The sequence below is a fragment of the Vicugna pacos genome, chromosome 15 (genome assembly GCF_048564905.1).
Source record: "Vicugna pacos chromosome 15, VicPac4, whole genome shotgun sequence".
Lineage (NCBI taxonomy): Eukaryota > Metazoa > Chordata > Mammalia > Artiodactyla > Camelidae > Vicugna > Vicugna pacos.
In genome coordinates, this window is record NC_133001.1 from 53605654 (window position 1) to 53666601 (window position 60948).

At 45.3% G+C, this 60948-nt stretch overlaps 1 long non-coding RNA gene across 1 annotated transcript; it reads left to right on the forward strand.

Moving 5' to 3' along the window:
- The first annotated feature begins 31141 nt into the window (after window positions 1-31141).
- LOC140685785 (uncharacterized) lies at window positions 31142-58222 on the forward strand. Its single transcript, XR_012059222.1, has 2 exons — window positions 31142-31245; window positions 58036-58222. It is a non-coding gene; the product is annotated as an uncharacterized lncRNA (long non-coding RNA).
- The last annotated feature ends 2726 nt before the right edge of the window (window positions 58223-60948 follow it).

Here is a 60948-nt window from a genome sequence, read left to right on the forward strand (position 1 = left end):
ATACCATTCCTCTGGGTAAAGTCATTCATTTTTCATGTTCACACTTCTTGGCCTGACATACGAGATTCCTCAAGGTGTGACCTGTTTATTTGTATTTTATGCTCATCTCCTAACACCGACCCCTTTAAGCCCCAGGGACATCAACCTAGGTAAATCCTCTGAACCCACTCCCGTGTTCTATGCACACATTCCTTTCAATGCCCTCTCCAGACCTCCATCCACGCTCTTTTCTCTCTGTCCTTCTACTGGTTTGGGCCAACGTGGGATGACGTATAAAGGCCACATTCCCATTAGATGTTCACACTATAAAGCAAGGGCTCCCACTTCAGACCCCAGCGGTGCCCTGGGCCCCCAGTTCCTTCCCTAGCTCAGACGTGCTCGGGAGTAGGTGTTCCGTGTTCTCCCACTTGGCTGCCTTCCCCGGCCCCGTGCGCTCCCTTTCCTGCAGCAATACCCTGACAAGATAACGAACAAAAGGACAACACAGAGAGTAAGTGGCATCCCTTCAGAGATTTGACAGCTTTCAATGGCCACAGACTCAAATCCACCATCTGCCTGTTGCAAGTAGGGCTCCCTCAGGGATGCCGGCCAGCCTACTCGTACCCATCCACGCCGGAGCCAGATGCCTTGCCCACCACGAAGGTTCCCAAACCCGATCCTCATATGGTCTCAGAGAGACAAGAGAGTCACCCTTTCCCAGTCTGAAGTCAGCCTCCCCAAGCCTAATTTCTTATCCCCAAATTTGCCTCATCCTAGGAAGAACTGACAGTAGTGGCAATATCGGTTTCCCTTTGAGGATACTCTGTTCTCACCCACAAGGGCATGGTCCAAAACTGTAGCCCCAGAAGGAAAACCAAATTACATCAGAAAGTAATGGCTGAACTCCAGTATGGTTTGGGTTATTCAGTCTTAAGTTCTGTGAGTAGGATGTCAAGAGTGGGACAGCACAAGGTCCGATTCTGTCGTTCTGCACAGTCTCCAGCTAGAGGTCAACGAAGAACAGACATGCATGCAGTGCCCTGAGCCCCACGGGCTGCGCATCCTGGTCTGTGATGAGCCACGTGCCCGACGAAAAACAGGCCAGTCTGTTCTCTCCAAGAATGAGCCTCAACTGACCTGAATTCCCATGAGTGCACTGAAGAGCTGGGCTGCCAGTTGGCAAATTCTTCGTGGGTTTAGGGGGAGCCCTATCTCTGCGCACTTAGTTACAACTTCAGGAGCAGTATTTTCTTTTTGTGCATCCAAGGGGTCATTGTGACTTTCCTTTTCCCAAAAAGATGGTGTTTGCCCTACATTTGTGGAATAGACAGACTCGTGGTGCTCAGAATAAAATCCCCCCTGCCCGTGTGGCTGTGAGCACCCTGCCTTTGACCACCCTCCAGCATCCCCTTTCGCTGTGCTCTGCTGTCAGGAATTCAGCTTCCTAGGTCTCCCTTCAGTCCTTGAAGAAGGTAAACATCTAAGTGATTCCTTACACTAGGGCCTTTGCACATGCTGTTCCCGCTGCCTGGGACACCATTCCTCCCCACCCCACCGCTCATCCCTGAGCCTTGCAAATTCCAGGCGGCCTACTGAGGCCTCTCCTCCAGCATCTTCAAACAAGCTCAGTGCTTCCTCTCCCATAAGTTCAGGCTTCTCCTTCGTAGCTCACGTAACATTTGTCTTTCCAAACAGGCTCCTGGGCTCCAACGGGGCAGGAACCACATCTTTTCTGTCTGCCTCTCTCCACTACTTGGCTGAAACAGGTACACATAATTCATAATTTTGAATGAAATGATTTTCACCAAACAATGGATTACTCCAGCCCAAAGGTAATTTCTGTTTTCCTTGGTGGATAAAATATTAGTTCGAAGCCTTGAAATGGCAGGTTTTCCCTGCCTCTAACTATACATATTTGACATACGCTTGCGGGTTCTTTTCAGCCACAGAACCTTCTGTTACATTTAATTCAGCGATTTATTCTCCCACTCAGTCTCCAGCCAAAAGTGACAGAGATTCTCCAGGAAGCTTGTCTGCCATGTAGGCTGCCTCTTCCTCTCCTGTAGTACCCCTTCTGCTCCACTGCCAAGTTTTACCTGCATTTCAAATCCATCTCCAGTGTCACCTCCTCCCTGAAGTCCCCTGGTCCTATTCAACCGCAAGGACCGCCCCCCTGCTTTGGACTGGAATCCCTCCCACGGCATTTTCTTGAAGGATGCCATCACCCTCTGCCACGTGCAGTCATCAGCTGGGGGACTGTCTTACTCTCTGTCTTCACTCCATTAGCTTGCGAAGTTGCACCATGACACTTGAGACTGAAGGCAGTGGAGAGCTTAAACGAGGCATGATACTTTCTATATCTGTGAGTTCGTCTGCGTTTTGCTATATTCGTTAGTTTGTTTTATTTTTTAGATTCCACATAGAAGTGAGAACATCCATTATTTGTCTTTCCCTGTCTGATTTATTTCACTAAGCACAGTGCCCTCCAGGTCTGTTCATGTTGTTGTGAAGGAGGACGGGCCAAAGAGGTGAAGGGGATTAAGAGGTACAAACTACTCAGGATATAATATGAGAAGTTACAAGGACGTAATGGACAGCCAGGGAATACAGTCAACATTTCCAGTAGCTTCGAATACAGTCTAATCTAAAAAAATATCAAATTACTATGTTATACACCTGAAACTAATATAATATTGTAAATCAACTATCCTTCAATAATTAAAAAGAAAAGAAAAAGAAAAAGAGGCATGATGTAACGAAACAGACAGCAGCTCTGCAGTAAGACCAACTTCACTATGTCTGAAACAGACTCTCCTTGTGACCTTTAAAACATCATGAGCCTGCACAGAGCTAGACTTCCTTAACCGTAAATTCAGACTGTTATTACCGACCTCATGGGGTTGTAAAGGTTACGGATCTGTTTCTCTCCCTGCTTTTGCTGGCGCTGGAGGGCATAAGGCACTCGGGGGAATGGCTTCCATTTTCTCGTTACTGGACGATAATTACATGACTTGGTTTTTTGCCGAGAGAGGCTTTCTCTACTTGGAAGATAAAGACATTCTGTGCCTACATTGCAGTTTCTAGTTCCAAAAGCTAAAATTCTTGCTCCATTAGAAGGTTATCATCAGTACTTGTGGGTAAAAGCGTGTCACCGTTACGAGTACAAGAGAGTAACTTCTCGCGTTGAACACCCAGACCGTATAAGAGCACGTGTCTTATGGTGAACTTGACGCTGTTCCCCAACTTGAGTCGTTGAATCAAGCTCTGTGGGACAGGGCTTCCTGCGATTTCTCTGGGGACGTTCTTGCCATAATTCAGTAGACAGATCTAGTCTGTTGGAAAAGCTACTAGTTTTTGTTGGGCAGGTGACAAATGATTACCTAACAATTTGTGATTATGACACATATTCTGACCTCAGAAATTGCCTGTCATTTTTTTCCCCTTCTGATATTTGGGGGGGGGGGGGGCAATCCAAATATGCAGAAACTTTGCCTTTTTATTTCCTGGATGTAGGTAATATATAATTGCTTATGCCTCTGTGCGGCCTCCAGACTCTCCCTGTCTAACCCCCCATGCACAAAGAAAGCTGTTTCTGGGACGCTTTACCCGGTCTTTCCTGTCCTCTCCACCTGGAATTCCATCTCAGAATCAACACAAATTCATCCTTGCCATGAGGAAATACCTGACTTTTGCCTCAGCCTTTTTAAATTACTTTTGAATCAATATAATTATAAATCAATGAATAAAATAAACTGTTCTATCACTAGATAAATATATACCTACTCTCATAAAATAGTATGTGTCTTACTAAATTTACTTCTTATTTTATTCTAAATATTTGTGAACCCAGCTAACCTACTTCATTTCATTAAAAAAGAAAAAAACGATACAGTGCCACTATCCTCCAAAGATACAGACGAAGCAACTTCTAAGAGGTCCCTTAGTGGATACTTGGTAAATGTTTTTAAGTGAACGAATAATGCAGAACTGTGTTATCTGATAGGGCAGTCACTAGCCACATGTGATTGTTTAAATTTGAATTAATTTAAATTAGATAAAATTAAAAATTTATCTCCTAGCCACATTTGCCCTATTTCAAGTGCTCAATAGTCACAAGTGGCTAGTGACTACAGTATCAAAAAATGCATTTTTGGAAAACTTCCATCATAACAGAAAGTTCTATCGGACAGTCCTGGATTCAATGAATGAATGCATGAATGAGTGAATGAACAAACAATCCATCAGGAGGCTTTCAAGCAAGCCCTGTCCACCATCCGGTCTGGCTCCTAGCGTGGATGAGACTGTGTGCTATGAATATATCGCCGACTTTGGAGATCAGCTTCCCAGAAAAAGCTTCACAGCTTGGATTATTTAGAAAGAGCTGGGGAAGGCAGGGACACATCCCCCAGGCGCGGCTGCTGCCTTCCCACAGACCCATCAGCCACAGTATGACGAGAGTGCTTTCCAACTCCGATCTGTCCAATTCTCGGCTGTTCTATTAACAAAGAATGCCTGGCCAGAACATGTCAGTCATCTCCACAAAGAGTCATTTCCGTTGTCTCTCTCTTTCCAGAACTGCGAAGACTGATTGTAGGCAGATCAGCTTTCTTGTGTATTTCTGCACGCAGGCTGCAGCTGCTTCCAAATGCAACATTAATACATGTTTTGTGAGTCACCTTTTTTTTCTGGTAATGTCTGAAGCTAATCATTTTGATTATGACACAAAAAACATTTGTCTTGAAAACGCAAGTGCTGTGTTCCTCGTTCAGTCTTGCTGTGAGCAAGGCACTTCTTGGAATGTCCGTTTCGTTGAATCTCAATTTGGTAATTTAGTTCCACGTTGCAGCAGGGTAGGAACATAATAAGTGCCTTTCTTTTCAGAAAGAACGGAATTTTGCCATTTGCAGTAACGTGGATGGACTCGGAGGACATTATGCTGAGTGAGACAAGTCAGCCAGAGAAAGATAAATAGTATATGCTCTCACTTATACGTAGAATCTAAAAAATACAACAAATATTGAATATAAAAAAATACCAAAATAAACTGAATATAATACTGAATATAATAAATACAATATAACAGTGAATATAACAAAAAGAACCAGACTCACAGATATGGAGAACAACCAGTGGGGAGGGCGGGGAGGGGAACCTAGGGATGGAGGAGGGGGAGACTACTGGATGTAAGACAGACTATAAGGATGTACTGTACAACACGGGGAATATAGGCAATATTTTGTAGTAACTGTAAATGGAAGGTAACCTTCAAAATTGTATTAAAAGTTTTAAAGAAATTTTTAATAATAATAAATACGTTTCACATTTGGCTTCTATCTTGGCCCAAGTCATTTAGAAAACAAACCCAAAGACTTTATTTAGGAGATGCAAACCCAGGGTAGCAAGAATGAAGGGAAGGGAAGGGAAAGAGACATGGGGAGCCAGGTGAAGTTATCACGCTTCTGTTTCACCACGAACCTTGGAAGCTAAAGCAGGAAGCTCTGCACTTGTGTCCACACGGGACCTGTCCAGGAAGCCTGCAACACAAATCTGCTCTTTGGGGCAGAACAGGGGAGAAAGGACAGGTGATGTACCCACGTGGCACCTTCCCATCTCCTCTTTCCACTGATCAAGTTCCACAGTCCCCACCACCCCCATCTGCTATGGCGAGTTAACACCCCCAAGATTCCAGGTTGCACTGGGCCCTTTGGCATCACTCAGGTGTCTGATCTCAGCCCTTCCTGGGGTGTTTCACCCACATCTGGAAGGAGACGGGCATCTCACTGCAGACAGCCTAGGTGTGTGGGCACACAGGCCGGGCAGCCTCAGGGGTTCCTGCCATCTCAGCTGTGCCCATAAATAAAGCCCGGGATGGGGGTGATGCTTTAGAAGGAAGGAGACAGTCCGACAGTCAAGGGAACCCTAGGAGCCCGTGATCTCTTGGTCCAACACAGCTTCTCTCCTTATATACACTTACAGGATCCAACTTCAGTGCTAGGAATTATTGCTTTTTAAAGGAAAATATATCCTTCTCCAGGCTCTTCAAAGTAATACTATTTTGAGAAAAAGCCTCCAAGATGGTCACCTCCTACTCCTCATATGTCACATCCACATAGATTGTCATTGAACAATGTGTGTCTGACGGACTTGAGTTTAGTGATGCTGCACTCCACTCCCCGCAGCCTGGAACAATGACTTCAATGCTCTAATGCCTCTGTTCTTCTCTGAGCAACAGGGAAATCGTCTCTGTGCTTTGATTGGTGAAGAAAATGAGCATCAGGAGATGACGTCCTAAACCTGGAAGGCTTCACTGGGTTTAACCTCCAGGAGGCTGAAAGCCTCCTGGGCTGCCGGGGTGATACTTTCTAGAAACTAAGACCTGGGCTTCCGATAACTCTGAGGGTGAGGAAGTCACTGGCCTTACCCCGAATAGTAAGTAGTGACGGGGGCCAGCTTCTCTTCCCTGGGCTCTGACTAGCGCTATTAAGGTATCCGCTTTCGGCACCTGTGTCAGCCTGGTCGCACTGCGTTTGTCATTAGCATGCGAACTTTGGCGGGTTCTCAGCCTCTCCGATTGTCCCGTTCCTTTCTCTGGACTTATACACAAGCTGCTTCAGTTGCAATTATTCAGAATCATCTTTGATTCTGCTCTACTTCCATGGCTACTCTGCAAGTCTACAGTAATTGCCCAAGGGACCTGGGCTTCCTTGGGCATTCTCTGCCAAATGCCCTCCACCTGACTACTGTGGTGGGAGGGACATTCCCATCCTCCTCGGACCCTTGGTGGGAAGAGGGGCAGAGTTCTGTCCGAATGATTTCCCACTAGTCTTTACACGCCCTTTCTCCTGTGGCCGCTGACTGTGCCTCACTTTTTCCGCCTTCCATCTCACTTCCAAATATCCCTGGAGCTACAAAATCTGGAGACACATATTCTCTTTCTCTGGCAGCATCTCCCCCTGGGGTGAGGAACCATTCCATGCTGCCCAGACATGGTTCATGCCTGTGCTTTGTATATTCAAGTTGGGGTGATACTCTCCGGATTGTTGATTTTTTCATTCTCTGCAACACAACAGTTTATTTAGTTACCCTGATTATGTCTACTTGGGACCAGACTAAGAATCAAAGTTTCAGGTAAAGACTGTGCTTCGCACACTAAGAGTGATAACGTGCATCCGAGCTGCTGTACTCAGGGACCTCACAAAGTGCCGTGCATATGCTGGGGGCTTAGCACATCGTACTGCATTTGGTTCTTTTTGAATTCTACAAGATGAGGTCTGTAAGAATCCCATTTTACAGAGGAGGAGGATATTTGGACATTCGCGAGCCTCAGCTGGTCAACGGCAGAGCTGCTTCAAGCTGGCTTCAAAACGCCAGCTTTTGCTCTGCTGAAAGAGGTGACTTGGACCCTGAAAATAGGCACCAAACTCTGAACAACTCCACCCTTAACAAATCCCAGAACTGTTTCTGTTACTCATTCTTGCGATACAAGCGTCCTATTTTCCATCATGCACAAAAACAGGTTCAAAACTGAGTCTGTGTTTTTACTTCGAGATGTCTCAGAATTATAGTGATAATCACTTTTTGGTAAATCTTTCTAGATTTACAGGCAGGACCACGCAAGTGAAGGTGATAACCATCTCTGAAGTTATTATGAACAATTCTCTTCATAACATACAAAGTGACTAAGGTCCTATCTCAGTAATGATGTCTTTTCTTTATTCTTAGCTGTTCTTCAAGAAATTTGGGTCAAATTAGACTGTTGAAAGATTAAAAATCATTAATAAAAATGTTCACTATCTATAAATATCTATATTAAGTAGTTCACTTAATTTTAATAAACCATACAACATCTGGTTTTGTAGAACATTTCGAAATTTCCACAAGTTCTTGTTAGACAAAAGCCCTCCTGCCATTTTCATCTTGTATGAACAAAACAAAAAGCACGTATCTCCCTGATTCACTGAGTCATTTGACGAAAGCCCAGGGTGCAATTTGCAAGCAGATGGAGAACCAGTGAATGGGCTGCTGGCTGAGGCCACAAGACCTCATGACCACTGTGACTCCCATCCCGTGGCTGCTGGGCGTCCCAGGCAGTGCAGAGGGCAGGTCAATCGAAGTCACTGTCACAGACAAGAAATGCAGGTTGTCAACGCTTTCAAGGTCAAAAGAACCATGGTGCAATCTTATTTTCTCAGGAAGGAGGCCATGAGGGTGAACGTGTGCCATGGCATGGATACCATGTGTCCCTCAAACCATTCGATCTCACTTCATTTGGGAATGTCCCTTTATTAAAGTCAACGGAACCAAAAATGATTCTGAATAAGAGTTGCTCTGATCCCACACTGGGACACTGTGAGGCAGTGGAATTAGCTTTATTGTGGCAGAAAAGAAGGTCACATAGGTCCTCAAGAAGGTCACACAGCCCTGCCAAGATAGCAACGTGGCTGTCAGGTGCTGATGGTGGCTCCAGCCTGACTATGCATTTTGTGGGGTAAGACGAGGTCGAGATTGAAGAGGAAATTTTTGTGGGAAGAGACGATTATGATCATCTAGTCACGACCATGTCCTACTTTTTCCTCAATGGAGGAACAGCTCAGCGAGGACCATTTCCAAGGTCGAACAGCCAAAGTCACAGGCAGACACAGGGAAGTAGGTCCCTGCCCTTGAGATCTGAACCGCAATGTCCCAATCTGGAAGGAGAGATCGAAGCAGGAGGTCAGTTAAAGACTGTGGAAATCAAGATAATAATCAGTTTGTGCTAAGACCTTGCAATCCCTCTGCTGGCTGGAAAGGAAAAAATGTTAAGTATATTAATGATTTGTTGGGGAGGAGGCTGGGTGTCAGCTGGAGACCATAAAGTCATTGCGGTCCCACGGACGGACGGGTGTCAGGAACCCTGCATAGCCCAACTCCGCATTCTTGCCGACAAGGCTGGAAGTGAGCTCGGGGAGGCCTGCGGCTTGAGCCGAGGCGACTTGCAAATGCAAAACCTGCTCTAAGGAAATGCAGTAACACCTCCCATCACATCTTTAACTTCAAGGATAATGGCCAGTTCTCCTTCCAGGGGGCTGATGAGTGCTCGCAGGGCCTCAGAGCAACCATTCCTGAGCTCTGAGTGGAGCTGAGCAAGGAAGGAGAGGAAGTGGAACTTTCCTGAGGTTTTCCAGTCACTCAGTTATATATAAGCCTTTATGGGAAATGCTTCTAAACATGGAAAGGATGCCAAGGTTTTACGCCTGACATCATTTCCTGTTTTCTACCAGTTTTTGTTTTGTGTTGCTTTAAATCAATCCGGATTTTGTTTTCCAACGTGCTTGGCCTTTTCTTGACCAACCAGGCAAGCTTGGTAATTAAACAGCAGTAACAACTTGCAGATTTTAAAGCACTGCCTTTCATGGGCCATATTTTGTGTGGTCCTTATAACAACCATGGGAAGCATGTGTTTTCTCCATTTTCAGATGAGGAAATTGTCATTCAGGAAGTTTCAGCAGCTGGTTCAAGGGCACTTGTTCACCTGACAGCATGTTATGCTCGAGCCTGGGCCTCTGACTCCAAATCCAGACGCAGGGCTCTGTGCTCTGCAGGACGATGCCGCCGATTAGGAGAGCGGGCCCTGCCACCACGCCCTCCTACTGGCTCATCACTTCTTTAAAGATGTGACTTGGTTTGCTTCCATCCCCTGTTCTCCGTTTCAAATGCATCCATCGTTTTGCATTCAGTCTGTTCCCAGTTTTCTCCCTTAGCCGGTTGGACCATGTGTCAGATGTAATTAACTGACCACATCTCCGCCAACATGCCACCCATCAGTCAGTGAAGAGGTGTTGCGGGCGCACCACCTGCAAGGCCCAGAGTCGGCAGAGAGAAGCTCAAATCAGAACAATTGTTCTGCACTTATGGGGAAATGCTCCTTCCTAGCAGACGGAACAACCAGCGTGGCCTCTGCTCCTGTTAGAGCGACTCAGGACAGCAAAGGCAGCATCAGTAAGAAAACCAGCTCAGGACTCTGGGCCACGGCGCGCCCCACCAGGCAGGAGAGCATCCCTGGACGGACCCGGTCTGGCTGCCACGTTCGTCTCTAGCCCCACTCCGGTCACAGCCAGCCACTAGCAGTGACGCACGGTGTCCTTCTGCTCCCTTGGCTCAGAACACCCTTGTACTTTATCTTCCTGAATAACACTGTTGCCTCCATCACCCCCGTCTTGACCACCAAAGACTACGTTAGATGCTGGTTTTCCATCTCATGGTTAATTCCTGCATTTGTTTCCTCATCATGTGGGTCCCTGTCTCTCCCACCATCAAAAATAACCACATTTTACTGAGATATGAATAGACCACCAACAACTGAAAGACAGGAAAGCTAATGCTATGGTGTACACAACAGATCTGACTTGTTAATAAATAATTGAGCACTTTAAGTCTCTGTAAGTGATAAATTTTTCTTTTCTTGTTTTGGTGCTGACATCATATTGATTGATAACATAAGTTAGATAACTCTTCTCTTTTTATATCCTCTGCATCACTTTATTTAGATCACAATTCTCTGAAAGTTTAGTAAAAGTCACCTGAAAACCATGAGAGCCTGGCATCTTTTGGCAGAAAAATTTTGATGACCTATTTAACTTAGTAACAGTTACAGACTTAGATTTCTTCTCTTTTTTTTTCAGATTTCTCTTTTTTTAATATGTGCATGATTTCTTTTTAAAAGAATATCAGCTTTATCTGAATCTTGAAATTTACTGGCATAAAGTTGTTCAGAATATATTCTCACAAATTTTAAGTCTTCAGTGTTTCTATTTTTATGCCCTTTGTTTGGTTTTTAATATTGTTCATCAGTGACATTTCTCACTGCTTTCTTAACGTTGCTAAAGTTATGCACATTTTATTAGCTTGTACAAAGAACCACTCTCCACTTGTGTTGATAAATTATATTTTCCTTATCTTTAAGCAAGGAGAGGCAAATCCACCATATTTTATTGAAAAGTATTTACTAGGGGAAACTCACGGAAACCGGAGCAGGGGCAGGCGGTTTGGATGCTATATTGGTCAAGATTCTCCAAAGAAATAGAACCAATAGTATGTGTATAGAGAGAGATTTAATTTAAGGAATTGGCTCACATGATTAAGGCGGTTGTCAAGTCTAAAATTTTCAGGATAGGCCAGCAGGTCAAAAACCCAGGAAAAAGGCAGTGTTGCAGTTCAAGTCCAACGGCCATCTGCTGGCAGAATTTTCTCCTGCTTGGGGGACGTTAGTCTTTGTTCTGTTTAGGCCGTCATACTGATTAGATGAGGCCCACCTATATTATGGAGGGCAATTTGCTTTACTCACAGTCCACCAATTTCAACATTAATTTCATTAAAAACACAGTCACAGAAACAGCCAGAATAATATTTGATCATATATCTGGACACTGTGGCTTAGCCATATTGACATATAAAATTAACCATCACAGGCACCCACTTCCAATTGCACTCTGGACAGGACACGGAGCTCCACTGTGACTCTGTGCCAGTCTAGAAGGAGAGGCCCTCCACTTCTTGAGTTGTAGGGCTTTTAAGCTGCATTATTGGGAAAGAACAGCCCCTTCCCTGGCATTATCAGGGGGCTGGTACCCAACAGCAATATGATGTGGCAGAATTTTGGCCCCTACTGTTGTTTTGCTGCCTCAGTATTCATCAGTTAGAAAAGATCTAACCTTTATCCTGGCATCTTTAGAGACCTGGGGTCCAAGCTGTCCACTGTCTTTAACCACTCTGTTTTCTGTGAACCAACATTTATATATTTTCTCCTTTTTGAATTTACTTTGCATTGGTAATAATTTCTATATTCTCTAATTTATTTTGAGTCTTAAAAATATTCTTCACATCTAGTGTTTGGGACTTTATAATCATAATTCTAGTTTCATACTTATTATTCTTAATTTTTAAATGCAACTTTTATACATTTTCTAAAAGTCTAAATAAAGCATGTGAGTTTTTTGTCTTTTTCCAGAACACATAAAAATTATCATGTTTTAATGGCCACTGAGCACCACTAAATTATCATTGTTACCTAGAACTTTAATTTTACACTTTTTAATATAAAATAGTTACTTTTATAACCAATAGTTTCTGACATATTTTACTAATTCCTATATCCACTCCCTGTTGTTACTTTGAACTCTGCCTTGTTTCATTTTCATCCTCCTGAAGCACATCATTTAGAAATGTGTTTAATGGAGATGAACAGCAAAAAAATCTCCTAGTCCTCTTAAGCATGGAAATATAATTGCTTTGTTCTCAATACTGAGTAATACTTTTGCAGGGTATAAAATTCTAGGTTGATGGCATTGCTTTCCTCAGCTTTTTGAAGATAATATTTCTTTCTCTTCTGGCATCTTCTGTAGCTCATAAGATTACCCTTGTGGGCCAGGTTCCCAGAAAAGGCACTTTGTCTATCCCAAACTTGAATTTCTAAACTGATCATGGGAGCTATTGGTGAGGGATAACTTCATGAAGTCTCCAGACTCCAGCCCCACTCCCAGAGATCACTCCTTCCCCACACATATACTGATCTTCAACCCCCTCTTTTTATAAGAGCTAGACCTAGAAGACTAACCCCCCTCAGGACAGTCTATTTTCTGTGTGAATAGAGAAGAGCAGTGACAGTCAGGGGAGGATATAGGAGGAGGGTTAAGGGACCCCTGAGGTTAGTGTGTGTGTGTGTGTGTGTGTGTGTGTGTGTGTGTGAAGGAAAAAACTTTTTATTCCTACTTCTTTTATTAATGCAGTTGTTTCCTTTTTAAACCCATTTGATCCTGGCAATAATCTTGCTGTGTAGGTAAGTAGTTATGTTGAACTTGGTCCTAGGTCTTATGAGAAGCTTCTTTTTGGCATGAAAAGAAGAACTTCTATCTGCTTTGTTTTACACTATATCCTTAGTGCCCAGCAAATGGCCTAGTACATGGTGGGTATACACTGAATCAGTTCATTAAATTAAATTGAACTGAATTAATTCAGGGAGTGAGTTTGGATGAAGATAATAAAAAAATTGGGTGACTGATATGAACTGCAAAGGATATTTCAGTTAATGGAGTATAGAAAATCTTAAAAGAGGCAAAATGAACAAAACTAATGCAAGTATTAGTCAGGAGAACCATATGATTGGGTCTAAATAAGATTAAGGCCTGGATGCTATTAGAAATGTCAAGATAATTTCAATGCTGTGAGCAAGGGAAACAATCAGATATAAAAACCAAGGCACACAGTGGGAGGTCATAACAATATTGGAGGATTTTTTTTTAAACAAAGTCCTCTATCAATGCATTATGACTGTAATGGAATAATTATATCCCCTTATATCTAATGATATAAGTAAAATGAAAAAGCTTTTCTTACCCTTTTCTGAAAGCATCTTGGAAAAATTCTCAAAGCTTATGGCCCATGACTGTCCATCAGCCCACAAGTTGGTAAAATATGAATGCAGTTGTGTTTGTTATTCAGGCGTTATTGTTTCAGCCAATTTATCTCAAGTCAGCAGCAACCAGATGTGTGCAGGTCTAGTCACACTTCCAGCGTGTTATCAATAGTGAGACTGGGTTGCTTGGCTTTGATGACCCTTTACAATTAATGGTGACTGTATCCAGTTGGACAAATCCAAGTATAACATAAATAACAATATTTATTTATAAATAAATAACTACATAAATTTCCATATCAAATGTTAAGTGATACACAGAGATTTAATATAGAAAGGAGCAAGGTTGGAGAGCTAAGACGGCAGATGGGCTCTGGTAAAACCCAAATTATAGGAAATAACTCTGGGTAAGTTATTAAGAAAATGTATTTTGTTCATGCCACACACTTTTCTATGAATTAGGGAAACTACAGTAAATAAGACAAATAGAATTACTGCCTCCAAGGAGCTAACATTCTAGCAAAATGGGCCATGACAGGATATATTAGGAGACAGACACAATACGGCCACCATCTATAGGAAGTATTAAGTTTCCTTGCTTCATGGAGAGAGTGGAGGAGTTTTATGCCCAGATGAAGAAGAGATTGTGCTGATAATAATTACTGCATGCCCTGTGGTTCATGAGAAAGCCAGAAGTGCAAACATTCTATCTAAATAAATATGAGGGGAAGGACCCAGTACTTCAGACAGAAAGAGCTGACACTCAGAGGGACTCCTTAACCTAAAACAACTCTTGGCAATCACCCTGAATCCAAGGAATCTGTACACCTGAACGCCCCACACACAGTACCCACTAGATAAGGTTTATAGTGCACTATTATTTAAAAATCTTCAATTCACTCAATAATAAAGTTTGGGTTTTATGTATGGTATTCCCAAAACAGAAATAAAGAGGAATGCACACCTTAGCATAAACATATTCCATGAAATAAACTATCTAGGCGATTCATTAAATATCACTTGAATTGAGATGCTAACCATATATATCAAAACTTTATTCTATAAATGACAGATAAAAACATATATATATATATATGATATATATATATCAACAACTTGATATATATATGTTGATATATATATATCAACAACTTGAAAGGCATAGGAGTAAAGGTTGTCATCTTCACTGGGATGCTCATTTGATAGCATTGATTTTAACAATCTAGAAATGCGTGGTTCTTTATGGTGATTTTAACATCTTTTTCATTCAGATTCTTAATTGGTACAGAAAAACTGCTCTTGAGAAAATCATGAAATTATTCATACTTTCTTCATTTCCCTAACTCTAATACACGATGATTGAACTTTCTGTAGATTAAATGCAAGTATGAGATGAAATGAATGTGAAAAAAAAAGGATTTTGAGAGAGACAATTTTTCATTAATATTTAATCAGTTGCAAATTTTGCTATCTCAAAAAGTTTCTGCTCTCTGCTTCATTAAGTAAGTTCTGTCATTATTCAGTGTAATTATAGCTTTGGGGAAATTCTCCCAGTAAAAGCTTAGAAGGGAAAAAAAGGAAGCATAACAATTAAGGATAAAAGCTTCATTAATAGTTCTGTTTCCGGGGCCGTCTCAGACTGCTGATTATGTAAGTTTCTATGACCTACATCTGCAGGTTAGATGAATGTTCATAATTGATTTAGACAAGAGGGAAAGTGTCAGGAAAAAAAAAGATTTTTCTCCATTTAACAATTTCCCTATATGTCTGAGCATTTCCTGAATTATTTGGTTCACTCAGCTGTTGACTATATACCACGTCCATGGAAAACACCTGCAGGTTTTCTGCTGTTGCCAGTGTCCCAAAAGTTTCCTCCAACTCCCAGTATGAGGCATCCTAGATCCACTTGAGAAATCCTCCTTTTTGAGCCACTCTGATACAATTTTGTTGGAATTGGAATTCCTGATGTTATTGCTTCCTGACTGCACGATTCCCAACTGTGGATCAGTGATTTGAATTGTATTATGCATAAGGCTTAATGTGATTTCACGGGACAGTGTGCCCGCTCCACCTTTTAGAGTGTGTCTTTCTTCTGTGTTTTCTTATATATCGACTGCAGGGCAACTGGACATGACCTAAGATGCACCAGCCCTTGCAAACATCTTCCTACAGCTCATACAATCAGCCCCCTGAGATGCTACCAATCTACTTCGAAGTAAAGAGCTCTGTGGCCATTTTAAAGATGAGGAACTTAAGACTTAGATTCATTGGTTTCCCCACACACTTGGTTCCAACAAAATAAAAAACTAACAGAGAACTTCTGTCCCCCACTTCAGAGTACTTTTCATCGTAAGCAGACACCCCATGCTGTAATGCCCTCCTTACTCTTTGAGAAGGAGACTGCTCTCAAATCAGATTCAGTTCCATTCACAGAGAAAATGGCAGAAAGCTCAGGTACCAAATGATTAAGACTTTCCATTTTTATCGAGTGTCAAACTTCTAAAAATATTCCACTGCTAGTCTCTTCTTTCAGCTAAGACATTGAAAGCCTCTATTCGAGGTCAAAAATGGCAGCTGTGGGCAGGAGCGAGCTGGATGCTTATACCCTCGGCACCCAGAGTAGGTCTAAAGAAGCCTAGATGAGGACTGGGCTCGCCCTTCACCTGATCGTTACGCAGGCATCAATTAAACCTATTCTCCATTCTCGACACTACGATACATACCTGGACATACAGCTAAAAATAAAGACCAAAAATAGTGAGATCATTATAAATAAATGATCAATGATAAAATAATACAGTGTGATCATTCTCTAAGCTGATCACATCTGGCTCACCACTTGTTTTTAGAAATAAAATTTTATTGGAATACAGCTCTTCCCATTCCTTTGCACCATCTTCTAGGGCTGAACAACAGTGGAGTTAAGAAACTGCAACAGAAATCATGTGAGCTGCAAAGACTAACATATTAACTCTCCGGGCCTTTCTGGAAAATGTCTGCCTTTCCCTGTCCCAGGCCATGAGCCTTAGACCACAGCTACAGCAGAATCGCAGCTTTTTCAGAACCCTTATACAGATCAAGGTCTTGTATGAGTGTCTCCCTCTGCTTACGTATCACCTAAGATTTGTTCAGTCATAATTAACAAATCCTATAGTATCAAAAGTTGTGAAATGATTGATGTCTATTTCTTCCTCACATTAAATCTAACAGAAGTAGTCCAGGTCATTCATCTCATCTTTCAGAGTCCCAGGCATTTGTGAGCTGTCTGCTCTGCCTCCCATGGGCACGGTCCTCATCCTCAGGGCCCTAGATGGTGGCTGGGACTCCAGCTGCCACTTACAACAGAATAAAGGTATGGATAAGGAAGAAAACGGAAAAAAAAAAAAAAAGCACACAGTTGATCTTAAGCAGTTTCTTGGAGGTGGCCATGATGTAATGACCACATATATCCCATTGGCTGGGACTTGGTCACATGACTCTACCCAGCCTCACAAGAGGCTGGGAACTGCAATGTCTACTCAAACCAAAATCAGGGATTCTAGGACTGCAGCGTGGGTGTTAGGTGTCTACTGAAAATTTTTGTTCCCTTTTCATGGTGTCGAGTAGTTGCTAGAAAGTGGCTGCCCACCCAGAGACTTGATCTTGCAGCTTCTCTCGTATTACAAGTCATCAGCGGATTCGACAGAGATGAATTGGACACCTCCACGCCAAGGTAACTCAGAGGCAGATGCAGCCTCTCCTCACTTGGAAGCCAGATGTTGAAGCTGGCGGAGCCACAAGATGGAAAGCACCCGCATCTCCCAATGACTGCTTAGAAGAGAGCCTACTCCTTACTGATTAGAAATGCACATTTAATTTTTTTTAACTGAAGTACAGTCAATTACAATGTGTCGATTTCTGGTGTATAGCACAATGTCCCAGTTACGCATATACATACATATATTCGTTATCGTATCTTTTCCATTCAAGTTAGTACAAGATATCGAACAGAGTTCCCTGTGCTATACAAAAGGAACTTTTTTGGAAAGCACATTTTAGACTTCACGTGTGCAAGAAATGAACCTCTATTGTGTTTAGCCACTTAGATTTTAGAGTTTGTAGCATTTCCCACAGTGCACTATAATATCACAATATTACAGTGTTGTGTTCAGTACTAATGAGAAGACAGTGTCAAGTTCTCATCAACTCTCTATTCTCTCAATACTGCTGCATCACCTGGTACCACAGGACGGGCTGGATACACGCTGGGCAAACTACCACTGAGTAATAGAGCCATGCACAAGTACTGTGGGAACACAGAGGGAATGGTGCTTATTTCAACCTAGGAACATTATATTTATTTTTCAGTTCAGGGCCATATGTGTTATAATGCTCCATGAAGCATGAATATTCCATTGGACACATTTTCTACATGGAACTTTCTGTTCTGTCCCACGTTATACAATCAAAGAGTGTTGTCTGTGCTGCCTTGATTGACACTTCATATATTTAAAAGACGAGACCCCGGACTCCGGGAGAATTTATGAAGAGTGATTTCAAGGCAAAAGATCGACTTACAGGCAACCTGGGACTCTCTTTCAGACCCCAAAATGGTGATTGTGTGCGGAACAGAAAGGCTTTCTTCGAGCTGTCATTTTAAAATATCCACACTCCATCCCAATGACAGCCAGAGCCTTTCCCACCAACACGGAAACCCTGAGTGCTGATAATTCTTAATGACAAGGTGAGTTTCCAAACAGATCGTTTTCCTCGTAAATGGAACCAGCAGATGAAAACTCTACTTGGCCGGCTCACTTTACCCCTTCTCTTTCAGCAAAACTTCCCTGCCCTTGCACTCAGCAGCCTAGGAACTTCCTTGCCTTCTTTTTAGGACCCTGTGTTCTGTTTATGTGTATTTTTAAAGACTGTCTCTCCTTCGAGAATTTGTATCTTGAGGAGTGAGACTTCTTTCTTATTCACCCTTCATTTTCCCCAAGCTCTTGCACGGGGCCCCATATAAAGCTGAAAATGTGAGACTTAGTTTGAATGCCGAATGAACTAGCTGTCCCCTAAGTTAATGGGAAAACTGGAGGAGAAAAACTACATCTAATGGATAGGAGGAAAAACAACAAAAAAAAGTAAAATTGTTGAAAAAGAAAGTGAGTCTTGGAGTTGCAATACTGTGAAACAAGTTCTGGACTGGAGGCAGGAGGCTGGGGTGCTGGTCCCAGCTCGGCCCCTAGCTGAGTGACCGTGGGCATGCCAGACGACCTCTCTGTGCCTCCCGGTCATCATCCTGAAGACGGCGGTGTTAGAGTGGATGACCTCTGTGGGACCCTGGTCTCTACAGCCCTCTTCTAGGGAAAGAAAGGCTACAACTTAAAATAAGACGAGGCCAGCCACCAGCGACATGTCTTCTGTTTTATTTCACAGATTGCTTTATTTTATTTTAGTAGGAGAGATGAGCGTGAGCCCGTGAAGTAAGGTTAACCGTCAGTGAGCTGCGAAAGGCATCCCACCTTGATCTCCCAGGGAAAGCAGGCAGCTGCTCACGATGCCGAACTGGAATGTGTCTGCGGCCGTGACGCTATGTAAAGACCAGAGCCAAGGGCAACGTGACCCTCAGTTCCACTGGGGCCACTGCTCCACATCCTCTCCGGCTAGGCCTTGGGAGGCTCCTGGAGAGGTCAGGCTTGGTATAAAGACACAGGGATTGTTTGGCTTAAATAGGAAGCTGGGTGAGAGAGACACGGCCGCATGTGGGCCAGCAAGTCCACCTGCACCGTACTGGATGGTGTCCTCCCACGGCAGAGGGCAGGAGGGCCCTGAGGAAGACAGTCCTCTGCCCACTGGGGAAATGCTCTCTGGATTCCGTGAGCCCCAGCATTTATGAAAGATCCAGGCAAAGGAGGGAGCCAGAGAGCGTGGTGCTGGGTTTTGGATGATTCCCTCCCACTGTCGTCACTTGAGTGCCTGCTGTCAAACAAAACAGGCCTCCTCCTGCCCCAGGGCCTTTGCTCTGCTGTTTCTTCTGTTGGGGATGCTTTCCCCCAGGTTCCACTCACTAATTCCTTCACCTCCAAGACTGTTTAAATCACACCTTCCACACCAGGTGCACCCGGACCCCACTATTCAGTACCACACCTGCCCCACTCCATCCCTATCTTTCCCATTCCTGCTCTTCCTTACCCAGATCTACTTCTGTTTTCTGTCATAGAACTTACGTAGAAAGTGACACTGAACACTCCTAACATGCCACATAAACTGCTTCAAAGTTTCTGGTCTCTCTGCCAAAATGCATGCTCCCTGTAATCACAGGTGCCTGGGAATCTTTGTTTTGTCCACCCTGCTCGGGGACCACATCATTGGTGAACAGGTAATTAATAATTATGATTTAGGTGAGTGTGATCCTTCTCTTGGATAGGCCAGTTTCCTGAGTGTTTCCAGAGATAAACGTGCAGTTGCAGGATTTGCTTTGATCAGTAGTGAAATAGCCCCACTTGGGAAATAAACCAATAGGCCAGCAGAACAAGCGCACAGCTATCTCATCACGGGCACACCTTGCTCCTTGGCATCCACTGTGGGACCGAAAATCATCGCATTTCTCTCCCTCCTCACCTGCCTCTCCGCAGTGGTTTCTGTGATCCCAGCAAAAGATCACAGTTCTGAGACCTCTTACGTGTGGCATGTGGTCTTTCCCCCCACCCCCAAACATCTAGCCCAGGGCTCTTCATAGTTTAATGTGCAGAGACACCTGGTGGGGGTGGTTCTTGATAAAACGCGGACTCTGATTCAATAGATCATGGGTGGGCTCCAAGAGTCACCGTTTCCAACAAGCCCTCGGACAATGCCAATGCTGCTGGTCCAGGGAACCCACTCTGAGTAGCCAGTTTCTAGAGCACTGCTCGTGTTCCTGCTCATGGTCCTGTTTCCACCTGGCCCACGTCACTTAGACACATAATTTACCTCCCTAAAGAAGCTGGAAGACCATGGGAAGGACTGGGAAGGGCGTGTATTCGGGAATCTGAAAAGCATGTATTTAATCCCAGACCTTCCTCCTGATGGTTTTATGACTCTGGACAAATTCACCAGCCTTTCTGTGGCCAGTTTTCTCATCTTAATATGGACATAATCATTATTGCACAAGTGACTGGCAAGGATTAAGTGAGATCACAGGTCCTTAATCCCTATCCAAAATACTTGGGGCCAGATGTATTATGAAATCCAGAATATTCATAGATCTAAAAAAAATTAATATGGTGCATATGCAAACTATTAAGTGGCAGCCCCAGGGGGCTCTGCGGCAGCAACCTTTAGTCAAATATGCTCATACTTACGCAGCAAAATCTAGCTGAATACTGTTACCAAACAGGAGGACTAAGCACTGTAGGTCGTTACAGTTCACATCAGGTTTTGCTGCCAAATGTCCAGGTCAGGTAAGGGTTACCCAAAAGCTTTCAGTTTTCAGAGCTGCTTGTATTCTGAAAGTGTGGCTAAAGGAACTGTGATCCTGTCCTTGGCCTGTGAGTGCATCATCCTTCTGTTGAAAGAGCAGGACGCACTTTTCCTTCCTATGTCTTGTAGGCTATGAAGGCAGAGCCTCTGAGACTGGGAGCTGGACCAGCCTGGGTACATCAAGGGAGAAGCCCATTGACTAGGGCCAGGTAGGGTTTAAGGTCAAAGTCACACCAGCAACTAGGATATCTCCATACTGATTCTTGTGAGTACTCCTTAAACCACACACACACACACACACACACACACACACACACACACGCTCCCAGCACACACCTAAAGCCATCAGGACCTGGCATTACAGAAGTTGGGGTCTGGCAGAAGCTGGAAGCAAGAAACCAGATAATTTCTGAGAAAAACGCCCTTAGTTCCCCTTTGGCTCATAAAATTAGATGAGAATCTCTCCATGGAGGGCTTTCAACTACATTTCTTAAATATATACTTAGGAAAATGGGCACTAGACAGAAGAACAAGTCATTTCACACCTCTTAATTTGCATGAGCAATTAGATGTTTGCAGGTGTAGCTCATTTTCTTTCTTTTTTTTCTCTTTGATGATCTTAAAATTACAGCTCTTTGTGAAGATTTGAAGGTGAAAACTTTACATAGCACTGAAAAAAAAATTAGAATTTGTCAACCCCAGGCTATGCCATCCTCTCACTTTTTAGGATGCAGTCTTCATAACCAGAGCTTGCAGCCAAGTCGAAGTGCAGGCAGGATCTGGGACCATCTGCAGCCCATGGCTTTAGCCACACTGTAGTGCAGACCCTGGGCATGTGCTGCAAAAAGTGATTTTGGTGGGGGGCTTTATATACATCCTGAGTAGCTGGCTGAAGGGTGAAGATCTGCTATGGGTCACGTGTTCTCACCCTGGAATGTATGACATTACACAATAAAAACTAGACTCTGAGGTTGTTTGGAGATGCTGTTAGGAGGGGTAGTTTGTGTGGTGGTGATGAGCTTGGTGTCTGTAGCCAACCTACCTGAACTTGACGCTTAATTCCACTGCTTGAGAATTACGTGACCTTTAGCTAGTTGTTTCAGCGTGAAGACTCAGTCCCTCACGTGTAAAAGAAGGCTGATAATAGGACCAGCCTCGTAAGATTGCTGTGAATGTTATACGACTTGATACACGTAAGTTCTGAGAAGAGCACACTGTAGGTACCCCTGTGTTCCTTGCTTCTTTTTTTTTTTTATTAATCTAGCTCCTGTTTCTAGACTGAATTGAATGGAAAGCCAGTCCCTGTTGCCTGACCTCCTCTGGAGGACCGCAGCCCCTCCTGACACAGAGGGAGATTTTCCAGGGGCTTGGTGGTGGTGGGGAGGGGGTACCCTCTCATTCTGCCCTAGAGCTCTGAGTAGGTCCTCGCAGGACGGAATTATCTACCAAGCCCCAGGCACTGTGCTAGGCTCTTGATACATTTGATCTCACTAGGTAGATCTCCGTTATCCCCATTTCATGGATGAGGAAACAGATGCTCCACGGATTTAAGAGTCTTGCCTAAATCCACACAGCTCGTACGTGGCCAAGTCACATTTGGAAACCAGGCCTAGACATAGTTTCAAATTCCAGATGCTTCCCACCAATTTCAGTCTCCAGAATCTTACACAACTTGTGAAGTCCTCACCTGGAAAGTTTAAGGACACACATAGGATCATTACTTACCTTTCTCAGGAGAAGGGGCAGGGCAAGAAAGGAGATTAACCACAACCAACCAACCACAACACAGAAGGAATGACCAAAAGGCCCATGGCCTGTTATCACCATAGTATCATCAAGTCCAAGGTATGTCAATGACAAAACTGTGGATCAGACAGAACAGCAGAACACAGGACAGAGCTTCCAACCGGGTCAGTCCAACTCTCCAAATAACTCACGACTCCAGCCTTGTTTTTTCATTTGCAGCCTAGTCTGCAGCCCACTGAGCACAATTAAAGCCAGTGAACAGCAGACAGCAGCCCAGTGTAGACAACAGCTCAGACTCCCTCCCACGCGGCTCTGGACCCCGTGGAGCCAAGGAAAAGAAAACACTCTTCCTTTCAACAGCTAAATAATTCTGCTCGGGCCCCAGGGGAGGTGCGACTGGGGCCTGTGTGGTCATCAGAGAGACCTGTCTCCTCGGCTGTCTGAGACACTCACCTACCATTCGTCTAAGTGATGGGGAGAGGCGTGCAATTTCCCGCACTGTCTATGGCCGCTGCTCCTGCCAGCTGGGCATCAACACGGAGGCAGCAACACTCAGTGAAAAACGCCTCCATAAATGCAACCTATAGCCTGAATCGGAGCCCCAGCCCAGAAACCAGAAATCTGGCTGAGAATGCACGGGATACCTCTCAGCAGAGCTCCACGTTGGAAAGAATCATTACAAATGAGGCCATAATTTCTCTGCTGTAAAAAAGAGAGACATGGGGGTCATTCTAAAATAGCCTTTCCAGTCCGTCCCAGTCACAGCTTTGCTAAACGAAGTAACTGCTCGGTGCTTTAGGTTTCCTGTCACGCTGATCAAAGGGTCTTTGCATGGAGAATAATACATTTCAGTAACAAATGCCCGGCATGTCTGCAAATACTAAATCAGCAGCAGAACAGGTCGGGGTGGAGTGGTGATGGGGCACGTGGCTGGGCTAATGGCCTTTCTCTGGCGCTGGACGAGCAGGGCTGAGGTGACTGCGGGACCTGATGAATGTGATAGCATCTCCAAGTCCAGGCTGGGAAATGACTCACCAGCCCCAGACTCATTAGCTCAGGGTCACACAGGGACGGGGAGGTTCCGTTTAGAAAGAGCGGCACAGACGTCCAGCACCCCCCGCTTGAATTAAAATAACTCTTTTAAACAAGTAGAAGGTGGATCTACAAGACCGTGAATGTACATTCTCAAAAGAAGAGCTTTACTGCAGCTAACTAGGAGCAATTCTATTGATTTCCAATAAGATTTGGGGAATTTTAAAACTCTAGTATTAAGTGAAACGTCAGAGTGCTTTCATTTCATTCATTGTTTTTGTCCTGAAATGCTGGCATCTGTGCCCCATGTTCCCACGATTCAGGGCACAGGCGCTCCTGTGGGACCTGAGAGTCAATACGCTGAATGTGCAGTGTCGCTGTCCACACTGGTAACATCAAATGCCCTTTTTGCACTTGTAAAGAAAAATGTCGTATTAGGATTAGAAACATCAGTCAGAGGATCCTGCTAATGGTAAAAGACAAAACTCTCCTTCCTCGAATGAAAACAGCATGTTCATTTCATCTTCTCCAAGGGAACCACTGCTCCCGTCCAGCCCTCACTGGAAGGGACTTCTTTGCGGCAGTTGACATGTGAGTCCTCCTTCCTTCAAGTTCCTTCTCCTTTGGTTTTGGTGACACCATTCATGTCTTGTTTTCCTCCTGACTCTGACCATTCCTTCCAGACTTCTCTTTCAGGCTCCTCTTTCTCTGCATCCTTTATAAGCTGGTGATTATCTGATTTCTTCCCCCAGTCTGCTGTACCCCTCTGTATTTTATGGGATCTCATTCACTCTCAAAGTTTCACTCTCCATTTCTACACTGATGACCCTCATATCTACCCTCCAGACCTACCTTTCTCCCAAGCTTAAGTCCCAGAAAGCCAGCAGTCGGTGTACAATTCTCTCCGGGTACCCACCCCGCAACATGTCCTTTACCTTTGCCGCGAATCCTCCTGCCATCTTGCATCTCCTTCACCCACCACATCAAGTTTCCCAGAGAACTGGGGGCAGTTTTAAATTATGCTCTCTCCTTTGTCTGCCTCAAATATGGCGATCCTGATAACTGATCTCTTTGCCTCTAATCTCAGTCCCTTCCATAATCCCTTTAACCCTTTTATAAAACTCAAATATGACCACATGAGGTCATACTTAACACACCTTAGGGTCCTCCCAGGTGCCTGGAGAATCATTTCAAACAGAGCAGTCCATCATGCAAAGCCCTAATAATCTAGCCCCTGTGTTGTTTATCACAGCATCTTCCCTTTAATGTGAATTCTGAGGTCCAGCCGAGCACAACGATTCACAGTTCTCCCAAACGGCCACATTGTGTCACACCTCACCTCTTCTTTTCTTGAAGCTGAAATACCACCACCACCCCTTCATCCTTTCTCTCCTGTTCGTTTGTCAGAGTCAGTCCCTGTCCCCTCAATCCCCACTCCTGCGCTGCAGGAACTACCCACTGACCTCCCTGCTGAGTTCTGCCTCCCACCATAGATGCTAAGAGGCTGCGTCACCCGTGTTTACATGTCTATGGTTCTGCTACATTCTGACTGTGTGATCTTGACTAATGACTTCCCCTTTGTCATCTGTAAAATGGGTATAACAATACCTCCCTCAAAGGGCTGTGCTCAGGATTAAGTGAGCTGATATGTTTCAAGCCCTTAGAATAGTACTGCCAGGGTGACTGGCACATAGTAGGTTCTCAGTAAAAGTGGGATTAAAGAAATGGAGTGAATGAATGGATACTAGCTACTTTTGACAGTCCGTGTATTAGTTTGCCAGGGCTGCCCTCACAAAGCGCCACAGCCTGGGTGGCTTAACCCACGGAAATGTTTTGTCTTCACAGTTCTGGAGATCAAGTTCTAAGATCAAGGTCTCAGCGGGCTTGGTTCCCTCTGAAGCCTCCCTCCTCGGCTTGTGGATGGCCATTTTCTCCATGTGTCTTCACATGGTCCCAGCTCTGTGTCTGTCTGTGTCCTAATCTCCTCTTCTTATTATCAGGACACCAGCCTGATTGGATTAGAGCCCACACTAATGACTGTACTTAACCTTAATTACCTCTCCAAAGACTCTACCTCCAAATAGAGGCACATTCTGAGGTCCTGGGGTTAGGACTTCAACATGTGTATGTTGGGGGGGAACACATTTCAGCTCCTAACAGTCCGTGTATCTCAACTCCTGCAGATGCTTTATCTTAATCCCTTGAGAAGTAAACAGAAGGGAACTGACATGCCCTGGTGGCTGAAGAGATGACAGCCTGTTACCCAGCGCTGACATGAATCCGCTCTGAGGCCTTGGGTAAACCTCACTGCCCCTCCCGGCCTTGGTTTCCCACCTCAGAAAGAAAGGAGACGGACCCTAGTTGAGGAGTTAAGCCCCCTCCAGCTCTGACTTTCTGTGTATAACCAGTGCACACCCAAAAAGTAATTCAGGAGAGTCCCTCCCTTGCACGTTTGTAGGGAGGATCTCCCATCCCTAAGTCTGGGTCACTGTTTGACTCATGAGTTCCCAGTGGGCCTGGCTCATCTGTTTGGAGAGGGCTTTCTGTTTTTTTAACTTCACCAAACACTAAATCTGAAATATATATATTAAATTCCCTCTTTTTATCTGTTACTGTGCACTCATTTTGCTATAAAGTTTTAACTTCAGTTCTATAAATATGAAGTCCTGTCCAAACACAGAAGTCAGAATAGCACTAACCTTGAGGGGGTGAGTACTGACCAGGAAAGAACGTGGAGGAGTATTTCCAGGGTAATGGGAATGCTTGCCATCTCTCAGCTGGTGGCAGTTACACAGGTACAGGCACAAAGTAAAACCCACCCTGCTGTCTGTGGGAGAGATCTGGGCACTCGCCTACAGGCAAGTTGTTCCCCAGACAAAAAGCAAAAAATATAAATACCTTCAGAACAGACTGCACTTGGTGCCAGTCCCTGTGAAAATGCTGACCTGTGAGGTTTCCCGAGAAGCTGAGGCTGTGTCTTTTTGAGATGTGAATTTTAAATCCTGTGATCCGGGCGGGGGAGGGCGGGAGAGGAGACGGGAGAGAGAAGTTCATTTCCAGGATTACGCATTTGTCTTGAAAAAGAGAGAGGAGAGAAGCATGTCTAAATGAGCTGGGAAAGGGCTGGTTCTGTTGGGCCTGACGTACTCTGAGACCCAGAAACCCTGGAGGGATCAAGTCTCCAAGAAAGAGGAGAATATAGGTCATCAAAGAAGGTTATTAGGAACATATAAAGCCACTCAGCTCCCCTCTGGAAGGAGTTTCCATGGAGATGAAACGCCGCGGAAATTTGGGTCTATCTTCTGGCCAAGCCTATTCTTTACCCCAGCAATTACTAAGCACTCAGCAGCTCAGACTCCCCCTGCTCCATCAGTCCCTTGAACTAAAAAAGAAAAAGAAAAAAAAATATATATACACACACACACACACACACACACACATACTCACTGATGATCAGAACTCTAAAAGGAGAAAAATCTCCAAATTCCTTTGGTTCCTCTCTCTCCCTGAAAACCTGGTGTGATGGTGCCAATCCGGTCACAGCAGTGAGCACCTCCCACTGTGAAGAATAAACCTTTCTTACTTACCAGCCTTGCTCTCTCCCAGGACTTTGGACTCATTCCTGCTTACACGTGTTTGGAAAGTAGCACTGAAGGCAAAATTCTTTCTCTAAAGTGATGCATGCAAGGTATTTTTTACCGTACCTAGGACCACCTCTTAGCGTTTGCCGTAAGGTAAAGGAAATACAATTCTGCCTGAGAGAGCAAAACCAGAAGGCGTGTTCTCTAACACGGGGAGGTGAATGTGTGCAGTCATTAGCCTTCATTTGTGTGTGACAAGGCAACAGTGTGAATTATTCATACATCCCCTGTCGTTTTCTGAGGACTGAACCTGGGCCATGGTTTCTCAAGATGCCCGCCTTCCATAGGGGAGATGAGAACTTCTTACAGGTGAGATGCCTGTTTGTCCCACAGTCATAAAGAGTGAGGTTCACACTGAAACCTGGACACACATGTTTAAAGTAGCTTTCTTAACAGAAAGAGACCAGATCCCCGGCTGCTGGAGGTCAAGGAGGGGATGGGAGTGGAAGGGAACTGGGTGTGGTTATAAAAGCACAACGCGAGGGATCCTTGGGCGGAGGAAGTGCTCTGTATTTTAAACATTTCTCTTTCAAAGTCCAGACACGGGTTTTAATATTATACTAGAGTTTTCTAAAACGTGACCATTGAGGGAAAATGGGTACAGGATAAACCACAGGATCTCTCTGCATTATTGCTTACAATTGCATGTGAAGCTACAGTGATTTCAAAATAAAAAAAAATTAACTTGAAAACTGAAAAAAAAATAAAATAAAAGGAAGGCTACCTCTAGGCAAGACAGCACGCTAGGACATCTGGGCGGGAGGAAGTCTGGTGGGCGAGGAAAGGTCCACCCGTCACGAACCACCCCTTAGGGTTTGCTGCCGTGAAGGGATGGCAGTTCTGCCCGAGAGAGCCGGGACGCGAGGCTTCCTGCTCCTTGACTGAGGGAGGGCCCGACACAGGAAGGACCAGCTCACCCTTTTCAACCGCAGCGCACGGTGGGAAGGAGATCGGGAGAGAGAAGAAAGGACGCGTCAGGTAGCCGTGGTCTGTTCTTTCCCGGTTTTTTAGCGCACAACGGGTCACTGGCCCCCACTCTCTTTGGGAGTTCTGGAAGGCTTCAGCAAACTTGAGCGAAGCCGTATCAGCATGGAGGCTTGGCGTCCTTGGGGAGAGGAGAGCCCTGAGCTCTGTCTTTCTGAGCCACCCCACTGAATGAGATCAACTGCAGATCCGAGCAGAGAATGCCGGCATGGCCAGTAGCTACGAGGAGGGCAGAAGATGTCACCCAGGGACCTGCACCCCAGCTCCTCCCTGCTGCCAAACACACAGACACACCTTGGTGAGGAGGCTTCGGAACGGGATAGGGGAGCCTCCCGAGTGGTGGGCACAGCGATGTGCTGGGAGGTGGACGTGCCCTGCTTCCATGAGGAGAAGGTGCAGAGACCCTGCTCTCCCTCTGAGACCTCACCCTACGTGCATCCTTTATAATAAAACTGTCGTTGCGTGCACAGCACTTCCCTGAGTCCTGCACATTGTAATATCAAACATGGGAGGTTCATGAAACCCCTAAATGCGCTGCCGTTCAGTCAGATGCAGGAGGCCGAGGGGCCAGCGGCACAGCTGACCTCTGAAGGAGGTCCCGGCCTTAACTCGCGGAGTCAGACGCTCACTGCAGGGCCGGCGTCAGGACTGAATCGCCACGCACCCCGCTGGGGGAGAAACAGCAAAGCAGCCCACCCCCAGCCCCAGTCCTCCAGGCAGGCTTCTCAGCAGGTCGGGAGCTCCCTCCTCCCCGTCCCACTGCACCCTGCAGGGCTTCTACCCTCGGGTCTGGAATATACTTGGGAATTCATTTGTTTCCAGGAAAGCCCCTCCCACAAAACTGAGACTACACCTGTGGAGGGACCAAGCATATTCAGATTTCATGCACACCGGAGCCTTTCTAATGTAAAGAGGGGTCCTTTTCACCTACATGGATTTTACAAAAACACGTGACCCTGTGAACAGATTGCTAGGGCCCCTCCCCCAGGCCTTGGAAGAGGCCAGGAGGGCAGTGACAGGGCCCTGAAACAAGCCTCATTAGCTTCACAGCAAAGCCGCTTCTGGCACCTAATTCCTCCCTGGCATCTGGCTCCCAGGGGACGTTCAGAACCCGGTTAGTGAACGAATGAAAAATGAAGTGGTGCAGCTACAAACACAGACACCGCGTAAGAATAAGGCATTTCTTACCCTATGTTTAAAAAATGATTTGATTCTTTCTATTGAGATGACAAGGGCTCTGTTTTCCCTTTGGGGACTGACCTCACTTGTTATTTCTGCCTGAGTCCCCGAAGTGGGACGTGGAGGGATTTATAGGCTGTGATTACCAGGTCTAAACACACAGAAGCTGGCGAATGTGGTCATCTGCTCTTTGCAACCAGATTAGAAAAATCCCCTGAGGAACTTGTGTTTTCATTTCCCTGTGAAATCACAAAAGGACTAAAGAAACGCAGCAAAATGCAAATTTAGGGCACATTTTTAAGTAGAGAGGGATTTAAGGTCTTTGTCTCTGAGCCAAAAGCTTTTTCTCTGTGGAGAATCCAAGTCATTACATTGCCCTGGCATTTTCTGGGGCTTATAATACGAAGGTTCTAGGCTTTTCCACTATCACCCAGCATCGAGACACGTGATGCATTGCTACGTGCTGCCCGTGCCGCAGTGAATTCTAGAATCTTGAATACCTCTTAAATTCACTCTTTCCCCTTCTGCTGTCACCGCCCAGGGGAGGCCCCTGAAGCAGTTGTGAGGTGGGCTACAGAGCACAGGATGGCGGTCCCATCCACCTGCACCCTGCCTCCCACGGGCCCCATTCTCACCAGCTGCAGCATCTAAGCTTGTCCCAGCCTCCATATAGCCATAAGACCCTGGTACTCAAGAGCTTCTGCCATCTTGGCATCTTCCCACACTCTTGGCACCATTTCCAGCTTGCCCCAAGTTTTCATCTCAGGGAGGTGAAGAGTGACATCTGCAAGGTCATTTGACATCCTCAGCCTGGCTTCTATCTTGGCTCTGGGGGCAACTCTGCTACCAAGGGGACACATGCATCACGGTCTCTCTGTAACCTAGGAAACTGATGGCCCTCACGGGCACCTGAGGACACCTGGAATGTTCATCACCAAGCTGCAGAAGGCCCAGGGAAGGGGCGGGGTTATCCCAGGGGGTGCAGCTAGGAGGTGGAAATCGTACAAAGACAAATGCGAAACAGTCAGACTGTAAAAGAAACAGGTCGTGGGCAAGATGGGGGCTATCTCCACAGGGAATAGGAGGTGCCTGTTGCCTATGGGGTTCTAGGAACTCATTACTGAATACTTAAAACGTCATTGACTCAACCGTCAACCCCAGAGGGAAAGGACCTCTTTGGACATCCTCGCCCCTGTCTGCCTCTCGTGTCTCTGAATCTGCTCCCCAGGCAGAGCTGATGAAACGGCCTCTGTGCCAGGGTCACTGAGAGTTCAGGGCAGCCTGCAGTTCTCCATTCAGAGCAAGAAGGGCTGGATGGGTTTCAATTAGGTTCGTGAGATGATGAAGTCATCCTGGATCCAAATCAGCTGATTAAACATAATCACATTCCTCCTAAATAAATTAGGAGTTTGGGATTAACTGACACACATGACTATATATAAAATACATTAACCACAAGGACCTACTGTATAGCACAGGGAACTATATTCAATTTCTTGTAATAACCTATACTGGAAAGGAATCTGAAAAAATATATATGTATGTATGGATATGGATAACTGAATCACTTTGCTGTACACCTGAAACTAACCTTGTAAATCAACTATACTTCAATAAAAAAAATTTAAAAATTAAATAAACGCCAAAGTACTAAAAAAAAATCATGTTCCACTTTAAGAGAACTTAAGTATTGTGAGGGTAGGGGAAGTTCTCATTGTTCTTACATGACTGCCTCATTCTAACTGTTCAGCGAACAGCAAAGGAAACAGAGGTCTTCCAGCTCCCACCACTGACGGGGTACCGTGCTCGGCGCCCCTCCTCCAGTCTGGAAGGCAGAATCACTATCCCCATCATCCCCAGGTAAGGAGACTTTTGTTCCAAAAGTTCAAGGTAGCTTATGGAAAACTATGGAAGTGGTCGAGACAACATCTCATTCTCATCTTGGGTCTGGTCAACTGCAAACCTCACCCTCCTTCCCTGGACCTGGGCAGGGAGGCTGAAGTCCAGGCCTAAAGCCCACTTCCTTCTCTCGGCCTCCCACAGTCTTCCTCCTCTTGGACCTGACTTTCTTTGGGATCCGTAGGAGGTGGTCAGGCTGGCAGTGCTGGCGGCAGGGCCAGGTCAGGCATCTCCTGGGTACCGAACTGGGGGTCACGATGCTTGGGGTCCAGGCTAGTGCGACTGGACCAACACCAAGGGGGTTTCCAAAGTCAAAAGTGCCTCAAGCTATCAGCAAGGCTGGTTTACACTGTTCAGTTCCTCCAAAAATTGCTGCACTCCCACATTTCTTAGGGGAATACACTGTTATTAATGTGTTAATATACCGCTGGCTGTGTTTTTCCACCCACCTCGCATTTTGAAATATGTTCCCAAAGGTAACACACAAAAGTTCGCACACAGTCTGTACAAAATCTCCCCTTGGGGTTCGGGCTTCCCACAGCCCTGCTCGCCTGTTCCTCCTGCCTGTCCAGCCAAGTCTTTCCTCCTTCAAATACAAGCATTCTCCAAGGCACATTCAAACGCCTTCCTCCGTGAAGTCTGACCTGCAACTTTAGCAGGATGTCACCTCTGCCCTCTGACCTTTGACATCAGCTCCTACCACAGCACTTACCACCCTGCCCATGTCCTCGGGTGATTGCTGGGAGCTGCGAGCGTCTTCCCGTCTCTTACTTTCTCCCATGTCCTCCACTCTTCCTGGCAGATCCTGTCTGAGGTATATAAAAAGCCAGGGTCGTGCCTCCAGAAAGACCCACCTTGCCTCAGTTGCTCAGTTTTGTGCAAGGCCCTTAGCCTCTCTGGGTCTCATCCTTGGCGTCTGCAAGGGCCTTCCCCACGGGGTGCTGAATGAGCTGTGTTGGCATTTGTATAAACCTGTGCACGATGACCAATTGCTCGTCCCCAGTCCTCAAGGCTGGAATACAGCAGGCCGCTGAATTATAACCCTCAGCGAGGCCTTGTTGCCTCAGACCAGGCCCTGTCTGCGCCTGACTGGTTGGTCTCTGCTGCCCCCTGGGCCGCCGGACGAGGCAGTGAGGGGATGGCATCCAGCAGACGGGCCCAGGCAGGACCCCCCTCTGACAGCCCCCCAGCCCCGGTTTTGGGCGTTTGAGAAAGTGAATTTCTCCTGAAATCAGGACATGCTGGAGGCGGGGCTACTCAAACAAACAAGCAACTGAGACAAGACCAAACCAAAGAAAAGAGGCTGCTGGTACGAATGTCTTCCTTTCTATTACGGAAGACAACTTCCGGGATGCTCTGTGCGGACTGGCGCCCCGAACCAGGGCATGTGGGGATACGGCCCGCGCGGAGCATCAATAGAAATATTGATGCCAAGCTTCCGCGTGTCAGGCTGTGACAGCTCGCCTTCTGTCTCCAAACTATGTTCATGTCAATAAATCTGCTAAACTCCTCCACCAACCTGCTCGCTCTTCCCACGGCGGAGAAACTGTGAAGAATGGTTGTTCTGTTCAAAAAAAAAAAATAGTACTACTCCCCAGGGCACATTTGAAGTGCACCTTGGTAGGAACCTGCGTCTTTGAGAACTTTGTACAAGTCTGCCTGAGCTCAGAGTCAGATGCTGACCCCAAAGTGTGGCGGGAGGCGCGGCTGCATGAGAAGTGGGAGACGGGGGGTGTGCCCGTGTGTGTGATGTGGGGGGGTGTGGGTACTGTGTGTGTGTGATGTGGGGGGGGGGTGTGCTGCATGTGGTACTTTCCCTTTGCTTAGGTCACCATGTAATGGTGGATTCAGTTATGTTTCTAAACGCTCGCTCAGGTTGAAGGACGCTCTCTCATTCTAGAAGACATATGTGGTCTGGTGGACTAAACCACTTTGGAAACACCTGGATTCAGAATCAGAGTTCAGCTTCACCCATAGCTGTGTGAGATCAGACATGTTACTTAACCTCCCTGAGCCTCATTTATCATATCTTCAGCCTGGGAGGGGGAGTCCCTCTTAGAAGACTGTTGTAAGTGTTAAATGAGAAAATGTTCATAAAACACTAAGTTCAGAATCTGACACATAGCAGGTACTTTCCAGAATAAGCTGGAGACTCTGTCCTATTCATCTGACACGTCCTAGGTGTCCCTTATGTAACTGTGCACTGAGACACACATTACTGTCACCCTGATCGGTAGCGGTCATGGCAATGAGGGGAGGATGGCAGAGCGGAGAGGAGAGGGAAAGGAGAAGGGCAGAATTCTCGTGTTCTGTTTACCATCTCCCCAGGTGACAGGTTCCATTGGCAGCGTCTGCCGAGGGCGCCCACCTTAATAGGACAAGGCAGTCAAGACAGAAGTCCCATCCTCTCTCAGGACGGTGCAGCCCCCTCACGGCAAGAGAAGACGCCCATTTCAATCGCAAGGGAGGGATGCAGGGACCAAAGTCCTGGGACCACCCTGCCTTCAACATCAGCAGCTCTATGTTTATCTGTTTTGGATAAGGGCTCCCGCCTCGTGTGGGAGATTTGAAGGTAACAAAGGATACCATCTAAAGCTGAAATAAAAACAAAGACAAGCCCAGCTTCCATCGTGACAAAATCACTTTCCAAAAAGCATCGATGAGGCTGAGCAAACCTGCCTCAAACAGCATTTCAGTCCTCTAGAAAGCAACCAAAATCATACCACATACATGACGAGCATTGCTTCAGAAAACGAGTGAATGTTCTGAAAGGTCAGCAGGAATTTATGGTGTTCTTGCTCAGAGCCACTGCCATCTCCACTCTCAACCCTATCAATAGTTCAAACAGGTTGGCACAGGCTGTGAAATACAAGCTCTGCTACCACTCCCGAAAGGCCTCACTTGATGTGAGGCGCTGCCAGTGCAAGTGGTGAGGACACAGGAAGCGCAGGTGGCCGAGCCCCTTTTGGGACAAGCGATGGACCAATGGACCGGGCCGGGAATAAACTGACCGCATAGCCAGGGATTTTACAAGGAGTCCTGGGGGGGTGAGGCAGCCGGGAAGGGCCTTGGGTTGCCACAAGTCATGCACACACGCAGCAGAGACAGCAGCAGGCCCAGGGCACCTACACATTCCTTTCACACCCTGCATGTTCACTTGTGCAGAAGAGATGTGACAGGGGAAGGAGCCCGGGCAAAAGAAAAGCCAGAGAAGACTTGCAAATGTGCCCTCCAACCCATATACAGCACACACAAAACCTTCCATGGGACAGACCATGTACTGGGACACAAATCATGTCTCAGCTATTTTAAAAAGATGGAAATCATACAAAGTCTCTGACATCCATGAAATTGAATTAGAGACTGACAGAAGAAAGGTAACTGGGAAAATCTCCAGTGTTTTGAAATTAAACAAAACAATACTATAAAACTCACGGGTCAAAAAGAAATCACAAAGGCAACTGAAAAATATTTTTAAATGAATGAAAATTGTAAAATGGCATATTAAAATGTGTAGGATGCAGCTAAAGTATTACTTAGAGGTCAATATATGGTTTTAAACACCTGTATCAGAAAAACATCTACATCAATAACCAAAGCTTCCATGTAAGAAAGGCAAAGAAGAGCAAATTAAACATGAAGCAAACACAGGGAAGATTAAAGTCAAAATCAATGAAACAGAAAAAGAAATCCAATGGAAATGAAGTTATATTTTTGACCAGATTAAGACTGACAAGCTCTTAGCTAGACTGATGCAGAAAATAGGAGAGCAAAATGGCAAGGAAGGAAGGAAAGAAGGGAGAAAAAAAGGAGGAAGGGAAGGATGGAGGGGAGGAGGAAGAAGGGAGGGAGGGAGGGAAAATCTGGGAGAAAAAGAGAGATCAGAAAGGAAGAAGTGTCTTATTCATATATGACACAATTCTCTATGTAAAAAATTCTAAGGAATCCCCCACAGAACTATTAGAGCTCATAAATGAGTTTAGTAGGACTGCAGTATACACTAGCAGTGGACAATTCAAAAATGAAATTGAGAAAGTAGTGCAATTCACAATGATAGCAAGAAGAATAAAGCAGAAAAATTCTAGCAAAAACAGTTCATGATTTATACCCTGAAAACTACAAAATATTGCTAGGAAAAAGTAAAGAAGATGCAAATAAATGGAAAGATAGCCCATGTTCACTGATTTGAAGAGTAAATATTGAAGAGAAAGCAGTCTCCCTAAATTGATCTAAAAATTCAAGACAATCTCTAGCAATATCCTAGCAGACTTATTGATAGAAACTGACAAGAAACTGACTTACTTTTATATGGAAGTATGAAGAAGAGCCAAAACAATTTTGAAAATAAAAAGCGAAGTTGGAGAACACAACCTCGTTTAAAAACTCACTATCAAGACTCATTGTCATCAAGACAGTGTGGTACTGAAGGAGGAATCAGCATACTGATCAATGAAATAAAATCAAGGGTCTGAAAATAAACCTTTGCATGTATGGTCAACTGATTTTCAACAAAGATGCCAAAGCAACTCAGGGGTGAAAGGATGATCTTTTTAACAAATGGTGTTGGGAAAGTTGGAGAAACATATGCAACAAAACAAAATGCCTTAAACTATCATCTCATACCATACACAAATTTAACTTCAAACGGATTATAACTAAATATAAGAGCTAATGTGACAAAACTTCTACAATAACACATAGGAAAAAGTCTTTGTGACATGTGGTTAGGCAAAAAGTACTTAAACACAGTATCAAATGATCAAGCTGTAAACAGAAAAAAAAATGATAAATTGGACTCCGTTAAAATTAAAAATATTTGTACTTCAAATGATGCCACTATGAAAAAAATTTTTAAAAAGCAACTCATTGGGAAAATATTTGCAAATCATGTATGTGATAGAGGACTTGTGTCCAGACTACGTAAAAACTCATAACTCAATAAGATACCAAACAACCAAAAAAATAGTGGGCAAAAGACTTGAACACTTAGACATTTCAACAAAGAAGATGTACAAATGACTAATAAGCATGTGAAGAGGTATTTATCATTAGCAATTAGAAAGATTCCACAACCATTGACATGGTCACAATAAAAAAGACAGACAATATCAAGTGTTGACAAGGATGCAGAGTAAGTGAAATCCCCACATGCTGCCAAGGGCAATATAAAATGGGACAGCCCCGTTGGAAAACAGTGTGGAAATTTCTTAAAATGTTAAACACAACTTATCATGAAAACTAGCAACTCTACTATCAGGAATCTACCCAAGAGAAATGAAAACAAACATCCACACAAAGACTGGCATGTGAACGTGTTTATTACACCACATACAGTCCATCACACAATAAATGGGTAAAGAGATGGGTAAATCCACGCAATACAACACTACTCAGCAAGGAACCTCAAAAATACTATGCAAAGTGTAAAGAAGCCAGAATAAAAGACTACATATTATTCATTTACATGAAACATCCAGAAACAACTAACTTATCAGAGACCGAAAGCAAATTAGTATGTGCCTGGAGCTGGGAGTGGGGGTGGGAACTGATTGCAAACAGGTTCGGGGAACTTTAGGGGGTGATGGAAATGTTCTAAAACTGGATTATGGTGAAGTTTACACCACTCTATAAATTTTCTAGAACAGTAAATTGTACACTTACAGTAGGCGAATTTTATGAAATGTTAATTTAAATAAAGCTTTTAAAAAAGCAGATTGGAAGCTGTAAAAACAAAAACAGAAAGCCTCTGAAAACCACCAACTTGAACATTCTTTGAGTCTTTAATGCTCCATGCGGCTTAGACTCTGGGTCCCAGCTCATTTCAGCCGATTCCCTGAGGTCTGAGACTTTCCAGTGCTGAGAACATTCCACGCCTAGCTTTCCCTGAATTTTTTTTTTTTGTTGTTGTTCCACTTGCTAGGCAACATTCACCTCTTTTTGCAACCCATAATTTACACGTTTCAGAGACAATCTCTTGCCTGTGCCTCCTTCCTGCTTCCAAGTACAAGCAGAGCCCAGCCTCAGACTGACCTACACAATAGCCACTTTATGGTCTAATAATGCTTTCAGCTGCATTTCAAGCAGAAAGCTCTCCTTGCAGACAAGTTATCATTTTGGGTTATAAAATTTACCAATTAAATTGGGTGCATTTGACCCGATTTAAAAGAGAAGAAAATGCTCTGGTATTTTCAGATAAGGCCTTTTTTTTTTTTTTCCCCTTGGCAACAGCAGAGCCCCTCTCTCCATTTCCCAGATCCCTCTAGGCAAGGAAACGTGTTAGCAAAAGAGCTAACTTAGAACCGAGTTTGAATTCAAGCTGACAATGGCTCCCTGAATGTGGGCTCTGTAAGAATCCACAGCTCTGGGGACGATTGCGACCCTCTGTCCACCTCCCACGCTGATGTGCTGGACAGCTCTACTTGCTGGAGCGAGCGCTCCCCTGGGAACGGACTCTGTCCTTAGGGTGTGAGGATTTTAACTGCAGAGCCGGAAACTTCTGTATATCGTTGAGAGTCTGATATGTAAATCATACAGCAAAAAGCACCAGGAAGATGCCTGAGCCCAGCTTTCTGGAGAGCTCTTTATGCTGATTTGAAAGCCTCTCCGCTGTGAAAAGGACCCATCTTCTTTTCCAGTGCATGTCCTGAGCCTGCAGGGTGGCCAAGAACAGGGCCTGTGGCTCCAACTCAAGTCAAAGAAAATACAGTCGAAAATAAAAATAACTCCATTTGAATCACAATCAGCCTGTCACATCTGTCCCTGGTTTCATTCTCCGGATCAGATGCAAGTCTTCAAGAGAACCCACCCAATACAACGTAATTGTTCACGTATCTGCGCCCCGGAAAGACCACACGCTTCTCCAGATCTGGCATTTTCTCTTGTTGTATTTGGTACCATTCATGTGCTAGAACAGGAAGAATTAATTACAGGTCATGAGGAACGAGGGAGAAGAAGGAATTAGGGTTGTTCTCAGCCTTGTAGCTTGGAGGAAACGGTAGGAGGTGAGACAGGAAACTGAGATGAAGCACACAGGTTCAGAGGAGGCTCTGGGGAAGAAAGGAGAAAGTTTATCTGTGCCCCGGGGCCCCACGGACAGCCACATGGAGTTGTCACGTGGACAGGCACAGCCGTGAGTCTAAAGCGGAACAGAAAGGCCAGGTTTGGAAGTGAAAACTTTCAAGAGTCACCAGCTTTGTGAGAGATCTAAAGTCATGGCTGTTGATGAGATGGTAACTTGAAAGTCTGTGGAGAGCAGGCATAGAGAACTATGAAATCGCGAGTAATCAAAGTAGACAGAAGAATTTAAAGAGTAGAAGAAGTCAATGAAGAGCCAAGAAGGGACTTCAGACTGGAACTTCTGAAAGGAGTCAAGGAGAAAGTCTGCCTCTGATGAACACCTTCCAGAAAGTCATCCCGCAGACCTCTGCCACATGAGGGACGGGCAGTCACCTGGCTGTGTTTGGGGTTCCGGGAGTTCAACTGCTTCTTACACAGCCTTTCAATTCACCCACCCATCTTTACCCCTATAATCAGAAATACCTGACATCCCCAATTCACCTTCCCGAGGTTCTGAAAGGCATTCTGGTTTTGCTCTTGCTTTTCCCATTTCTTCTATAGGATTAAGCTTTTCAAATCTATTCAATTCAATGACCCCTTGTCTATCAGCTTTCCAGATTCCAAGTCTTCTGTTCCATGTTCCTTTCCCATTCTGTTACTCCATGTGATTAATGCCACGTGAACAGTGTTACACGGGCAAATGCCTATATTCAAAATGCCACCTTTAAGGGGGATCCAGCTTTTCCTTCAGCTTTTCACAAGTCCAGCTGGTCTTGTCTCAAACACTGAGCTCTTCCCTAAAATCATAGAAATTGTGCTTCTGAGATGACAAAAGAACTCCTGACGGTGGAGTCGGTCATACCATTTAGACTAGTTATTTCCAGGCAGGCATCTTACTAATATCACAGATCCCCAATAAGCGCTTATCCATCAGTTCTGACTGATTGCTGCCAGTAACCAAGATGTTCTTGCCAAATCTCCAGCCAACAGACAAATCCATCCACATTCGGATCTTTAAAAAAATGACGACAGACACTGCAAGAAATAGCAGTGATGATTTTTGAACAATTGCTCTTTCCAGGCCCTGATATAGGTGATTTCCACGCACCACCTCATTTAGTACCTAGAACAATTCTATTAGATAATTATTAACCCCTCTTAGCAGATGAAGGAAGAAGGGATAAATGATTGTTCTAAGGTTACACCACTAATTGGTGTCAACAGGTCTCCCTGAAGGGCAGGGCACTACTGGGCCCAGCCGCTCAGCCCAGCACCTCAGAAGAACTAAGAGCCCCTCAGCCCCGCGCTGAGCAGGAAGGCTCTGTGCGGGAAGGTGAAGTTCATTTGTCAATTCTGGTTGAGAATCCTGGACCATCATTACTTAATCTGGCTGATGATAAAATACAAATTCTGTGGACCCATCCCAGGCATTAAGAAACAGGAGGAGGTACGTCAACAAACAAGACACGGGAAACCTCTCCCCATGCGGGGTTTGTTTGTCTTCTGTTGGAATAAGACACGGGAACGGAGTCAGGCAGACGGAGCAGAGCAAGACCACCGACCCCGCCAGGCATCTTCTCCCTGAACACAGCGTTTTGAAGTTTGGAGAACCTCAGCAGTTCTGGCTGGAAACAGAATATAAACCGTTTGAAGGGCAGACAGCATGGGGCTCCTGCCTGGCAGGGAAAGCAGGAGTCCCCCGTGGGGATCCAGGAGACGCTGGATGGACACCCAGCAAGTCGCTCTGCACCCCGTGTCCCTCTAGAATTTGGTTTTGTGTTTCTGAAGGATCCTATGATCTGTGTCAACAAGAGTGTTCCTGCCTTTACTCAGCGGTTCCAATACTGAGTTATTCATATTTCCTGATGCACTAGAGATGCGCCAGCAAGACTGGGATTTAGACAATGAATGGGGTCTATTTTCCTGGAGTGTCGATTTTATTTACTGGTAAGTAATTTTAAGAATTATTCTTACACCCAAACAAATCGGGTTATGCTATGGAATGGAAGGCAAAATTCACTGCAATATTTTTCAAGAGGAAAGGAAACATTTTAAAGAAAATTTTTCAATAGAAGTGAACGCTTGGAGCTCTGATCTGTGGATACTCAGTCTCTCCTTTAGATGACATTTCATTTATCCATTTTCCCACCATCAGATACTGACCAGGCTCCTGACAGACACCAGGCAGGTTCCTGGGCACCGAGGCTACCATGGGAGACATGAGATTCCCATTGTCATGGAGTGTCCAGTCTGGTGGAATAAGAAGATGCACAGAGCTGACCTCAGAGGAGGAAGAAAGAGGGTAACATGAGGAGAGTGAGCTGGGGCCGGGGGTGACTTTACCAAAAGGGATGCGGGAAAGCCTCTGCAGGCAGATGTTATTAGAGCCCAAACCTAACTGTTGAGAAGGAGCCAGCCACGGAGCATCTCGGGGGCGAGCACCCCAGGCAAAGAACAGAGCAAGCAAAACCTCTCTGAGACAGGAGGGAGCCAGTGCCTCCGAGGACAGAAAGCAGAATGACTTTTCATCCGCGAGGCGGAGGGAAGTGTGTGGGGTCTCCTGCCACGTGCTCGGGAGACGCCAGCATCATGATCAACGGGTGAGCATGAGCACAAATGCAGGTTCCCTGGCTCCACCCCACACCTAATATTCCAGAATCTGAGGCAAGGACCCAGGACTTTGTATTTTAAACAGATTTTTCAGCATTTTCCATATATACACACACACACAAGTTTAAGAACATTTTTCTAAAGAAACTAAAACATTTTTGAAACACAGTAATGTCAACTAAGGTGACTCGACTGGGGAGTTTCTTCATAGATAAGCCCTTGATGTCAACCCAAAAAGAATGGCGGGGCTCTCTTCCAAAACTCTCTCCTCTCCTGGTAAACCAAGTCCTTCTCAGACTTTCTGCATCTAGTGTAACTTTTCAGGGAATGCTGAAAAGGTGATTGGCTTAGGCAAAACTGAGCTATTATTTCAGAAGAGCAGAGTCCTGTTGAAACTCTAGGCCATTGTGGCCGCCTGCTCGTAGTTTGGTTCCTGGTATGAAGTAAAGAAGAAGTAGGACTGCATTGGGCAACAGCTGTGCTCGGGAATCAACTATCTCTGAATTTAGAAAATTGCTGTGTTCCACCAGACTATCTTCCCAGCTGGGTAAATGAAGACAAACAGACTCAATTATTATAATTTTGTGCAGTTGCGGGGCTTTTTCTGCAAAAGTTACAGTATTTCTATATTTTTTACATTAGAGATAAAAAGAGATGAATGACTTCAATTTTCTGGGAACTTCAATTACCGGGCTTGAATCATCCCAGAGACAAGAGAGAAGCTGAGAGTTCTGCATACAGATCCATCCTCTTAAAAAGGATGTCCCGAATCAGGAATGCACACAGAGCTGTGGAGTGTGCCAGGAAACCCAGATTACTCTCATTTGCAGTTATTTCAGGAGTCACCTTTTGATACTTACCACCCTCCCAGGAAGGGGCATGTCCGTGAAATCAGCCAGAAGACTCGCTCAGATGTGACAGCGACTGTGATTTACAAAGGGAGTTAGAAGCAGCTCAAGATTTCAGTTTCACGTATCTCTCCCCCGTTCTACAGGAGATTAAGACGATGGGGGATCAGTTATCACAAAGGGAGTTTAAATGAGACTTGTCATCCAATCCTGGACTATAATAACCAGTGTTTGCGCAGAACTTTCGTGGTTTAGATAGCATTTTCACTGAGTTTATCCCTTTGACTCCCACTGTGACCCTGGAAGGCTGGACCTGCTTGGATGAGGAAGTTGAGTCTCAGAGAGATTCAAGATTGCCCCACAGGACCCAACATGTATCCTCAATCAGGACACGAGATTCTTTCTTTCCCATGCTGTATGTCACAAGGATGTACCAAATTGCCAGCTTTGCCATCCTCCATGTCTGAGAAAAAACGTTTCACCCACAGAGGTAACCAAGGTTACCACAGAGGTAACCTTGACAGACACAGGAGACCTGAGCTCTCATTACGGGATCTTCCTAGTTGGATATTTCCCTCTCTGGTCCTAATTTAGGAGAGAAAGCAGTCTTGGATGGATGGATGATTTTTATCTGAAATTAATTGATTCTGAGCTGAAGGACCTTATAGAGTTTGTGCATTAGAGAGTATGTATATATTTTGCATATATATGTATACATTTTGGAGTCTCTATCACTATTTCAGAGAACGTTCGGAACAGTTGGAATCAATCCTCCCCGTTGGCCAGCGCAATGGACACATGGTTTGAATCGGCCAGCTCTTCAAACAGTTGGGGTCTGACGGATTCCCAAAGACATTTGGCCCAGCATTTGTCTTCTTTTTATTTGTACATGTTTTTAAAATATAGTTTTACACTAGCTTGATTTATACAAAAGCCAGCCGAGAGAATAAAAGTTCCATTTCTGTTCCAGAGCCAGCTTACTGTTGTGAATCAAGTCCACAGAAATGCCCATTTGATGTGTGTGTCAGAGACGCTTTATGCCTGCTGGCTTTGCAGGCCGGCCCAGGGGGCTCTCGGTCTCCGAGCAGGCACCCAGTGTGACATCATCAAGCAGGGCTCCAAGAGACTGAGAATTTGGGGAGAAAGCGCTCCTCTAATGTCAGTCTCACGTCACACTTGTGACATATGTGTGTTTCTTTCCAAGCTTTGAGACATATATCTTCCCTCTCAGAGTCAGAGGAATGCCATTTCTGAGAGACTACAATTTAAGTTTTCAAATTAAGGAACCTAAGATCTTACGAGTGAAATAGGGAATAGCAGTTGGAAGTGAATCTGTAAAAGCCTTCAGAAATACTGTTGTGGTCACTGACATGGAATACTGCTGGCATAGAAACTGAAGGTAACATGAATGACACCGTATACTTCGTGAGTAAAAATTCAATATAATTGCATTAATATTTATATCTGTATCTATACATGCTATTTAACGAATTCATTTGATTTTCTTTTGGTGCCTGTATTTCATCTGAACATTCAGTGCTTTTATGAATAGAGATTTCTTATCAGACCTTCTGAAAACATTTCCCAAACGCAAACACTGAGGGATTTCATTGTGAACCATTTAACCACATAGTCCTAAAGCTCAGAAAGACTATCTAAACAGTTTCCCATAAGGGAAATCATGAACCTTGAAGAAGGTCTGGGTTCGAATATATATTCACACAGTAAGTACTCTGGGGCTTTGTAAAGAATAGAGACAGTTTCTGACTGGAATAATCAAAGGATGGCTTATTACTTCACAATGTAATCCATCCAAGGTTGAGATGGCATCCAGCCTCTCCTTGAAAACTAGACAATACTTCAATAAACAAGTATGGGGAAAGGGGTGATTTGGAGGGAGGAGAACTGTAACAGCCAATGGGGGTGCAGTGCCGGGGAGGGGGTTGGGGGGCAGCGAAGCTGCCAGGCATGCACGAGTTCCTGGAAGAAGGTTCATGGAGGGCAGTGGTGGGAGGTGAGACTAGAGTGAGACTGTATCTTCAGCTGTGCTTTTCAGAATAAAACATGGGGAGATTTGGAACGGGGGCCACATAGGGGAAGTGTTTCCATCCGAATGTGGCTAGAGTTCCCCACTTGTGAACCAGCTGGTGCGCTGGTCTGTCTGTTGTGACCTTGGCATTGCCATGACCCCTTTTAAGACCTCACCCTTGCAGGGGAGGAGCCAGGAACAGCACTTCCCAGCTCCCTTTTCTCCTAAGTTTCCAGGTTGCAGGGGCCAGGGAGGGGCACTCCAGAGAGACATGGAAGGTAGCAGAGAAATGGAAGGTGGGAGAGAAGAAGATGCCATGATCTGCAGAGGCAGCTCCAGCTGTACGTGCACAGAAGAGGGGGTCAAGGCAGAGTCTGAGCGAGCTTCTGGAAAGCTCTCTATTCACTGCTGCTGACCACAGCTCTGGAGTGCTTCCCTCCCTCCTTCTCCAGGCCTTCCAGTGCTTCCCTACTTGGAGAGCATCGAGAGTTGTTTCCTGACTGAAAGCTGACCGACAGTATGGATGGGAAATGACTGAAAACAGGAAGAGACCATTTAAGGGGCATTCGTCAATCCAGGGTAGAGTCACGAGCTTCAGAACTCAAAGTCGCGCTCTTTTAGCGCATCTCATCTACTCGCCATGGGTTTGTTCAGCTACTCGGAGCCAAAGCACAGCCCCTGTCAGCTTAGTCAGGGCCACTGGGCTCTCGCTTCCTGATTCCATTTTTAAGCCAATTTCACCTTTGCCCTTTCCTTCACTTGGCTTTACCAGGCTGACCTGTATATTGTACCTATTAACTTCATTGGGCAACATCTTCATTCAAATCCAGGAGGCACACAGCTTCAGAAAGGGCAATTCTCACCCACCTTGAGAACTGAGCACTTTCTCATGTCAAGATACCAGTCAAGTTCGAGAAGAAGTCCCACCAGCCCAGTGCATAAAGGGCCTCTTATAAAAGTAAAGCTCACAAATGTAGAACACAGACTTATGGTTACCAAAAGGGAAGAGGGGAGGGATAAATTAGGAGTTTGGGATCAGCAGGTACACACTACTATATATAAAGTAGATGAACAACAAGGACCTACTGTACAGCAGGGAATGCTATTCAATAGCTCGCAATCACCTATAATGAAAAAGAGTATCTGCACATATGTATGACTGAATCACCGAGCTGGACACCAGAAACTGACACAACACTGTCAATCAGCTATACTTCAATTTAAAACAAAAGCAAAGCTGATACAGCTCTTCTCAAATGCATCTTTGTTCCAGCTCTGTTGACTCACTTTGAAAACAAGGCATGTCTCCATGCCAAAAGGAAGAGGCAGGGCCAAAGAATGTGGGCCAGGGGAACTGCATTTCAGAATTAGTTTAATTTTTCCACAGGTATCCCAGATACCCTCCCTCACACCACGGAAGTTTGGTGTAGCAGCCCCATTCTGCCTGTGAGTGGCTCAGGGAGCCTCTGGTGGAAGGTCACAGCCCCGGCTAGGAAGTGGAAGAACCATTTTTCTCAGGTTCCAGAGTCCACCCAAGAGCTCATGTTCTCCATTTATCAAGTTATCTTGAGACTCAGCCCAGGTGATGAGCTGGTTCCCCAGGCCAATCTCCAGAGATGGGCACGCGTAAGAGGGCGGACGGAGGTCATGTGTGTGGAAACAGGCGGAGACAGGCTGTAGAGCACATTTTAGATAAGACATATTTTAACTGAAATCCTCTTCTGCTTCTAAAAACAAGATGGGGAACTGGAAATACATTCAAGGGAGGTACTCCTAATGGGGTCACTCTGCCATCCTGAACCCAATATGGAAGAGTTCTGCTGAGTAAGATTCACGAGGAAAGGCCAGAAACAGGCTCATTATTTTTATTACCCTTTTAAAGCTTTCGTTTTAATCCATGAGTTATAAAATATGTCCCATTCCCTGAAATTAAAGAATGGATCAAGACTGAAAAACTGGCCCAAAAAATACACCTGCCGAGGGGAGGTGATGCTTGGTGAGGTCACTTTAAATACACCGGACATTTCTACTGAAAAGGCCAGGTTTCCTTTATCACTGCTATTCTCTCTGGAGCGCAGATGCTCGCCAGCCAAATCTCAAAGTGTCCTGAGGTTGAGAAAGCAAAGTTGGGGAGATCTGAGCAGCCGCCTGCAGATCACGCCCTAATCCTCAGGGGTAAGGACTGGCACCTCTGGGGCCCTCCGTGTTGCAAACAAGACAATATGGACCCTTCCTAGTCGGAAAAAGAATTTCTTAATTTGGCTTTGCTTTCCTGGAGGGCTCCCCATAACCCTTAGAATGAAGCTCAGACAGTGACAAGGCTTTTGGTGTCCTTTGCACTCTGGCCGCCGTCTCCTTTTCAGCCTCATCTTCTGATGCCCACTCCTCCTCCTTGTGCCCCGCATGACCCCTGCAATCTCTCCACCACCCACCCCTGCCCTGTCCTCCAGCTTGTAAAGCTTTCTATGCCCCCCAGCGCCTTAAGCTGTGACCTTCTTATGTCTCTGGCAAACCCAGTTGAACAACGTCCTTGTTTAAAACTTACCTCCGAAGTGAAAGTTTTTGAAACTTCCCAGAAACAGAACTCCTTTTCCCTCGCTATGGGTTCTCCCTGCTGTCACTGAATACCTCACATTTAACGGCAGCGCCTCCCTTATCATCATTTCTTCCCATGTAGCCGTCCAGATCAAGCCAATGCACAGTTCATTCTCAGGGTTGCTGAGCTGTCAGTGTGTTTGGCACAGTTTAGGCACCTGATTCATAGTTTTTGAATAGTTGTCAATTAACAACATGCTTAAAATGATGCATTTAGTGCTTTAAAGATACTCCTCAGCTTTGGGTTTCCGGAGAGGTGAAGGCAGCATCTCCTTCTTCTCCACTTCCCCCTCGGCCTTCCATCTTTTCTTGGCTCCTGTACAAGGAAGTTCAAAGGCATTACCTTCCAAGGGAAGGACTTTCCACCGTCAGCCCCCAGCATGGCCAGTGCCTGCCATAGCATGTTGCATTGGTCTGTCTTTCTCAGAGAGTCAGGAGGTTTTCAGAGTTTGTAATAAAAGTTTCCTGTGTCACTGTTTCAACAAAAGATGTTTTCTTGACATTCACATCCTAAAATCCTCAGAACTTGCCCCGAGATATCGGCCAGCACCTTGAAGCCCTGATACCAGAAGATGAAGTTTCAAGAGGAGACATGCAAAGTCTAGAATGAGGACTGGAAAAGCAAACAAAGCAATTTCCAGGGGAATAACTGAAGCTTGACAAGAGCCCTGCAGAAAATGGCTCCAGGTTATGGCTATAAATTTTAAAAGGAAGAAAAGAAAAAAGAAATTCAAATCCCATGTCTGCATAAGAGAAGGTTTTTCTTTTTGCTGGAATGTCTCTGAAGGATCAGACATAATCAGGAATAAAAGTTTTCCCTGTCTTTCCACTCCCTGCCTAATTACTAATTAGCTGGGCTATGTGCTGTTAGAAGAAAGATGTGACTAATGTTTAGAAGCCTTCAGAGAAGGACAATGTTATGACAACAGAGGAAACCAACTCTGCTGACACAGAGAGTGATGCTTCATTTTTGAGGTATATTTATGTGAAGGTGCATTGCAAATATTTACTGTATGTCACAGAAGAACAGCTAAAATTGGCCGTGGTAATCAAGTCTCTGTATTGCAATGTTCTCATCTGTACAGTGGACCCAAGAATACCTGCCTCCTGACACTGTCATGTTTTTACAGTGAGGCAGCAGTGCCCTAGAAGGGTTAAGGCAGTCCTGGGGGAAAGGGGGCCTGGGGGGTCCGCTGAGTTACACAATCACTCTCTGCGCCAATCAGGACCCAAGCCCATTTACATTGACAGTCATCTACTGAGCCTGGCATGTCCTAAATGCCATAGAGAATAAAAAAGTGCCACCAAATCCAAGAGAGCTTCCACAGCAAGGACCCCACAGCAAGCCACAAGAATTAACACGTTCCTACATCAGATACTGGTGGGTCTGCAGTTGTGTCAAACCACACCACATCCAGTCCTTCGGCCAAAGATGATGTCCACCATGCAGGTGTCTTGATCGATGTGACACGCTGGGGTATGTTTTTAGACGAGTGAGCTCCGACCAGAAAAGAGAAGACAGTATTAATCAGATTCGATAGACGTTTTGGTAATTTACTCCTGAGCAGGTGTACAGCACTTAAACATTTGTAAACCATTTTCCCATGTGCGATTTATCCCCTCCTTATAGGAAACCCACGAGGGAGGCAGGAACCATTTGAGGATAGACTGAGAATCACAGAAATCAGGGGAGTTTCACAGAGTCACAGGTGGGACAAAATATCTTCATGGGCTTGGGACTCACGCTGCAGGGACATCCCGCACCAAATAACAGCCACAGGAAAGAGAATCCTTGCTTATCAACCACGCTTTCTTCTCCCCCTTTCTTCTATGCCTTCCTCCCCTCCCCAGTCACTGGATTATCTGATCAAACAGCCCACAGAGAGAGTTGTACTGTGGCTCACAGGGCACTGGTAGTATGACTACACACACACACACATACACACACCCCTTCCTGCCTTATCCATGCACCTGTATCTAGTCTTTGTGTGCCAGAGAGACCTCAGTGAAATCATTAGAGTTTTGCTCTTCTGAGATTCTGTAGTTGCAGAGTGGAGTTAACCCAGCGTCTGAAGACAGCTAAAAACCCTCACATTCTGAACTCTATTCAATACCTTGTAGTAACCTATAATGAAAAAGAATATGAAAACAAATATACGTAGATACATGTATGACTGAAACACTATGCTGCACACCAGAAACTGACACATTATAACTGACTACACTTCAATTTAAAATAATTAAATTTTTTTAAAAAAAACGCACATTCTAGATGTTTCCTACAGCCTAAAATAATCATCCACATCAGTAGCTTCCAAACTTTTTTGATCATCCACCCTATGGGGAAAAAACATTTTGATCACAGACTCCTTGATATATGAAAATTTAATTATAAATTTGGCCTGCATATTTGTAAATCGATGCCTATGGAAATATGTGATATGAATGATGAATTATTCAAAGACTACAACATTTTAAAATGAAAGCTGACATAAGAAATACTGAATTTTTATTTTCCTTATTTCTCTGATTAGGAGAATACAAAACTTAATATGGAAATATTTTAGAGAGAACTATACAATTGAATAAGCTTTATTATTATTTTTAAATCTCAGTTTAAGTTTTTTATATAGAAGTTTAAAGAACTGGTTTTGATTTAGATTTATTTCAATCCTTGGCTTTAATGGTTGTCAGAGATGGAAAAAATACCTCAAAAGAAAAGCGGAGAAGGGCATTGTTCTATGTGCTTAATAAATTATGTTACTTATTTTCCAATCCTTTCCACTGATTATGCAAAGACTTTATTGAAATAACTACTGATGTCAGTTGGGAGTTACAGCAAACTAATAATGCCATGTATATCTCTCTCAAACAAATGCTGTATAGATCTCTCTCCAACAAGTAAGTTTAAACAAATGAGTTCAAACTCTACTTCCAAACCCTTTGTCTGAGAAAGTTTTAACTTGCTTGTAATTCTGCCACCAAGTTTTATCTTTTAAATGTGCAGGCATGAGCCTATTTAAGTGATGTGTTAATTTCAGCAACAAATCACAAAACGATAGAAACGTATCTAACCACCCATGTCCTTTGTTCTCTTCTCATGAAGAACTTTCAAAAATCAGTTATGGATATGGAACTCACTTTTTAAACATCATAACTGAATCATTTTGCCGTATACCTGAAATGTTGAAAATCAACGATGCTTCAAAAAAAGGATGAGATACAGCGATCTTTTGGAGACACAGGTCCTGCAGGACCTAACAAGGTGCCTCGTCCCGACCCTCCCACACGGTGGGTGGGTTCAGTGATTTGTCAAACTTGAAGGAACAAAAAAGCGAGGTTAGAGCCTAAGCACTACCACGTCCATGACGTCAACCACCAAAGTCCCTCCACGGACGTTGCCCCACTTCTAGGAACCCCCAGCCCACGGAACAGTGAACTCTCCTGTCAGCAAACCTGCCTCCTTGGACCCCAGTCTAAGATTAGATTTTAATTCTCATGCTCCTTGGAGGGGACACTGAGGAGCTCAGGGACGAAAGGGGACCTTGGTCCTTCGGAGACTGATGCCTTGTTGGTGCGGCAATCACCCTGATTAGAATTTTTATTTTCATGGATGCATAGATTTTCAAAGAGGAAGCCTCTTCCAGGCTGCATTTCCCAAGCAGCAACCCAGCTGGTGGCATCTTTTCTGTGCCGTTTTGAGCCTCCCCTTTTCATTTTTTACATGGACTGGTAGGAGCACTAGCTTGGCTACCTGGACCTTCCCCCTTTGGGGCAGGGTGTCCCCTACATCTAGCCGGGACCTGACACCTGAGGTCAGTAAATGAATGATGGTGATCAAAGACCTTGATCCCAGAAGACAGTGCTTCTTGGGGACTCACACCTGCTATCTTAGCCCCGCCTCCATGGGATTACACAGGAAGTGGGTCTTGCAGTAACATTACATTCCCTGTTGCCTTAAAAATTCGACAGCACCTCATTTTTCTCGTCTCTACGTTGTGAGAAGACACTGTCCGCACCTCACTGAATCAAGGCATTGGCTTCTGCAGGCTGCATCATCACTTCTTATTTGGTGATCGCAGAGCAAAGTACCTGCAAGATGATTCTTGCCTGTCACAGATAATTTCAGATTTTTAATACCTTTTTTTTCCTCTCTAGCACATAAAGTCCCAGTACACTTAGCCTTAAATGGCCTGAGGATGTCAAATTACAAGCCCGTGCTTTGAACAAGAGCACCTCACAAACCGTGATGCAGCCATAAAGACCTCAAAACAACTGTGGCCAATCAAAGAGACAGCAAGTCCAGGAATCAGAGCGTCCTCTGAGAGACGGCATCTGGCCGGCTCCATCAGTTCCTTCGTGCCCTGAAAAAAGAGTAGGTGGAATCACGGTATCTAATCTTATTTTTCACATCCAACGGATTGCATTACAAACTTGAAATGTTATATTAAATATTACTGATCAGCTGAAAATTTGAACCCTTTATTAATATTTTAGTTTGTTTCTCAGTAGATGGAAGCAGCGTTCCCAGGGCCTAGAGAATTATATGGGGGGAGAGCATGCGTGGAAGTGCCTAAGGACACAGGATTGCATGAATGCATCTTTATGGGGTTGGCATTTTATGGGACGATGCTTTCTAAAGGGCAAAAATCTGGCAGCAATCACAAATTCTGGGTCATTCTTCTCCACCTGGTTTGATTTTGATAGCTGGGGAACCCGCAGGCCCCTGCGGGCCTGGCCTTCTCCTTCAGGTAATGGTCCTTCCACAGGGCCTCCTTGACCGCTACACACATGCACGCATGCGCACAGTCAAACCCAGCTTTGTTCTCAGGCTACAGCAGTGCTTGGCTGATAATTCCACCTAATTTGACTTTATCTAAATAACTGATGTGATTGGACAAAAAAAAAAGAATTCACAGAAGGTTCTTTTCAGTGAAACTTGCTGGACCCAGAAAGGCAAAATGAAGTCATGAACCCAGGGATTCAGACAATACTTTGGAAGATACTTGTAGCTCCTGTGAATCAGTGGCAAATGGTGAAGATACCAAAACAGGCGTGTCTGCCCACCTCGCCTCGGGCTTGGCCCAGGAGACCTGAGAGACCCCCGGGCAGCAAGCCAAGGGGCCAAAACCGAGACCCCTTTGCTGGAAGGAAATACTTCATAGCAACCCAGCTCCTAGGAAAGTACGTCCATGCAGGGACCAGAGGCTTCCTACTCCTAACCCTCCCTGCATTTAGGTAGTCACTTGTTCATGTGCAGAAATAAAGGTGGGTTTGATTAAGCACGGAACCACACATGGGGCATTCAGACAAATCACATCCCGCTCTTGCTCTTGGGCGTCCATGCAGTACTAATAACAATGCAAACAACCACATTTGCACAGACACAGAAACCAACTCACTGTTACCAGGGGGGAAGGTGGCGTGGGGGATAAACTGGGAGTTCGGGATGTGCAGATACTACTACACATAAAGTAGACAAATAACAACGTCCCCCTGTACAGCACAGGGAATTGCAATCAATAGCTTGTAATAGTCTATAATGAAAAAGAGTACGAAAAGGAAAAATATATATAAATGAATCACTATGTGGTACACCAGAAATTAACACGACCTTGTAAACTGACTCTACTTCAATTAACATAAAATAAAACCACCACGTTTGTTCATGCACATGCGCTCTGCTAGGCTCCTTAAATTCATCATCTCTGAATCTCAAGACAACACTTGGAAGAAGGCATTCATTGCCTTTGTTTTACTGCTGAAGAAGCTAAAGGAGGCAGCAAACCATCATCACACGGCGTCGTGCGGCAGAGCCAGGGTTCGAATGTGATCTACTCACCCGTCTCCGAAGCTTGCCGACCCCTTTCCCATGAGGCCTGTTCTCCAGGTCTGAACAGTGGTACCGCGTCTCCTGGGGCCTCAGACGAGCATCCTTGGCTGCCTGCGCTCTTTCCCAGGCTCCCCCGGGGGTGTCTCCTGGATGAGCTTCAGGACATGCTCATCACTTATGTCACTTTCCTCCTCCTTCCCAGCCCCACCTCATCCAGGCATCACCACAGGGGTGGTCTGCATGCTGGCATCCTACTGGGGACATCCAAGGGCGGGGCACCTCCAGGCCCAGCCTCCTGGGCAGCCCAGCTGTTCGGCGTGTTCTGTGCTAAAGGGGAGGAAGAACTTCCTCATCCCGTCAGCATCACACTTGGCAACAGGGACCCCAAAGCTGAGCTCCTTGTACCCCACATCTTACAGAGGTGGGAATAGAGTCATCTCTTCCTGTCTGGGGACAACCTGAGTGACATACACCATATTTTAGTCAGAACAGCTCTTCTGTTGGGCTCTTGTAACTAACCAAACCTCTGTCCCTAACCTTCTTCTGTCCATATACACGTTCTGTTTTCTGCAGGAGGCTTGGATGACACCGATGTACCAAGTGGAGCCCAAGGTGGACAGAGAGGAGACTCAAGCTCCCTTACTGCACAAGCACGCACACACGCGCACACACACACACCCTTCCCCAAAGTGAGTACCTCTTCCCTGCCAAGCGGCAACGCTCTTTTTCTACCTTCCCCAGGACTGAAGCTGTACTTTGTGTGTGTTACCCACTCTGAAGCCGCGCAGTGAGGTTGTACACTGAGACAGTTTGCTGTCAACAGCACTGGGCACATCCTTTCCCGGGAAGTCTGCATAGCCAAAGGGTCGCCTGTAAACCTCAGCCATGAGAAATGCAAAGGAGGCAGCAAGGGAGGACGGACAGAAGGCAATGCTCGGGCTACGCTGAGGATGCTAATGCGATCTTCCTGTAAGAACAGGGGAAGACTCTGCACAGTGATGGGAGGAGAAGAGGGAGATGGAGAGAGGGATGGAGGCCAGTCACCTCCCTCCACCCGAGTCCACAGCCACAGTGACCAATTTACTTCCTCGTTTACACTCTGCAAAGCAGCCAGAGGATGTCAGTGCAGTGGGGTTTGCAGCGAGCAGGAAGCCTCAGAGCAAGGAGGATGTGGTCCAGCCCTGGGAAAGGGCACTGCACCATGACAAAGCACATCGGTTGAGCCCCCAGAAGCCCCACCGACCTCCCAGAGCCCAGACCCCTCCCCAGGAAGTCCTGACACTTCCTTTTCCTGCCAGATCAGACCCTCCTTCCTTCCTTGTCTCTCAGCATTTACACGCTGGCATTTATTCCTGCACGCAGTACTTTCTACCTGTGTTGAATGTCTGCTTGGTGCCAAGTGCTCATCTAGATGCTTGGGAGACAGAAGTCATAAAATAGGCAAAAATCTCTACCTCCTTGAGCTTCTGTTTCACTGGAGAGAGAGACAGGCAGTAAATATTGTCAACTGGCAAGGTCTCTGCTACGGTACGAGGTGAAAGGGCTATGGGAGAACAGGACACAGAGACGGAGCGGAGGAAGCGCTGGCACCTGGAGGCAGCAGCTCGCCGAGGTGTTCAAGGGAGGGCCTCCCGCGGGAAGGCCGTGGGAGCAAAGACCTGGAGGGGTGGTATGTGCCACCTGCTGGGGTGGGCCATGCCTAGAATATTCAGGGATGGCAAGAGGGCCCGTGTGGCCAGAATGCAGTGAGAGAGGGGAAAGAGAAGAAGGAACCAGAGAGGGAGGAGACAACCAGAGCTGTGGGGCCACGTAGAGTCTTGAGAAAGCTTTGGGTTGGCCTTAGGCAGGAGGCCATCACAGGTGTGAACAGGGAGGTGACGATCTGACTGCTTTTTGATCACCATGGCAACCGTGGTAAGAATGGATGAGAAGGCACAGGGGCAGAAGCAGGGCCATCAGTTAAGTGCGGTTATCGAGGTGAGAGATCATGGTAACTTGTCCTGGTTATTTGCCACGAGGATGCTAACTGCTCAGACTCCGGGGATCCTTTGAAGGCAGAGACAGCAAGATTGCATGTAGGTTGCATGAGGAGGGATATGAGATATAAACTGGAGGCAGTGTTGATTATAAGTTTATTAATCTGAGAACCTTGAAGGATGGAGCTCCTTTTCCTGAGATGAGAAAACAGGGGAAAGAGCCACTTGCAGGGAAAAAATCAGGAATTCAGTGTTATACACAACTGGTTTGATACGACTGATACGAGAAAGATGACAAGGAGGCAATGGATAGATGAACCTGAAGGCCAGGGGGCAGGCCTGTGCTACATAAGTAAATTTGGGAAGGGCCAGTGCATGGATGGTGTTTAATTCCATGAGACCTGATGAGATCGCCTTGGATGTGAGCATCAGTGGAAAGAGAAGAGGTCCGAGGACTGGGTGCTGGGGTCCCAACGTGGAAAGATCAGGGAGGCGAGGAGACTATAGCAGAAGGAAATGAGCAAAGAACAAATCCAAGTGCAGGATTTATTTCAAAGAAAAAGAAAGTAACCAACTGTGTCTGAGGCTGCTGGAAAGTCAGCTCGGATAAGGACTGAGGACTGACTGACTGATTTAGCAACCTGGGTGTCCTCTTGTTGGTGACCTTCTGGTGAAGCAACAAGAGCAGTTTCAGGGGAGCAATGGGGAAAAAATGAATTGGAGCAGCATGGCAGGGCTGGTGAGATGATCACCAATTTCATTTCCTCTCCCTGGGCACTGGGGAGGACCACAGCTGCTTCTCCCAGTCAGTTTCATCCGTTTTGTAAGTAGGGAACACACTTAAATTTACTCCTAGACATGTAGTTCCTAAATGACCTCTTTGCGTCCTCAACATACCTCTCCAATCTCCCCCTCTCTCTTCTATCTTCCTTCCTTCTTCCCCTCCCTCCCATGATCAGGCTTGAATGGGAAGACCAGACCTTTAATCTGATCTTTGCTCTGAGTCACTTTATTCAATTCAGAAGCATCTGAGAATTTTTCCCTCAAAGCCTTATTAAATCCTCCATCTTCTTGTTTAGAGACTAAAAACAGTAGGCTTTTCCAGTCCTAGACTTATGTGTTTCCAGTTTCTGGACTTTATGTGTTTTTACTTTTGCTTACAAACTGGCCATTTGTAATCTTTTTTTAATCAAATATCTTCCCCACACAGCCGCTAATACCCTCCACACTTCACTAATGTTCTGCTTTCTAGCTTCCTCTTAGAGCTACGATCTCAGTAAAAATGGGGTTTTACCAAATAATTTTCCACTACATCATATGGATGGCTAACTCTCCAGTGCATTATATCTACTTCTTTCATCTCCAAAACTTCCACCAAGCCATTGTCATGCATTCTAGTTTTTTGTCACAGCAAAAAAAATGTTACCAATGTCTGCATTAGTCAGGACAAGTGATACTAGAGGTTGTAACAAAAACCTTCCAAATCTCAACGATTTAGCAGGATGAAAGTTTATCCCATTTCCTTTTCCTGATCATCCTGGAATACTACATTTTTCAGCCTCTCTTATGTTACACGGGGGCCCCATGGCCTAGATTTCAGGCACAGAAATGTGAGCAGGAGGATTTGCACCAGCTATAAGCGGGCCTGCCCATAAACCCCCTGTGCAGTCCTGCTCACTCTTCACATTGTGGTCACCATGGAGGCTGCATATTGAAGATCACAGCAGAAATACAGACTGACTTCTTGGCTCATCCCCTGGAAAAGAATAACCCCGGAGAGCCATCAACCCACCCTGACTAGGATGTGAGGGAGAAATAAATGTTTATTGTCATATCACTCAAGTAATTCGTTGCAGGATTACTCATGCTATCCTGATACTCCAAGGAGAAGAATGGAGGCACCGAGTTAGGACTTTTTGGAACGATTTTTGGTATAAAGGAAGGAGATAAATGGAGTGATATAGGGGGAAGTAGATTAAAAAGAGAGAATTCTGTTTTGGTTTTTGTGTGATGGGGAAAATGACTGTATGTCTGCGCACTCATGGGAAAGATCTGATAGTGAAAAAAACTGATGGTGAGTTCAGTGAGCAGATAAGTGGACGGAGGAGATGGAATCTGGAATCTGGAACACCGTATTGGGGATGACACTGTCTATGAACACAGACAATACATCTCTCCCGCAGAAGCAGCAGTGGCATATACAGGCACGGATGCAGGCTGATAGATGGAGGGTTTGATGGATGCTTACAGAAGTTCTTTGAACACTTTAATTTTGTCTGCAAGATCACTAGCTGAGATTGAAAGCTGGAAAGGAGACGTCAGGGGTTTGAGGAGAAAGATGAGGGTGAATGAAAACAGTTGTCAAGGACTGTAAGACAGTGTATATAAGGCAAAGGAATTATACAACATTGGCTGGACTGCTTTAAGGGTCCACTTAAAATGAATAATTGTGGGTGTAAAGCAAGACCAGCATTTTCCCTCCAGCCAAGTCCAACTTCCCACAGTTACACTGAGGCGCCATGGAATTTCAGTTGAGTAAATAGGGTGGTGACACTATGAGGGTGAGAGACAGTGACAAAACAATAGTAGGATGAACACACTGCAGGGCCCTGCGAGGTTAAAGGACCCCTGGAGTCAAAGATACTAGAAGAAAGGAGCTGAAAAGGTGATGGAGAACAGAGAAGGTTACTCACAATAGAAAGTTACGGCGGCGCAGGGATGGCTGTTACTGGTCATGATAAGATCTTGGCGTGTGACTGTGGGAGTGAGTGGCCAAAGCGGGTGGAGGAAAAGGAGGGGAGGAGGCCAAGAATTTGGAGCCCAAGTGTTAAAAGGGTCATGTGGGTGGATAGTGAAATTGCCCATCATGGAGATGTTCCTCTTACGAACAGTGAGTCAGAAGCTAAAACAGCGATGGGAAGTGATCCAGAAGTCCATGATGGCTTCAACAAGGAGGGTGGTGGGTGTCTAAATTGGTGGCATAAGAGACTCATAAGGGAAGGTTAGGATATTGAAAGAAAAGAAAGGTCTGGAATCTACAAAAAGACACAAGGATTTCAAGGCAACAGAAAATAGGCTTACTTGAGTGGGCTAAACTCCCATTTTATGCCTGGAATGAATGAGTGAATAAATGAATATGTCTATCAACAAGATCAAGCTTTTCACTTTAAGGGGAAGGAAACCTAGGCCCAGAGGCCCTTGTTCCAGACCCCTGCGTGAGCTAGGGTCTCCTCCAGAGGGAGCACAGCAGTGGTTGAAATCAGTTCCTGGAGACAGGCTACCTGGGTTAGATACCAGCTCTGCAACTTTAGGCAAATTTCCTTAGCTTCTAAGAGCCTGTTTCCTCATTTTGAAAAATCATGAATAATAAAAACATCTGCTTGACCAGTTGTTGAAAAAAAATAGGTTAATGAATTCTTAGAACACAGCCTGGCATTTAGCAAATAATCTTTAGATGATACCTACGATTATTAACTATGAACTGCGGTCCATCTCTCTACATCTGAAGTTTTACATTCACATGTTCCCATGTCTTCCAGCTCTCTGGGCTCAACCTCCCTTTGTATATCCAGGTCAAACAGCCTAGATCCTCACTCCACATTCAGTGGGAAATCTGCCCCACCCCCACCCCAGGTTTCCAAGGATTCCCAAAGACTTACTCTCTCACACTCACCCCTTGCTCCACACTCCTGCTTCCTGTGAATTCCAGAATGGGATGGTTTTTCACTTCCTGAGGCTGCTGGCCTTCTCCCTTTACCTCAACCCCTTCAGTATGCAACCCAGACTCTCTTCTTTGCCTTTCAGAGCAACTCTAACCCATGGCAATCCTGGGAATCCAACGTCTACTAAATATTGAAGACAAACAGCAGCAGAATGGCACCCAACTTCAATTCATACTAGATAGCAAAGTGATACCCTTCTTTTGTCATCTTGCTAAAAACTTGGATAGATTTTTAAAAACAGCTTAAAGTGATGGGGACTCCTCTCATTACCAAGATTTTTTTCTCTTTCTTTATTCCACCCTTGCCAAACACACACATACCTGCACACACCTGTTCGCTCTACCCTTCCTATCAGTCAAAAGACTCCAAATTCCTGCAAATTCCTGTTACTTTAATATGCAGATCAATTTTCACTCCACTCCAACCATAGACTAGATAGACTAGTCTTAACTTTGTTCATATGAAGGTCAACTCTTGTATATGTGAAGGATTGACCCAGCCTTTTAAAATTATTTTGTTTGCTTTTTGACACAGTCCAGATTGTTTCTAAACTGCGTTTCCTTCTGCTAACAAGAATGTATCTGTGTGTCAGAAAGCACAGGCCAGTGCACAAACCTCAGAAACGAGTATGGAATTATAACAAGGGTCTAAGAGGCAGGACCCGTGATGGGAGTGGAGCATGGTTGTGGAAGTGCCACGAAGCAGCCCTCATGCTCACAGGTTGCATGCTAAACCAGCAGGAGCTGTTGGAAGGAGAGAGTCTCAAAAACAGGTTTCTCTTGAGTGAAAGTCAAGAGCACACCTTTGGCCGGCACCCATGCCAAGTGTGGGCTGACCCTCCAGGGATGGGCCACGGACAAATTCAAGCCACACAGCCCTTCCCTTGACTCGCAAAAAATGAATGGGAAAAAAAAATGAACGTAAGAAGAAATGAGGCAACACTGTTCCCCGCACTAACTAGTTTTGGTTATCTGTGTTTCACTATCCCTCAGAGAATGGGGGAAATAAGAAGGAGAAAATAAGACATTTTCTTAAAAAGGAGAAGAGGGGGAGAATGAAAGAGCAACAGCTCTGGAGAGAACATTTGGGAGCCAGCGACTGGGGAGCAGAGGGCAAGGCTGTGACTTCCGGCAGGAACTGCCCTCCGTCTCACAGCTGAGCAAGGGTGAATTTAGGACTCCGCTTTGATTCTAGGAGACAGCACAGGAAGTATCGACTGAACTGGCTCCTTGTTAAGTCTGAAAAAGAGAAAACACCCAATCCTCTTGGTGAAAATTCAGAGTCTGATTTATTCTTTACCCTTGATGATCCCATTTAAAGCAGGAAATAACATGGTATCAAAAATGTCGATCCAATCTCAGTACATGGATTAAATCTTCATTGTTCTCTTTTAAATCCAACTCCCAGCTCTCCCATTTGAAACAGACAGTTGGCTACAGACACGTGTTTCAAATGCAGCCTCCACCCTCGACATAGGGTCACACAGCCATGCAGGAAGAGGCCCTCTTGTCATAATCCTTCCACATACTGGAAAGGGGTGTTCTAAGGCAACTCTCCCTGCTGGAGGAAGCTGTCACCATTTAAAAATGAACTGTCTTCTTTCATTCCAGCTCATAATTTATGAAGGAGAGAAAGGGGTGGTGGAGGGGAGGAGAGGACAGGAAAGAGGAGAAAAGAAATAGAAGAAAAGAAGAGAAGAAAAAAACTCTAATATGTGACTACCCTGAGTTTCATTACCTAGACATGTCTTCAAAGACATGAGTTTTTTTCCCAATGTTCTAAAAATGGATGCTATGTATCAGCTAAAAATATGATAATTAACAAGTATGCTTTGAATCACATAATAGCAAATGTCATTTTCCCGTGTGTAAGATAGGAGTGTTAATCATGAGCTTCTAAGCTCACCAGAAACCAACAAAGCCAACAGCTGCCAACAGGGCACCTCCAACTCGGCGAGCAGATCACCGCCTCCTTTGGCAAACAGTCCAGACAAGTGCCCCAGAGCACCTGCAGCCGTGGGGCCCTGCTTGAGAGGGCAAAGGGAATTCCAAAAGCTGGCTCCCTGAGCAGGGATTCGCACACAGCCTTTCAGCTCTTAGGAAGCAACCTGCCATTTTCTTGGCTCAGGTTGGATGCCGACAAAAGCAGAAAACACCACTGTGGTGCCGTATTTCTGTTAATAGCTTCCAATTACAGAGGAAACTGGGATTTAGCACCCTGGTTATCACAGTGGTAGCCAACAATAATCTGTTCTGTGCCGTCCTGATTAATTATGCCTTTATGGATGAAAGTCAGGAAACGCTAAGAAGGGAAGTTTGTGGTAAATCATTTATTCTATTTCGTTCAGCTTTTGTTCCCTAAATGCCTACTCCTTGCCGAGCATTGTGCTACCAACATAGACAGAAGGAGACACACGAGCAATCGAGTAGAACAGTCTCTGATGGAAGTCGCTCCGGAGTTGTAGTGACACAGAGTCAGGGAGAGCAGAAGAGAAGCGAAACACAAGAAGAGATTTTCTGAGTCCAGCCTTAAAAGATGAGCTGCTGTTACCCTAGTTACGAGCAGAAGCACAGAGGCGGGACTGCGTGGGCAGCGTTCGGAAAACCGTGAGAATTCTATAGGACCGAGGTGTCCCAGGGAACTATTTTTCGTGGTGAGACACCCTCAGGACGGACTCACTGCTGCACGTCACACTGCACACTTCTTCCCTCTGAGAAGTGCCCGCCCTCCACGCAGGCACCCACTCCGCAGACACCCATGAGTCAGGCTCTGCAGACAGAGGTGACGAAGCCTCTGAGCTGCTCATCGTCTAGTTAGGAAACACATTCCTGTGTGTGTGATACCACAGGTACCTAACTACGGACAAAACTTCCGAGACAGAGATCAACGCCACAGGGGTGGGCAGGAAAGATGGAGCAGAGCGTACCCCTGGGCATCTCCAGGGTCCTCCTGGACCCATGAGCCTCAGACTAGACTTGACCTTGCCAAGCAGAAC